General features: G+C 47.0%; 2 protein-coding genes across 2 annotated transcripts in view; one reads left to right on the top strand and one right to left on the bottom strand.

Annotated features, from left to right (window-relative positions):
* Positions 1 to 6,777: 6,777 nt before the first annotated feature.
* SNTB2 (syntrophin beta 2) lies at positions 6,778 to 29,059 on the bottom strand. The gene is made up of 7 exons (XM_069966091.1): positions 28,453 to 29,059; positions 17,637 to 17,838; positions 17,327 to 17,522; positions 16,561 to 16,703; positions 14,915 to 15,111; positions 14,295 to 14,476; positions 6,778 to 8,152 (listed from the first exon to the last, which is right to left on the bottom strand). The coding sequence occupies exons 1-7, from the start codon at positions 29,000 to 29,002 to the stop codon at positions 8,060 to 8,062; spliced, it is 1,563 nt and encodes a 520-aa protein (XP_069822192.1). The 5' UTR covers positions 29,003 to 29,059; the 3' UTR covers positions 6,778 to 8,059.
* A 17,786-nt stretch (positions 29,060 to 46,845) lies between these two features.
* The window catches only part of CHTF8 (chromosome transmission fidelity factor 8), a 65,220-nt gene continuing 47,840 nt past the window's right edge, over positions 46,846 to 64,225 (top strand). Inside the window, exon 1 of the mRNA XM_069966093.1 lies at positions 46,846 to 47,014. The gene's annotated coding sequence lies outside the window, so the exon portion shown is untranslated. The remainder of the gene's footprint in view (positions 47,015 to 64,225) is intronic.

The raw sequence follows: 64,225 nt of genomic DNA, 5'->3' as shown, positions 1-64,225 counted from the left end.
TATTTCTCTTTCTCAAATATGTACAATCTCAATTTATAATATATTTATATATATATATTTTTTTTTTTTATTATATATATCTGGGTGGGTATTATGAGGGGTGCTGTCATGGGCTCACAGAAAAACAATTACCGGTGAGTAATTTACGTTTTCCCTATTCGCCCTATGACAGCACCCCTGGAGACTAGAATAGGCTTTCTTATTAGGGAGGGACTACAGCTTGAAGTACCTTTCTACCAAAAGAAAGGTCCTCTGACCCTGGAAGCTGAAGTCTATAGTGCTTAAAGAAGGTGTGTGGTGAGCTCCAGGTGGCTGCTCTTTCTGCCCAAGATGTCGAGATTGCTCTGGTTGAATGAGCCCCAAAACCCCCTGGAGGAGATAATCCTGATGAGGAGTAAGCTAAGCTAATGGCATCTTTAATCCATCTAGCAACTGATCTAGAGGAGGCAGCCTGCCCTCTATTCTTTCCCTGAAAGAGAAGGAGTAACCTCTGAGATTTCATCCAATCCTTAGTCTTTTCTAAGTAGAATAAGAGACGTCTTACATCTAGGTTGTGGAATCTACGCTCCCCTTCATTCTTCGGTTCAGGACAGAAGGAAGGTAGAATTACTTGTTGGGATCTGTGGAAATCTGTAAAAACTTTGGGCAAAAAGGCTGGATCAGGAGATAAAATGATTCTATCCTCTAGTACAGTCATATAAGGTTGGTTAATAGACAGGGCTGAAATTTCCCCCACCCTCCTGGCCGTAGTTACAGCTAACAAAAAGGCAAGTTTGAGGGAGAGAATTTTCTCTGAAAGCTCCTCTAAAGGTTCAAAAAGGAGGGAGGGCCAGGGCCGACAACACTATATTTAGATCCCATGAAGGGATGTTTGATCTTACTGTGGGTCTGAGTCTGTCTGATGCTTTTATAAATCTTCTTATCCATTGGTGGTCTGCAATACGAAAGTCAAACAGAGCACTTAAAGCTGAGATCTGGACTTTGAGGGTACTGGTGCTTAGCCCTAACTCTAGACCCTTTTGTAGAAATTCTAATATTTTGGTTATGTCAGGTGAATCAAGGACATTAACAGGAGAGCCCATAAACCTACAAAATACTTTCCACGTCCTTAGGTAAATCTGTGAAGTAACTTTCTTTCTACTAGCTAACAGAGTATCGATAACTGATGGGGACAGACCTCTATCCATCATTAGCTGCCTCTCAACAGCCAGGCCGTCAGATGAAGATGCTGCGATGTGGGATGCAGAACTGGGCCCTGGAATAGGAGATCCGGGGTTTCCGGAAGAACCCATGGCCTGGCTATTGAGAGCTTCCTCAGCCAAGAAAACCATACCCTTCTGGGCCAAAAGGGTGCAATGACTATTATAAGGGCTTTGTCTGTCCTCACCTTCCTTAGCATTCTGGGTAGCATACGTATGGGGGAAAGGCATATAGTAGATCTCTGCTCCAGTCCTGAGCAAATGCGTCCACTCCTGATGGCATCTCTACTGGATTCAGTGAATAGAACCTTTGTACTTGTCGATTGGATCTGTTGGCAAACAAGTCTATCACTGGATTCCCCCATAACTCCGTGATCTGTCTGAATACTGACCGACTGAGGCACCATTCTGATTGACTCAGAGAGACTCTGCTCAGATAGTCTGCAGTCACATTTTCTGAACCCTTCAGGTGGAGGGCTGATAGAGAAAGAATCTTTTGTTCCACTAACCTGAAGATGAAGTGAGACACTTTTATGAGTTGGCTTGATCTCGTCCCCCCGATTGAGGTAAGCCACTACTGTGGAGTTGTCTGTCAGTATTCTCACATGTTTACCCTCTATTCTCTCTAAACTGCCTAACAGGGCGAAAAACACTGCTCTTAGTTCTCTGACATTTTGTGGATCTTCTGCCTCTCTGGGATTCCATTTGCCCTGCAACAGAAGTGCCTCTGTATGGGCTCCCCACCCCCATGGGCTGGCATCGGTCGTGATCTGAAAGATCTCCTCCTTTTCCCAGAGGACTCCCTTGGATAGATTCTGGGGACATAACCACCACTCCAGTGACCTCAGAACCTGTGGAGATAGGGAGAACTGCTTCTCCAGGGAAGATCTCTGCTTGTCCCAAACCTCCAGAATTTGAGCCTGAAGCCTCCTGGAGTGGTATTGGGCCGAAAACCCCCCGGAATGGCTGAGGTCATTAATCCTAGACTTGACATAGCTTGTCTGATGGTGCAGGACCCCATTCTCTTTAATTCTACCACCCTTGATATTATGTTTGTGATCTTTTGAGGGGGAAGAAAAGACGTCTGGACTATTGAGTTGAGGCTGATCCCCAGGAAGGAACATATCTGACTTGGTACTAGACAAGATTTCTCTAGATTCACTTCTAGACCTAGCTTGGCTAAAATCTCTTGCACCACTAGGCCCTGCTGTGTAACTATCTCTGCTGAAGGGCCTATGATCAAAAAATCGTCCAGATACGGGACCATCAGAACATCTCTCTCCCTTATGTGGGCCATCACCTCTGAAATAATCTTTGTAAAGGCTCTGGGAGCCTGACAAAGCCCAAATGGGAGAGCCTGGAACTGATAGTGATGTATCTCTTCCTGGATTCGGACTGCAACTCTTAGGTATCTTTGATGACCCTGAAAAATTGGAACATGATAATATGCATCTCTCAGGTCCAGTGTCATCATGAAACAGTCCTTCGAGAGATTCAGGATAGCTGACTGAACAGTCTCCATCCCGAACCTCTCATAGCATAAATGGTGATTTAGGTCCCTTAAATTTATGATGGTCCGGAAAGTTCCATTGGGCTTTCTTACTAGAAATAGGTTTGAGTAGAAACCCTTCCTTATTTCCGACTGAGGGCCTGGGATTAATACCTTCTTTAGGAGAAGAGACTGGATCTCTGATTCTAGTGCTAACTGCTTTTGAGGATCCCTGTTCAGATCTGTTATGACAAAACGACCACCTGGGAGAGACGACATCTTTAGTTTTAGACCAATTTTTATTGAATCTAACACCCATTTGCTTCTGCTTATCTTTTCCCATTCTGGGTGAAATAGGGTCAAGCGTCCCCCCACAGGTGGCCTGGCGTCATTGCTTGTCATCTTTTTTACTGGTCGCACTCTTGGGAAACAAAAAACTTTTGCTTTTCCCTTGTGCCTTCCAGTTCTTTCCCCTGGATGAGGAAGACTGGGCTCCCCCCTACCCTTGCCACGAAAGGGCCGTTTAGCCTGAGGAGGGCCAACTGAAGGGAACCCCTTCTTCCTGTCAGATGCTTTCTCTAAGACAGTGTCAAGGGCTGGGCCAAAAAGAAATTGACCCTGACATGGCATGGCACAGAGGCGGGATTTGGATGCCATATCTCCCTTCCAGTCTTTTATCCATAAAGCCCTCCGGGCTGAATTAGAGAAAACAGTGGATTTTGCTATAAGTCTGAGTGCGTCATCAGATGCATCAGACATAAAGTCTAAGGCATTAGAAAGAGATGGGAGAGACTTAATTAACTCTTCTCTGGGGGTACCATCTCTAATACTAGACTCAAGGTCAGTTAACCACATTTTTACTGACCTAGCGACAGAAGTAGTAGCTGCAACAGGCTTAAACAAAGCCGCTGTCGCCTCCCAACTCTTTCTAAGAAACCCATCAGCCTTTTTATCCATAGGGTCTCTCAACACTCCAGTATCCTCAAATGGAAGAAAGGCCCCCTTACATATTTTCGCTACTGCCGGATACACCATAGGGGGCCTGTCCCAATATTCTGTTTCTATTTCATCGAACGGATACTTCCGTTTGAGGGTTCTGGGAACAAAGAATTTTCGGTCTGGTTTCTTCCATTCCCTCTGGATTAAGTCCTTAATATTTATATGTAATGGAAATACTCTCTTTTTCTTAGGGGCTAGACCCTCAAACATCTTGTCCTGTACAGACAGTTGCTCCTTGAATTCCTCCACCTTCATAATATTCCTAACAGCCTTGACTAAAGCGTCCACACTGTCAATAGGGAACAACGCTTTTCCTGCAGAATCCTCCTCAGAATCAGAAGACTCTCTGTATTCCCTCTCCTCCTCCTCCTCCTCAATCTGGATGGGCTCTTGAGGAGACACAGGAACAGAGGGAGAGAGTGCAGAAACCTCTGGCTGTGAGGTAGAGGTAGAAGGCTTGTCAGATGATATGGAGGATCTGATCTCATTTCTAATGAGGGTTCTGCAAGGAATTAAGAACTTATCAGGACAAAATATTCGAGGAAAAAAATCCCTCCAAAAGAGAACCCCTACAAAAAACATTCTTACTTAACAGTAGCCATGAAAGATGGGGCTTCTTCCTGCATGACTTTAGTAATGCATGTATTACAGAGGTTCTTGGAATAGGATGATTGCAATTTCTTCCTACACATAGCGGTACTCTTTTTTAGCTTTAGGTCTTTTGGAACCTTCCTAAAATATATATACATGAAACATTATAGAGGAAATAAACCATGTGGGGTACAACCCCTCTCACCCGACCATTAGTCACCTCCGGTCTCCTGGGTTTCAGTGTGCTCTGCTTCTTCCATGTTGCAGAATCAGCAGAAGGGACAGCAATACACGGGGAAAAACTTCCACACTGCCCGGTCCTGGAACTGGCTGGCGTCCCGTCCGAGGAGCACACATCCTCTGTCTAAGGCCCCTGTTCTTTTAAAGAGGGTCTTTTTGCCCCCTCCCTCTCCATTTCCGGTGGCGGCTCGGAGCACGGCCCCTAACCTACCCCTCCCACTACCGGAGCCCGCCTGGAGGTCTCAGGAGTGCACCCGACCAATCCACCATCCCCCTGCCTCCCACCCCGGGTCTTTTTGCCCCCTCCCTCTCCATTTCCGGTGGTGGCTCGGAACACGGCCCCTAACCTACCCCTCCCACTACCGGAGCCCGCCTGGAGGTCTCAGGAGTGCACCCGACCAATCCACTGTCCCCCTGCCTCCCACCCCGGTTACTGACAGGAAAAGGCCGCAGTCCGCGCCAGGCCGCACCGGAACTCGTCAGACGTCCGGCGGAAGTGACGTTACACGCCAGCCGGAACGCCTGAGCAGACCCCGGAAGCGGCCGCCTCCATAGGAGCGTTCGCGCGTGATGCTAGCCCGCCCTGCACCGGGGGGGGGGGAACACAGGAAAAAAGACGCCCGAACAGGCCGGCACCCACCTCGGCTCCTATGTAGCTGACTCCCGGCGAGAGAGAACAGGAGGCCCGACGGACGGGGAAAATCCAGACTGGCCGGCGGCTTCTACCAAAAGAGTTATGCCAGGCACAGGTAACCCGTTGTCCTGAGGACTAGTCACAGGGACCGGGCGCCTCAGTTCTCAATCCTCGGCGGTCCTTCCTGGGAGAGTGAGACTGAGGTCTCACTCTCCCCTCTTCCTAGAAGACAGGAAACAGAACTGGAGTTTGGGGTCGGTCCTGCCCCTTTTAAAGCTTTCATCCTTGGCGGCTGTTTACGGTCTCTTGGGAAGGGGAAGGACGCTCTCCAGGGGTGCTGTCATAGGGCGAATAGGGAAAAATTTATGCAACTGAACTGCAGCAAATTTGCACATGTGAACACATTTATCATCCAGTGAAAGCACAGCTCAAAGTAAACAATAATAAATAGGGTCTAAACAGTTCATACAAATTTCTGGCTCATCTAATCTGGGAATAAGGCAGATTTATTACGTGTCCTACACTAGAATAATTATAATGTGTAAAAAGAAGACAATCTTACAGAAAGAGGGCACAAAGACATAACTGATACATCTTCCTCATTGCGTTTGAGTACCTCACCATTTTTTAGTCTTTGCCGTTAGTGAAAAGAAAGACTCATGATTACAACCACAGGCAGAAGAGCATGCGCATTATCAGGAAACTCATGGATTCTTGTCACAGTACCCTTATCTGCCAGAAAAAAGGCCTTGCTTGAGATTCCACATACTTCGATGTTTAAATCTTTGGTATCGCAACCAATGAGTGCTGGCGTTATCCAATTAATGCAGAGAAGAAGAACTTTATTTTCATGCTTGCTGCAAACTGCTGGCCACTAGGTGGCACCATGACACCACTGAATATCTAAAGATCATCAGCAAAGCAAACACAGCAATCTAGTGGATGGCCCCCAAATGTATGTAAATAAGGGCTCAATACAGTTTCGCCCGCATGTAGCTCGTGTAGTGCTGTAAAGTCTGTATGGCTCCTTAGTACAGAGCCATACTTCTCTTCATATTAAATTTGAAATAACATGTAACAATTTTTTCGCCCGTATGAAATCTGACTGGAAAAACAACAACTCTACAACTGTATAAAACTCCAGGCAGGTAGAGGTACAGTAGAGGGCTACAGTCCCCTATGGTGGACCTATTAGGGCTCCACACGTAGTTATGAGAACAACTGTTAGTAAAGCGAAACTTCTGATCAGATTGGATCTGGATATTACTGTCTCCAACATTTGTCTCCATTCTAACACTGAAGAGTTTTTATTCACCAAATGAACAATTTTCCCAAAGTAATACAGGCTAAGGCCTGCAATAGACAGACTGTTCCCCTACCCCCAGATCTGTCCAGCAGTTCAATAATCCCCCCAATTCAGTATATGTGCTTTCCAATATAGTATATACCGTGTTTCCCCGAAAATAAGAGCCCCCCCCCAAAAAAATAAAACACCCCCACTTCCTCTACCCTCAAACCTAAAGTAAGGCACCCCCCCTTCCGAAAGTAAGGCACCCTCTACTCTACACTAGGACACCACCTGAAAGTAAGGCACCCCCTATTCCCCTCCCGCCCCACCACCCGGGACTCAACTAATCCCCTCATGGACCTCTGAAACCAGCACAGCAGGCAGCCTGGTCCATGTCCCCCACATCCTCCGCATGCCCCGACGCCGAACGTCAGGCCGCCGCACTTGTGACCCAACTCCTACACACGCCTGACCCGAAGCCGTCGCTGGCGGTGAGTATTCTAACCCGGCCAGGGGGAGAGAAATAAGCTATCCCCCAAAAATAAGACATAGTGCCTGTTTGGAGGGAGAAATATAAGGCAGAGTCTTATTTTCGGGAAAACACGGTATATAATGCTTAGTCACTGCATAATGACAAGTTTTGCAATTTTCCAATATACTTTTTTGTGATTTAATGTCTCAATGTTTTCAAGGTCTCTGCTTGCTGTCAATGAGTGGGCCCCTTCTTTTTAGATTAAGATTTTGAAACCCCCCAAAAGAGAAGCCTACAATCTTTTCACAGCTCTAAACTAAATACATCAGCAGTACAAATCTCTCTTCTGTCCTGATATTTGCTTATATGTATTATTGCAGGCAAAATAATGAACATAATGAGGAGCAGATGCAAACACGCGGTTATCTGCACAATAATATGCCCACAGGTTTTACTGAAAGGTAAAAAAAATAAAAGTGAACATAAAACTTTAAATGACATTTTTCATTGAAGCAAGTCATCTTTTGCACAATACACAACAAATATCCCTGTTTGGTATAATCTTTGGTCTATACGGAAAGCCAGAAACAGCTAGAGCCTCAAAATGGAGGCTCATGGCTGCACACAAGGAACCTGCTTCTAGAATTGGTATACATGTTATGTATCGGTGCAGATATGTGTAGATCTATACATATGTATATATATCGCTCTATATCCTCTATAAATATTATCTGTACGTAATAAAAATTTAAGGCAGCAATAACATAAAAGGCACTTTGGTCATAAAAACAATATGGCTTCATATTCCCAGAGGGAAACTTCAGTCATTGTAGTGAATAAGGACACGAGGCACTATGCCGGTATTCTGGGGTAGAGCGGACCTCGCTTACCTAGCAGACAGACAAAACAAACAGCCAATGTATCATTGTAATGGTGAGCGTTGAATGGTTTTAGCTAGTGCGCTCACATCTTTGGAGGAGGGAGTCCTGTCGGTGCAGTCACAAGACGGTATGGCTTTTCAGCTAATACATGTGGTATGAGCAGATGCTATATGTTGTCCCTCCTTACATGTTGTGATTGTCACTGGAAGGCACTGATTATAAGGATAGCCCTGTGTGGAGTGTGAGTTGTAGGGGGCACTCTAGGGTCATGCCAGCAGACCCATTCGGGTGACCTTAGCAGAAAGGAATGTGTGCAACAGGAAAACAACAGGCTTCGGACACGTGTGCAGATCCAGAGCCTGAAAAAGAAAAGACCATTGTGAGAATAACACAGAGTGAATAAACAATACAAAAGCTAAAAAAAAAGGGGTTTTCTACAAAAGACAGACACTCATCCTATACGCAGGGTAGGGAATAAAATGTCTGATCAGAGGGCATCCAACCTTTGAGACCCCTACTTACTAAGAGAACAGGGATCCCATGTCCTCTTGTTTGAATTTGTAGGGCAATCACATATGCAAGATTCCACTCCATTCAACTCTATGGTCCGGATGAAGAGAGCAGAGAACACCACTGCTATTTTTCGTTTGGTTGATAAAAGTTGAATTGAGTGTCAGTGTACATGTCCAACCACTGGTCCATTCCAACAGGAGGGCACAGGATCCCTGTTCCTGTCAACAATGGGTGTGCCAGTAGTCAAACCCACAGCTGGAAACGGAATTCCTATCTGAATTCCTATCTTGGAATAAATCTCTGAATTCCTAATGGAGAGAGCAGTGACTAGCTTTATGCCCAGATGACTAGTTGCCGCCCCACTCCCAGCCTCACGCAGTGTAATTAAACATCTTTTTCCCCTATGTCAGGCATGTCCAAGCTTTTTTCGAAGAGTGCCAAATTTGATGAAGTGAACATGTGCGAGGGCCGACCATTTTACATGCTACATGCTATATGCTTTATAACACAGGCAGATAATAGCAAGCTGGATACCTGGGGGGCCGTAAAAGTTTGGAACGCGGGCCGCAAATGGCCCTCCGGCCGGACTTTAGACGTGCCTGCCCTATTGCTGCAGACGCATCTGGTAGCCTCGGGGAGCTGCAAAGTAGATCTATACTGTGCTGCTGGTAACCATATCAGCACAATCGTGCTGCTTGGTTCCCTTTAAAGTGTCACTGTCGTTAAAAATTTTATTGCAGAAATCAATAGTACAGGCAATTTTAAGAAACTTTAGTTTTATTAGCCGAAAAATGAATTTTTATCATGAAAAAGCAGTTATAAGCTCTCCCCCCTGTTTTTATGGTTTTCCTATGGAGAGAGAAAGTAAAGGCAGCAAAACCGGAACGGCCGGTCTCAGCCCGAATCATCCCGGCCGGTACTTTATCTTTCCGGCCACGGAGCTCTGATGGGGGCGCATCAGCGCGCGCCCGCATCAGAGCTTCCCATAGCCCACAGTGAAGCAAGCAGCCGGAGCCGCTTGCTTCACTGTGTGAACTGACAGGTCTTTCTGCGGCCGGAATTCACTTGATTCCGGCCGCAGAAAACTAACATGTCAGTTTTTTCCAGCGCCGCATGGGAGTGCATACGACGTGTGTACGCTCCGGCCGGGGTCCCATTGAGAATAAGGCTATGTTCCACCCCTCAAAACTACGGCCGTAGTTTTACGTAGTGTGAACATAGCCTTAAGCCTGTAGATATGTAACTAAATGACTGAACACAGACCTAAATCGATCAGGAGAATGAGTCAGGGTAAATGTGTACATTAACACAAAGCATGCAGAGAGAGAGAGAAGTTTCTTCCTGCTCATCCTCCTGATCTTTTGAGGTCTGAAAATTCTGACTGATAAAACCTTTTGATATGTCTGTGTCATATAAAGTTCTTTTCCCCATGACAGGTACACTTTGAGTTACATATATACAAATGTAGCAGACCTAGGCAAACATGCTAGCAGGACAGCAGCTTTGCCGAGAACAGCTAAGCAGACTCAGATGTGGCAGAGATGCCCATCCACATGAAGAGAAAGTCGGCCTAACCTACCAGCTAACTATCTAATGCGTATGGGGGGGTCCCAAATCTCAACCAAAGGATTTCAACTTGCCCGATCTTTTGTTTCCACATAAGATAAACTGGATTCAGCACAACATGGCAGCAGCTTATAACCCTTTCCCCACTGAAAACACATGCCCACTCAGATCAGTGTATGGGGTGTATGAAGGAATAGCTGTATGGCCAACTTAAAGGGAAACTCCAGATAAGGAAAACTTGTTTTCTATTAAAAGTACATTAAAAGTCATATAGATGTGTCTATATAATGTATTACCATATCTGTGCGGTTCTGCCACACTGATAGCTGATAGAAATCCTGGAAGTGAAGAAAAATGGCTTCTGTGCCAATTCACATTGTCTCCTGCTCCCTCTGCTCTCCCACTTAGGAAAAAAATCTTCCATGCCTCTGTCTCACATTGTGTGTGCTTGCTGAGCATAGGCTGATGATGCAGACAGGGGGTAGGGCATGATGTCCCAGGAGGCTTGGCTGGATCCCCCAATCCCCTGAGTGATTCACCATCTCTGACGGCCAGAAGCAGGTGTTGCACCGATTTCTCTAATTGTGCAGAAGTGTGCAGTGAAATTAGGGCTGTGTTCACACATGATGGAGTGTCATTGCAGTACTGCAGTGTATTCACAAAAATGATGCAGTAACACAAGTAAATGATGCTAAACGGCAGAGAGGATCAGAGCCTTATTGTGGGGCTCAACTTCAAAGATAACAGATGCTTGATCATAATATGTGCGAGGAAATGTAAAGAACTTTTTGAATTTTTTTTTTCTTTTCTTTATTCCAATATCAGCGGTACAGGTAGAGAATACAGCGTGCTGTGTGGTGTTACAGGTAGAGAATACAGCGCTCTGTGTGGTGTTACAGGTAGAGAATACAGCGTGCTGTGTGGTGTTACAGGTAGAGAATACAGCGTCCTGTGTGGTATTACAGGTAGAGAATACAGCGTGCTGTGTGGTGTTACAGGTAGAGAATACAGCGTGCTGTGTGGTGTTACTGGTAGAGAATACAGCGTGCTGTGTGGTGTTACAGGTAGAGAATACAGCGTGCTGTGTGATGTTACAGGTAGAGAATACAGTGTGCTGTGTGGTGTTACAGGTAGAGAATACAGCGTGCTGTGTGATGTTACAGGTAGAGAATACAGTGCGCTGTGTGGTGTTACAGGTAGAGAATACAGCGTGCTGTGTGGTGTTACAGGTAGAGAATACAGTGTGCTGTGTGGTGTTACAGGTAGAGAATACAGCGTGCTGTGTGATGTTACAGGTAGAGAATACAGTGCGCTGTGTGGTGTTACAGGTAGAGAATACAGGGCGCTGTGTGGTGTTACTGGTAGAGAATACAGCGTGCTGTGTGGTGTTACAGGTAGAGAATACAGTGTGCTGTGTGGTGTTACAGGTAGAGAATACAGGGTGCTGTGTGGTGTATGGTATTACAGGTAGAGAATACAGTGTGGTGTGTGGTGTTACAGGTAGAGAATACAGCGTGCTGTTACAGGTAGAGAATACAGTGTGCTGTGTGGTGTTACAGGTAGAGAATACAGGGTGCTGTGTGGTGTATGGTATTACAGGTAGAGAATACAGTGTGCTGTGAGGTGTTACAGGTAGAGAATACAGCGTGTTGTGTGGTATTACAAGTAGAGAACACAGCATGCTGTGTGGGTGGGACAACAATAAAATGATAAAGTACTGCAAATAATTCAGTAACACAATGACACTGCAATGTGTGAACACAGCCTAGATGTTCTGCAACAGGTTTGGGCGGGGAATGGGCAGCGTGGAGGACTGTGATGAACAGCTGAGAGAAAGCATTGCATTCTGGAACCTGTAGTACTGTGTACAACTGCTCAACCAGGAATTGCAGAGACACAAAACAACCCCCCCCCCCCCCCAAAAAAAAAAACAAATGGATTTTTGGTGTTTCAAAACTGGAATAAATCGTTAAGTAATGCTTTATGCTTCTGCAGAAGTTTAATTTTTTTAACCTCTTCCTGGATTTCCGCTTTAAAAAGTAACTGTCATGTTTTTTTTTTATTGCAGAAATCAATAGTATAAGCGATTTTAAGAAACTCTGTAATAGGTTTCGGTTCAGGGAAGAAACAGAGTGCTGCACATCACACCTATGGCTGATACTAGTGCCGCTAGGCTAAATAAAAAACACATCAGAATTTTGTGTATGAATTGATCAAGCCATACTGCCCCATGTACCTCGTGCCGGTATCTGATACACATGGGTCCCTACACTAAGTCCACACCGTGCCAGTCAGTGGCCACCAACCCCGCAGGCGTGCACAGCCAGGGAACGGGGCCATGGGACGGCCCTGCGACCCCCATGTCACAGGACCAGACCCAAAAACACCACACCAGAACCCGGCCAGCACCGCCGGCGGAGAAGGTCGCCCCCAAGCAGCACAAGTCTGGATAAGGAATTACACTCACCATAGCTGCAGCAAACAAAATGGGAAAAAACAGGAGGGATTAAAACCATGTGCACTCAGGTGTCTCCTGCTAATTGCGGTCATGTGGGTCTCACCAGGAGGAGTGCAAAACACGGAGAAAAGAGAGAAACAAAATTCGGTTCAGGGAAGAAACAGAGTGCTGCACATCACACCTATGGCTGATACTAGTGCCGCTAGGCTAAATAAAAAACATGGTTAGCGTAGGGACCCGTGTGGACCAGAGGACCTGCGCGGTGGTACACGGGGCAATATGGCTTGATCAATTCATATACAGACACTCTGGTGTTGATTTTTAATATAGGCCTAGCGGCATTAGTATCAGCCATAGATGGGATGTGCAGCCGTTCCACTCTCTCCAGTTCGTGTTTCACAGTTCTCCCTCTCTGAACAGCTAGCACTCCTTTTTAAGACCCACATGACCAAAATTAGCAGGATATGTCTGTGCTCACATGTCTGGACCCTATGTCTTTCCCATTCTGTGAGAGCAGCAATGGTAAGTGTAATACCATATCCATACTTGTGTCGTTTGGGGGCAGCCTTCCCCGCCGGTGGTGCTGGCCGGGTTTTGGTGGGGCTTTTTGGGTCTGGTCCTGTGACATTGGGGTTGCAGGGCCGTTCCATGGCCTCCCTTCCCTGCATGTGCACGCTTTGCGGGGTTGGCGGTCGCTGACCGACACGGTGTGGAGTTAGCGTAGGGACCCGTGTGGACCAGAGGACCTGCGCGGTGGTACACGGGGCAATATGGCTTGATCAATTCATATACAGACACTCTGGTGTTGATTTTTAATATAGGCCTAACGGCATTAGTATCAGCCATAGATGGGATGTGCAGCCGTTCCACTCTCTCCAGTTCGTGTAATAGGTTTCATCAGCCAAAAAAGCCTCCTTCTGTACTCAAGAAGCAATCTCCCAGCCTCCCCCCCCAGACTTCTTATCTGTGCATTATCAGGCAAACAAGTCTTCATTACAGAGAAGCCAGTGAAGACGGGCTCTGCTCTCTTCATTGTAAGCCTATGAAGGGGGGAGGGGCTGAGGGAGATGAGGGAGCAGGAAGAGGTGACATGAAGGTCAGCTGTTTGTAGACTCTCTGGGCACCTAAAACGCTGGATTCAGGTTTCAGAAAGGTCAGTGCTTATCTATGAACTTACTGAGAGAAGATTGCAGGGTGTTGTGCTGTGCAGGACTGCTCCGTGCTCAGTCACTCCTAACAGCCCCTCCCCTCTCCATAGCCACATAATGGAGACAGAAATCCTGCTTCATTTGATGTGAGGGGGGAGGCTGGGAAATTGCTTTTTCAGTACAGAAGGCAACTCTTTTAGTACATAAAACCTATTACAGAGTTTCTTAAAATCGCTTGTACTATTGATATTTAATGTTTTAAAAAAAAAATGGCCCTGAAATGACAGTTACGCTTTAAGGCTCGATTCACACTACGTATATTTCAGGCAGTATTTGGTCCTCAAGTCAGGTCCTCATAGCAACCAAAACCAGGAGTGGATTGAAAACACAGAAAGGATCTGTTCACACAATGTTGAAATTGAGTGGATGGCCGCCATATAACAGTAAATAACGGCCATTATTTCAATATAACAGCCGTTGTTTTAAAATAACAGCAAATATTTGCCATTAAATGACGGCCATCCACTCAATTTCAACATTGTGTGAACAGAGCCTTTCTGTGTTTTCAATCCACTCCTTGTTTTGGTTGCTATACAGCCTCAAATATACAGCCTCAAATATACGTAGTGTGAACATAGCCTAAGTGTGTAATGCAACACTGCGAAGATGGTGTCAAGTCATGGTAAGCAAAAACAATAAAAATGAGACATTCAGCTCTGCCTCATCTGTATCATATAATAATTAGAGATACTATATCACTTTTATCACTTGTAAGTTATGTACTGTGTATTGTTAAGCTAAACACACATCTCTTACCAGTTCTCCTTCTGGTCCACCGAAGTCCAGATAAAGAAGTTTTGTCCCGTCGTCTGCTGACATACGAAGTTTCTCGAATGGGTATCTGTACATGATTGGACCTGATGGTCCGCCCCGGCATACTGTGAATCCTGTGTCATAATGGATAGAGAGAGAGACGGCTTCACCACGTAGAGTACAGCCTGTTAATGGATGGAACAGCAGTGTTATATAGCATATGCAGTATTATTGTACCCATTTACAGTACAAATCATACAATAGTTTAGGGGTTAAGAAATGCTTGTGTAATATGTAACTTGTGTAATATGTCCTAAAATGGAAATAGTTGTGTAACAAATTGTTCAGAAATCCTCCCAATGTAATATATAAGGTGATGACAGGAGCCTGGGAACCATTTCAGTATTCCCAGCATCCTTTGCAGTACTAGGAACAACTGGCAGGAGCTTGCTGTGAGATCAGAGGTATGTGCAGGGCATATTCATCATGCTGACCCATTTGGAATAATCCGCTAAAACTAAAAGGGGACATCCACTGAGCACAACTCCGGTTTTAGTTAATCTGGGCTACTCTGTTTTTTTTCCTATTCAAAAAATAAAAGCAAAAAAAAAAAAACAACGTACTAATTGTGACCTCTCTGGTAAGTTCAGCTGAGGCATGACACCCCTGCACCAGTGCTCTTGTCCAGGCAGAGAGGTCCCGCTGATTCTCTACTCGGAAGACGCGCATTTCGATCCCCTGAGGACACCCCGTACGTGTGGCAAATGTTAGATGTGGCCCCAGAGAGGGCGAGTTGTGCCCAGGTCCTGAGTGTACTAATCTGAAAGGACAAAAGAGAAGCAATCATGCTACATGATAACACCACTATACAATATACTGACAGCTTTCTGCCAATACCCACATTCATCAAGCGAGCATATATTCTGAATGACGCAAATGGACTAAACCACTAAAAAAAAGTTCTGGCATGTTTGCATTCCAACATCAGCTGTCAGAGAAGAGTTGGAAAGCCAAATAAACATTAGATGAGATGGTACCCCATTAATCTAATGTGAATGGCACTAGATCTTTTTATGACAATCCAGAACATAATAAGGGTTCATAGTGAAAAAGAATAAAACACTCTTCACCTAAAAAGAAGAGGGGGAAAGAATGTCCCTGAATCTGGAGAAGTTGGATGCCACCCTAGGCAGTCCTCCAAAACCTGGAAACAGCCATAGGCTGTTATCCATGTTTTCCAGGCTGTCCTCTGGCTGTCATCACCTTCTACAGATGTGGGGAATTAAATGGCGAGCGCAAGCAAAGTTGCCAAACCCGGACAGTATTTTAAAGTGCGCTCATCACTAACAGGGAGAATTACCTACAGAAGGTGTGGCCTGCAAGGGGACTTACTACAGGAGGATTACCTACAGGAGGGGTGGCCTACAAGTTGACTTACTACAGGGGGATAACCATCTGCCCATTTTGGACTTCAGTACTCTAGTGAGTGGTCTTACTCAGTGATTGACATCCCGACACAGCTCATTCTCTCATCCACAGCCAATAAGTAACATGCTTGCTTCACTATTGTACAGCCAGCACTTGCTTCACTATTGTACAGCCAGCCCAGCGGACTTGTGGTGGTCAGCCTTGGATTAGAGTTTAAACACTGTTTTCTGCATCAGTGAGTGCCGCTTCACTACTATTTGGACCTTATTGATGTTTAAACTTCTTTATTTTAGTATACATACAAAGGTGACTGTTAGTCACTGTTTAGGACCACCCAATGGACTCCTAAGCCCAGAATGAGCAGAGGTTTTAATGAACAACAAAGTTATACAGAATCTTTTCCCACAAATATGTATATCAATCTGCTCAGCTCCTCCTATAACATGCTGCCTGCAGATTGGACTTCATTTTCAACATGACAGGTTGCCTATTGGAAAAAAAAACCCACCAAAAAACAGAATCTTTTATAACATAAGAGATATGTCAACACTGCAGTTCCTGTTCTGCGGTACAGGAAGTCTCTTCTATAAAGAATCAGAAGGACAGCTAATACACTTAAATACACCTCTGGGACCCACCAACAGGAACCTGAGTCATTAGTCAGAATGGAGTGGTAGGGCACACGTGACTACTGCTTCACTCTGATGAGAGACTTGGGTCCTTGAGCTCACGCAGGGTCCCAGGGGGTATACCTGAACGTAGCTGTGGAGTATAATTGCAATGTATTACTAGATCTACTAAACTATTTCTGTATATTAATAATTATAAAACAATCCTTCACCTTGTGGAGATAAGAGGCAGCTTATGCTTCGGGTGAGCCCACTCCTCCCGTGTCCTGGGCATTGCCTCAAAGAGAAGAAAATCCTTCTGTGATACAACAGCAAGTGTAGCATGCCATAAAGCTCTTCCATCATCCTGAGAAATCTGGAATAGACAATACCGAGGGTCAGAAAATAATGTAAGAGCTTATAGTACACAGTACAGTCACAGTACTTATAAATAAGATATAACAATGTCTAGACAATGCGCCTGCATTGATACATTGAAGCCATCAGGACAATGTCTAGACAATGCGCCTGCATTGATACAATAAAGCAATCGGGACAATGTCTAGACAATGCTCCTGCATTGATACATTGAAGCAATCAGGACACACATTTCTGCTGCTGATGTATGCTACATATGATCTGTATAGACACAACTGTAGTACATTAGCTACTGTGATTTATGCTGACTTTTCAGACTGAGCACCACCGAGATTCTGATATGGGCTGTGCGGAGGTGTCTTATGATTTAAAGGGGATTGAGCAGTCCAGTCTGCTTTTCTTTTGTGAATGTTATTATTACAACTGTAGTACATCCTCAGATATGGGTTCCCATACAGTGACAGCAAGCAGAGATCCGGAATGGTAAGAAACTGAACCAACATGTAGTAGAAATACGTAGAGTCTTGCAATAAATGATTATTTGCAGTATATCATATTTTTTATTATGTACATAAAGTTGGTCTACAACCAGCTATGTTACATAAAACATTGCACACGCACCTGTTCAGCGACCCAGCCTAAATATCGCAGGTCATCAGTTGCAGCTCCCAGCATGCACTGGGTCTCTGCTAGGACTTGCGGCAGTAGAGCGGTAATATTATTGTGCAGGGCCTGTGACCAGGACAAAGCAGAGGCTGAATCCCTACAGCGGAGCACCAGGGAGTGGCATCCATCCGGCGAGCGCAATTCTACCAGCCTGTAAGGGATGGAGAGATAAGACACATGGTGCAGAAATGTGAGGTACACTACTAAATGTACCTCTTATAGTGACAAACAGAAACATTGGAGTCACGCACACATTGTCACTGACCGTCCCTCGGGGTCGTACATGCTCAGATTTCTTGCAGCGTAACACATTTTTAACGGAATGACCTTGCTGTCCCTGGAGCCATGTTTGGGAGAACCAGATGTATCACTGTGGGCTGGACTGTGGAGGTCACAACTGTCCCAGGGAAGTTCACCCACCAGAGATGCCTTCCGAATATAGGGGGACACGTCCTGCAGGAACCGCACTGTGGGAGAAGGGAAGGAAGGTCATATAGATCACATATATTGTGCTTTACCATCAGGGTGAAGAAATTTGCCAATTTATTTATATAAGCCATATAAGCCCTTGAATACTACTTACTACTGAAGGTACATCACCTGTGTGACAACTAATATGGGTGACATTATAGCCCCCATAGCAGTTACTACTTGCCTGTAGTCTTGCAACTGCTTGAGGATCGCATGTTTGACACCAGTGATCTATATAGTGAATAGAGGTCATAAAGCAGACTTTACATTCAGGAATGTAGGAAAGCTGGGTGACAACCCTTCTGACAGCTATAGTGGACACTGCTTTAGTATTACTGGACAGACTCTAATAACTCACAGAACATTTACTGTGGATTTATGGATTTCGTGGGACAACATTTTTGCTGTCGTATAATGTAAGTATTATAATATATAACAAGAGGTTGAAAAATTCTTACTAATGTTCCCTGAAATGGGGGCCCTCAAATAAATGAAGCATGAGGTCATACAGCGAGCCCAATGGTAACAAGGGGTTAATCTGGTCTGAGGCGGCTATCTAACTGCAGATTATATTGCTTGCTGCAGAATAAGGGAGGATTAGGGAGGGTCTCCATATAAGGGAGAGAGGGATCGCATGGTGTAATACATGGAGAGGTGCAGAAAAGGGGAGAGGACTGAGAGGGGAGCACACAGGGGTCTCTCTACAGGATTCACTGCCCTGGGGACAGATTAGTTAGAATGGGGCACTATATTTCTTATCCTGTCCCTTTTCCTGGCAAAAAAACACTATGCAAACAGTTCAAGTGTTTCACTTGGTAACACTGATCACACTGCAGAGTCCAGACTGACGAGATCTGTAAATGTGGAAGCACAGCCTTATCCTGGGAGCTAGAGACCACTGGTTTATACGTAACATGCCTATACACATACATATGTATACATAAACTCCATCAGCAGCTAAGTCAAAGAGATGATCATCAGGAGGACCAAGACCTTCCCATAACTCCCCCTTTGGGATTTTTCTACCAAATTTGGTGACAAGAAAAGAGTTTCCACAGAGAAAAGATAATACACATCTTGTCAGTATCCAGCTGATCCTTGGAAGTCTCAGCCAACAAACCTATGGACTGCCCTTATCAAGCATATGGATGTAATGGAGGGGGATGGGGGTGCCCCCCAATTCAGGACCCCGGTTGATAACTGTTGCCAAGAGTGGTTGTTACTCGGCAGACCCATTTATATTAATGGAGGCTTTATAATATATACATTTCCCTACCCTTGTCAGGTATTAGTGGGGTTATCTCACCACCCAAATGTCCCTATCAGAAGGACTGCACCCCCAGATTCGTGGTGCTGCTCAGCTGGCACTATGTGCACCCTAGTATTCATCAATAAACCCTCCAAAACATCTACTAACCCTGCTGACTAGCAAAAATGAAAATGCTCCACATACAATAATAGATGTGACATATTACACCATTCCCATCACACACCCAGATCACACAGAGGTGCTTGTCATCCCTTTGTGTAAGGCCATGGGGTTCAGCTGACTCTGCTGATGTCCCTTTAGGATTTTGACTCACTGGCTACACCCTTAAAAAGGTTGACTGATACCTGTGCAGCTCTGATCACAGTATATCAATTATGCTGACAGCACAAGACATGGGCATCAGAATTGGTGCAGTCTGTATCCCCTCCTGTGCCCTACACCTGTATCACTGTCTCCTCAGCATACAGCTGACAATTTAGAATTATCTAGACAACAACTTCTGAGATTATGAGATGAAATTATGAGATGCGTCTACGTTTCCTTATGTGGGCAAGATATCATAGCACATATACACTCAATGACATAAAAAATAAAGCACTCAGAAATGTTGGGTTGCTGCAAAACCCAGAATGCAGTTATGCCTCAGGCAGATATGTAAATGGTTACAGGTGTGGTCTGATTAGACACTGGGTCTTGCCCTGGGCTGTCAAAGTCAAGCATGTTCAGTCTGTCAATCTCAACAGAGTGGGTGTTTACTAGCAGCCATAGATGTGTTAGGGTACATTCAGACTACAGAATTCTTACGGATAACATCCAGCAGATTCCTCCTCCCCCCACCCCCTTGAGCCATAGACTCAATTCTTTGGGTGATGGTGGAATCTACCAGAGCATAGAATGGAGTCTATGGTATGGTTGGAGAGTCAAGCAGGAGAGCGGCAGAATCTGCGGTATGTTATCAGCAAGAATTCCGTAGTGTGTATGCACCCTTGGGGTATATTCACACTGAGGAATAGGCAGGCATTCAGTGAGGAATTGAAGAGGAAAGTTTTTTGCTTGAAATTCCTCGCCTATTCATCTCTGGCAGAATAGGAGATAGGAAATAGCCGATCTGCAACAGAATTTTTTCTGACGGAAATTCTGCCATGTGAACAAACAAGCAGAAAGACCATTCAACACAAAGGAAAAATGAAATGTTCATTTTTTACGGGCGGAATTTCAAGCAGATTCCACGTGCACTTGGATGCGGAATCCACACGAAATTCTGTGCATATTCCTCAGTGTGAACATACCCTTAAGGCTGGCTTAACACTGCCTTAAAATTAAGGAAAAATGCACATGATGTTTTTTTCTGACGTGTTTGTACGCAAAGCCTAGATGCCAACAAATCTCACCAACTATCACAAAAAAAAAATATTTTGTCGATTTCATTGCTAAGGTTATGTTCCCACAATGCATTACCACTTTTTTGTGTCCTGTAAGGGTAAGTGCACACTACGGAATCAGGACAGAAAATCCGCTGCGAATTCCGCAGCTAGCACCTACTAGCAGACTCTGGTTAATTTTTGACGGATGGTGGAATTAGCCCCACCATAGAATGGAGTCTATGGCAGCGGTGGAGAGAAACTATTGCACCTTGAAGAAGAGGTGCCACTTGCTTTGTCTACATTTTGTGAAGCATTGCTATCTGTTACATACAAGTGAGCACCTTGTTGGTGCTAGTTCATACGTCCTGAATTGGGGATTCCACAACCAGTTAATGTAATATTCTGAGTGTGGGTGGTGCCAGACTCACTCACTCTCATAGACTTGAGTATTAAGGCTATGTTCACATTACATAAAAGTATGGCCGTTGTTGCCATCGGCAAAAACGGCCGTACTTTGTACGGGGGAACAATGCCTATTGTTCTATGGGATATTGGCCGGATCGTATACGCTCTGGCCGGGATCCCGCACGGGGCCGCAAATAACTGACATGTCAATTCAATGAATTGCGGCCGTAGGAAACCCTGTCAGTTCACACAGTGAACAGTGCTTCACTGTGTGCTATGGGAGGTTCTGATGAGGGCGCGCGCTGATGAGCCCGCATCAGAACCCTGCGGCCAAAAGGTCATCCAGCCAGTACTGCAGTACCGACCAGGATGATCCGTGCAGTGACCGGCCGTTACATGACCCGGCCGGGTCACGGTACGGCTGGTCTCTATATGTAGTGTGAACATAGCCTAAAAATTTAGATTTTCCATATCTACCATTGTGCGTATACAGCATAGTATTGCATAATGTGCAATGCACACTACATATAAATGACGACTTCTCTGTTTCCTGCTGTTTTTTATTAACACTCTGGTATGTTAACCATCTATCAATGTGTCACAAAGCTGAGTAAACACAAGCATCTTGTAACATTTCTGTGTCAGTCACATGCAGAGCATATGCTGGCTACACACACCCAGTGCCAGGAGACCGGACCACTCCCAGCCCACCAGATGCTGAGCTCTTACATGTTTCCAGCTGTGAGAACATGGTCACGTCTAATTCCCCTCATTACACTGGTGGTCTCCATCTCCAACCTGTGCCTCTCTACTGGCAGATTTACAACATGCCCTGATAGCATTGGTCTATGGCCAGGGAGGAGGGCCTGGAGACTTTCTACAAATGTTTCAGTTCCTCACCAATTTCAAATGTGCTTGCTGTCAACGAATGAAAAGTTCCTTACCTAGAGGCTGAAAACCTGGACAGCCCTAACAGTTCTCACTGCTATAATTGTATCTAGTCCACACAATCCTCTTCAGGCTGATACATTGCAGCACAATCTCAGGGCAGGACAGAGTACTATTGACGTATCAGCTCACAGAGGATTGTATAGACTGTATACATTGCAGGACACACTCCGTGCAGGACAGAGATGTATTCAGCTCACAGAGCATTGTATAGACTGCATACATTGCAGGACACTCTCAGGGCAGGACAGAGATGTATTCAGCTCACAGAGGATTGTATAGACTGCATACATTGCAGCACACTCTCAGGGTAGGACAGAGTACTAGAGATGAGCGAACCAGGTTCGGGTTTGAGTCGATCCGAACCCCAACGATCGGCATTTGATTAGCTGGGGCTGCTGAACTTGGATAAAGCTCTAAGGTTGTCTGGAAAACACGGATACAGCCAATGACTATATCCATGTTTTCCCACATAGCCTTAGGGCTTTATCCAATTTCAGCAGCCACCGCTAATCAAATGCCGAACGTTCAGGTTCGGATGGACTCGAGCATGCTCCAGGTTCGCTCATCTCTACAGAGTACTGCTGATGTATTCAGCTCACAGAGGATTGTATAGACAGTATACATTGCAGCACACTCTCAGGGCAGCACAGTGTGCTGCTGATGTATTCAGCTCACAGAGGATTGTATAGACTGCGTACATTGCAGCACAGTCTCGTGCAGGACAGAGCACTGCTGATGTATCAGCTCACAGAGGATTGTATAGACTGCATACATTGCAGGACACTCTCAGGGCAGGACAGAGCACTGCTGATGTATCAGCTCACAGAGGATTGTATAGACTGTGTACATTGCAGCACACTCAGGGCAGGACAGTGTGCTGCTGATGTATTCAGCTCACAGAGGATTGCATAGACTGCATACATTACAGGACACTCTCAGGATGTATAAATTTCTTTACCAACCAACTGTAGCCGCAAGTAGTCTATTCTAAAGTGTATGGACGCACCATGGATACATCACAGTGTATATCTCAATGCATTTATGAATGTATCCTCCCATATAGCAATGACTGGGTAAGTAGAGCGAACCAGTCCACCACGCAGCCTTTCCTTGAAATTTCTGTGCATGTTCCGTAGTGTGAACATACCTCAATGGTTATTGATTTCTGGGCCCCACATCATCCTGTCCTACCTAATGCTTATGTTACAGCCCCTACAAAATGCACCAATCAGGGAGCGGAGATCATGGGAATGTAATAATCCCCCTTATTAGGATGCTATAACTCGTGTCTGCATTACAATGGAGCGACTATCAACAGAAACTTCCTACTTTTCATGAATACCATAGAATGAAACAGATTATGCTCTATATAAGGTGACAGCAGTTATCAGCAGGGGTTGGAGGGGGTGTTAATATTAATGCCGAGTTAAAACCGATTAGTATTGTCAGGAGCAGACTCAGCAAATCCCTCCATTCTTTGAGCTATGTGCAAAGCAGCACGGGACAATGCTGCATGTAAAGGGTTAAAGTGGCTGCAGAAAGTTCTGTTTTTGGCAACTCTACAAAGCTAGGGGAAAGAGGACAGCGTGCAAAAAAGTAGATCCTTTCCATGAACACACCCCGATTTTTGGAACAAACCTGCATTTAGACTGCCCACCGATGTCAGAAGAAAGAGTGCCGGATCAGGGACCATCAGTCATTGAGCACAATACCCTCAAAACATAGCAGGCAAAAATCAACATCTGAGGTCATCCTAACAGGCATAGCCGCACATCCACATGCTACACACCAACTCACTGCTTCTCAGCAAAACTAACACTAACATCAGAAGTTTTCATATATATTCATTAAATTGTATGAGCCCACACACCAGCTCATGGTTCCTGATTTGTCTGGGTCCCTAACCTAATGTGTGAGATTTGCACATTTAAGGGCCCATACATTTAGTTTCCTCCACATATCAGTAATAAAGCCACAGCCCGCACAGCTCTGGGAGTCGGGTCGTGACATCACCATGTTATCCAGGAAGTGAAGCCTTGATGCAGTAGTAAGTGCAGGGAAAAAAGCACTTTATAAACATTTCCCATAATAAGTGTATATTGGGGATTTGGATAACTTTTGGGGGCAATGCAATACTTTAATAAAAACTTTCGCCGGACTTCTCCTTTAATGTTAGCAAAATGCCATGTGTGCTATATGCTGGGAGGAACTGGCCCAGGGGTTGCCCGATAATGGATTCATAATGTACAGAAGCTTAAGGACGTCCAACCGCATTGCATCTGTTTTCTTAGCTCCCACCCCCTGATTTCAATGTGTGAATATGTGCTGCAAATACAGGACGTATAATGTTCGGTCCTATTTTTTAGGAGCATAGATTATGGCTCAACACAGATCCGTGTCACTGGACCAATAGAAAACAAGGGGTCACAAGAATGAGTGAAAGGGGCCTTAGTCCTGTGAGACATGTTACACCGATACAGGGTCTTCAGCTTTTAGGAATTAACAAGAATGTATCTGTCAAACAGAGATCTGTTGCACTATTTATCTAACTTTACATCACACTAGAGAATAAGCTTATATGGCGGCCATCCACTCAATTTCACCATTATGTGAACAGATCCTTTCTGTGTTTTCAATCCACTCCTGGTTTTGGTTGCTATGAGGACCTGAGATGAGGACCAAATACTGCCTGAAATATACATAGTGTGAACCCAGCCTTAGTCTGTACTATACTCCAGGGCAGGGGTTTGCATGCAGCTCTGAAGTCATACATAACAGGTCAAAATAAGTGCTGAAAAACACTATGTATTGCATGCATTGTTTGTTCTCTATCTGCCACAATAGATGACATCACTTATTTTAGGCATATTGCTTAGAAGACGCCTGTCCCTGATTGGCCACATGGGGCTAATAGGCATTCATGACAGCTAGTAATCCAAGATTGCCTTGAAATTTGTCATGTATTGCATATACACTGCCTGTAAGCCGGGACAAGTACAAAATAAGTAATGCACTACATCTACTAAGTAAATGGGGTTCTATGTATTATATAAACTGCAATGTGTCACATGTCACTATCAAGCAGGTCCAGAGATATATTATTTTGCTGAGACCTGAACACATTTCTCAGTTATTAGAACCGACATGACAAGTTTCCCAATAAGAGATCAGAAGGGAACATGGGGAAGGTGCAGGAGCTGTAGAAAAAGCAGGGAAATGTAAGCAATGGGAGCCCCGTAACTCATGGGTGTGGACTCCAGTTATGGAGGGCATGGCTACACAAATAGACATCCATTGCCAGATCACCTAGCGGGGTGTCTATGAGACGCCATACAAGCCCTACGCTGGTGGGTGCTACTTGATGGTTATTTTTCTCATACTAGAAGAGATATGTTGCAGAAATTCCCAGGGTACCCCACATTACTCCACATATTTCCTCTTCTATCCTGGTTTTAATCCCAGTTACGGACAATGATCAGCCCAGTTTAAAGGGGTTATCCAGCGCTACAAAAACATGGCCACTTTTCCCCCTACTGTTGTCTCCAGTTCAGGTGCAGTTTACAATTAAGCTCCATTTTCTTCAATGGAACAGAGTTTCAAAACCCCACCCAAACTGGAGACAACAGTAGGGGGAAAGTGGCCATGTTTTTGTAGCGCTGGATAACCCCTTTTAATGGGGCACTCCGCGTCCTGCATGTTCGCCATGCATTGCTGAGGAATACGCTTGGAATAAGTCATGCTCATCCAAACTTTCAGTTCTCCATAAACTTTTCAGTAAGTCTGGATCACCTGATCAGCACAGAGCTTCAAGGGATTGTCTAGCAATAGGAAGAAGGGTCAGCTGTTCTAGAAACAATGCCAAGCATCCATAGCATGCATATGTTAGTGCCACTTACACGTATTCAAATGAATAGACAACAGTGGTGATGTTTCTGGAAACATAGCTGACCATTTTCTTGAAACCCTTGAAGAAGGGGTGTGCTGATCAGGTGATGCTTCTCAGCCAATGAGGGAGAGTTACACCTACTACCTACGGAGAACTGCAAGGTTACAAAACAACTGTGCAGCATGAGGGCTCAGTGTATTGAGGGGTGGGGTGTGGGCACGCGGGGTCAGTGTAATGACGGGTGTCACGCGGGGTCAGTGTAATGACGGGTGTCACGCGGGGTCAGTGTAATGACGGGTGTCACGCGGGGTCAGTGTAATGACGGGTGGCACGCGGGGTCAGTGTAATGACGGGTGGCACGCGGGGTCAGTGTAATGACGGGTGGCACGCGGGCTCGATGTAGTAACAGGCAGCATGTGGGGTCAGTGTAATGACTGGGGGCCTGTGGGCTTGCTATTATCATGGGTGGCCTGTGGGCTCAGTATTATCATGGGTGGCCTGTGGGCTCAGTATTATCATGGGTGGCCTGTGGGCTCAGTATTATCATGGGTGGCCTGTGGGCTCAGTATTATCATGGGTGGCCTGTGGGCTCAGTATTATCATGGGTGGCCTGTGGGCTCAGTATTATCATGGGTGGCCTGTGGGCTCAGTATTATCATGGGTGGCCTGTGGGCTCAGTATTATCATGGGTGGCCTGTGGGCTCAGTATTATCATGGGTGGCCTGTGGGCTCAGTATTATCATGGGTGGCCTGTGGGCTCAGTATTATCATGGGTGGCCTGTGGGCTCAGTATTATCATGGGTGGCCTGTGGGCTCAGTATTATCATGGGTGGCCTGTGGGCTCAGTATTATCATGGGTGGCCTGTGGGCTCAGTATTATCATGGGTGGCCTGTGGGCTCAGTATTATCATGGGTGGCCTGTGGGCTCAGTATTATCATGGGTGGCCTGTGGGCTCAGTATTATCATGGGTGGCCTGTGGGCTCAGTATTATCATGGGTGGCCTGTGGGCTCAGTATTATCATGGGTGGCCTGTGGGCTCAGTATTATCATGGGTGGCCTGTGGGCTCAGTATTATCATGGGTGGCCTGTGGGCTCAGTATTATCATGGGTGGCCTGTGGGCTCAGTATTATCATGGGTGGCCTGTGGGCTCAGTATTATCATGGGTGGCCTGTGGGCTCAGTATTATCATGGGTGGCCTGTGGGCTCAGTATTATCATGGGTGGCCTGTGGGCTCAGTATTATCATGGGTGGCCTGTGGGCTCAGTATTATCATGGGTGGCCTGTGGGCTCAGTATTATCATGGGTGGCCTGTGGGCTCAGTATTATCATGGGTGGCCTGTGGGCTCAGTATTATCATGGGTGGCCTGTGGGCTCAGTATTATCATGGGTGGCCTGTGGGCTCAGTATTATCATGGGTGGCCTGTGGGCTCAGTATTATCATGGGTGGCCTGTGGGCTCAGTATTATCATGGGTGGCCTGTGGGCTCAGTATTATCATGGGTGGCCTGTGGGCTCAGTATTATCATGGGTGGCCTGTGGGCTCAGTATTATCATGGGTGGCCTGTGGGCTCAGTATTATCATGGGTGGCCTGTGGGCTCAGTATTATCATGGGTGGCCTGTGGGCTCAGTATTATCATGGGTGGCCTGTGGGCTCAGTATTATCATGGGTGGCCTGTGGGCTCAGTATTATCATGGGTGGCCTGTGGGCTCAGTATTATCATGGGTGGCCTGTGGGCTCAGTATTATCATGGGTGGCCTGTGGGCTCAGTATTATCATGGGTGGCCTGTGGGCTCAGTATTATCATGGGTGGCCTGTGGGCTCAGTATTATCATGGGTGGCCTGTGGGCTCAGTATTATCATGGGTGGCCTGTGGGCTCAGTATTATCATGGGTGGCCTGTGGGCTCAGTATTATCATGGGTGGCCTGTGGGCTCAGTATTATCATGGGTGGCCTGTGGGCTCAGTATTATCATGGGTGGCCTGTGGGCTCAGTATTATCATGGGTGGCCTGTGGGCTCAGTATTATCATGGGTGGCCTGTGGGCTCAGTATTATCATGGGTGGCCTGTGGGCTCAGTATTATCATGGGTGGCCTGTGGGCTCAGTATTATCATGGGTGGCCTGTGGGCTCAGTATTATCATGGGTGGCCTGTGGGCTCAGTATTATCATGGGTGGCCTGTGGGCTCAGTATTATCATGGGTGGCCTGTGGGCTCAGTATTATCATGGGTGGCCTGTGGGCTCAGTATTATCATGGGTGGCCTGTGGGCTCAGTATTATCATGGGTGGCCTGTGGGCTCAGTATTATCATGGGTGGCCTGTGGGCTCAGTATTATCATGGGTGGCCTGTGGGCTCAGTATTATCATGGGTGGCCTGTGGGCTCAGTATTATGACGGGTGGCATGTGGGCTCAGTATTATGACGGGTGGCCTGTGGGCTCAGTATTATGACGGGTGGCCTGTGGGCTCAGTATTATGACGGGTGGCCTGTGGGCTCAGTATTATCATGGGTGGCATGTGGGCTCAGTATAATGACGGGGGGCACGTGGGCTCAGGGTAATGACGGGGGGCACGTGGGCTCAGTATTATGATGGGCGGCATTTGGGCTAAGTGTAATGACATGTGGCATGATCAAGATATGCCAGCTGCCACAATGACAGGAGGAAAGTTAGAGAGTGAAGCATGGGGAGGGGGCAGGGCTGCCAGCACTGCTCTGCCACCCTGAAGCATCTCACCTTCTAATGTCACCTCCTTGCCCGCTTTCTTGAGCACTTGCACCGCCTGGTCATGAGTGGCAGTCCTTAGGTCTGTCCCGTTGACGGACAGGATGGCATCCCCTACCCGCAGCGCCTGGCTCTTATCCGCCGCCAGCCCCGGGAAGATCTTGGAGATGAGGATGGGCATGCGGTTCTCCTGGCCGCCCTTGATGCTGATGCCAAGTCCGCCAAACTCTTGCTTCACCACCCTCACCTTCCTCACTGGCTCTGTGCCCAGCTCCGGGCTGTCCAGGGGGAACCGGGCACCGGGGCTTCCCAGCCCTGACTCTGAGCCGCAGTCTGAGCCTGCCCGGGGGGAACTAGCACCGGAGCGCCCGGGGCCCCTGCGGGGACTGCCCGGGGCCAGCTCCGTGCCATTGCTCATCCCATTGAGGGTGGCGGCAGGCGGCTCCTGCTCCGAGGTCAGGCTCAAGGTCTCCCCGGAGAGCTCGGCATGGACCCGCACCCAGTGGTCCTGCAGCAGCAGTTCCAGGAGCCCGGACTTGGAGGCTCGGGTCCACACAGCCATGGTGAGCGCCAGGCGAGCTGCCTCCCGTGCACACTTCCTGCCAGTGTCAGCAGCAGCGGCTCCCCGCCTCCATGCAGCGACACCTAGAGGCGGTTATGACACATGGCAGCTGGGGGCCAGGCACAGGTCACTCATCTGATAAGAAGCTAAGCTGTGTGACTGGGGAAGACCGGCACTAGTGTCACCCTCCTCCACTCACACCTGATAAGAAGATTATATGGTTTTTATGAAACATAGAAAAAAAGTATTTTTAGCTATATCTGATTGTGGCACAGCTGGGGGGCAACCAATATGGATCCTTTATATAAAGAGCAAACATGCTCTTTAATTTCCCAGCCCATTCTCAGACTTCTCCCTACCCTCTGGGTCCGAAATAATACCTTTTTTGTCAAAGAAGCACCCCAGATGTGTTTTTTGCCCATATAATGCATACTCATTGTCATTATTCTTGCAGTGTCATCTGTTTCCTCCAAGCTCAGCTGTATTCATTTCATCAGAGTATCTAGGTCCTCTGACAGCTGATTAGCAACCATATTGATTTTCCCATTTCAATCTGCATCATCTCCCTTTCAGATCTGATATCCATCCTATGATCCATCAGCACACTATTACAAGGGCAGCTAGAACCAGAAGCACCTCTGTCTGCTGAAAGGACAATGTAAGAATTCTCATTTCTATAGATGTTTAAATAAGCTAAGCGACCATGGGGGAACAGTGCAAAGGAACAGTGGAGTAGTTGCACACAGTAACCAATCAGATTCCAGATTAAATTTTTAGAGGCCTTTTTTAAGGGGAACTATTAGCAGGTTAGACAAATCGAACCTGCTGATAGCCCCCTATAGCGCTGGGAGGCTGAGGAGGAAGGTATCTGTCTTACCTCCTTCCTTGCCGCCGGTCCCATGCTGTTAGTCGGGGTAAACTCTGCTTCAGAGCACCGTTAAGGAGCACTGCCACGTCATGCGGCCTGCCCCCTCCATTAATTATCATTAGAAGGGGCGGGACAGATGACACAGCAGTGCTTCTAACGGTGCTCCACAGCAGAATTTACCCCGACTAACAGTGCGGGACCGCCTCAGAGGAAAAAGGTAACACACATACCTTCCTCCTCAGGGTCCCCAGCGCTATAGGGGGCTATCAGCAGGTTAGATTCATCTAATCTGCCGATAGGTCCCCTTTAAAATGAAACAAGCTAATTAACTACTATGGGCGACTACAGACTATCGCTCCTTGTAATAAAGACAGCGATCAGGCAAGGAGCCGATCATCAGCTGATCATCATTAGCAATGTGTTGCTGCCGGCCGCGCATTGCTGATGACAGTATAAGAATAATAAAGTTCATACTTACCTATTTTCCCCCAGGTCCTGCAGTCTTGCCCTGCTGATGCTTCTGGTCTGATCTCTTCAGTGACAGGCCACTTAGCCAATCACTGTCCCTGGCAGTGTCCTGAGCAGCCTGTCACTAAAGAGACCAGACCAGAAGCATCAGCAGTGAGCAGGGAAAGGCTGCAGGACACCAGGGGAGAATAGGTAAGTATAAACTTTATTATTGTTCATGTTAAAAGCTGCATGATTATCGATCCATGCATGGGCTCGGTAAGAGAGCGCCGATCGGCATTCACTTACTTGTAAATGTCAGGCTATCTAATACAGTTGATGGCGCAAAAAATGACACCTCACACAGCCCCATAGACTAAAGGATAAATGTGTTATTACCATGGTAATAGAACGATTTTAAGGAACATATATTTTTAAAAAAACAAAAGCGCCAAAATGGAAATTGGTCCAGTCTTTAAGGGGTTAAATCCTCACTGTCAAATCTGCTGCGGATCCGCAGCAGATGTGATGGTGCAGATTTGATGCTGTGTTCATTCATTTAGTCAAGTCTGCTGCAGATCTGCCGCGATACAGTACGTGTGAAGCTACCCTTAATCTTCTGACACCTACAAATCGGTCATGAAAGTGGCATCTAGAGCATTGGGGCTTGCTCTATAACAGTTACTAACTGTGAATTTCTGAACCAGCTGTCGGGTATGGAGAGGGCTCGGCTCCTGAGCCTACTCCGCGCGTTCTTAACAGAATTACATTTCAACATATATTAGATCATGAGTCATTAAAAGGGAATCTGTCACTAGGTTTATGCTGAACAGATCTGGTGTATTACTTACATAATTTGTTTAGCCGTTCTCCAGATATGCAGGAGAATTAGATTCTTGCCACACCCCTCCAGCTGCTGATTGACAGTTGACTGCCTATACACAGCATGGAATACCCACACTTCTGTCTTCATGCAATATTTATGAGTATTTGATATGGGGCAAGTGCCTTCCTAAATATTCTGCAGTTAGTCTATACTGCTACTACAGCTCACCACTACAATGCCTCTAAAGAAAAAAATAGCTGAAATTATGTAGCCCAAAAATAAATCTTTATTGAAAACAAATGTTAAAAACAATTCATAAAAAAGAGACAAAAAACCAACATTAAAGAACAGTGGCTATCCCGGAGGAAATGATAGGTTGTAATCTAATATTATTGCACATGCCCAGTCCCCGACCAATTACACTTACACAATGTATGTAAACAAGTAATAGTGCAAAAAAGCATTTAAAGGTAATAGTAAATACTCAATACATACAGTTCATTATCATATTGCACTTTGCCCATAAATGTTATTGACCCCAAAGGTCCTAGGGACCTGGCATAGATACCTATATATCAGACGTAATATATATCCTCCGGGACGCCACCACCCCAGCATGGATAGATAACTGCCAATCAGCAGATGGTGGGCGGAGTTTTCTGTGTCTCATGAATATTGAGGACTACTGGGCTCACATATATAATGGAGAGGACTACTTATTGTCTATGTTGTTCAGGAGGAAATCTCTAAATCAGCTGCACAGAACAATACAAATGATACATCATTATGTTTAGTTTCTCTGTCACAAGTTTATAGTACCCTTGCCCTTACCCTTGCCCTGCAGTTCAAATTAACTAGAAATGGCCCTGGATCAGCGTTTAGATAAAGACATAAATCATTTGAAAAAAACCTTATTGCGATCGTTTTAAGATTGCATAAGCTCATCACACACATGGGGTGAATCGGTAAAAGACTGTTTACACAAAGCGATCTGCGAATTTTCAGTGAACGACCAACGATGATTTGAGAACATGTTGAAAGACCAAGATGAACAATTTCTCGCTCATCGCTTGACCATTCGCTGTGTTTACACGAGCCTATTATCGCTCAAATGCGATATCGTAGATTTCTGGTGTCCTCCCCCTGGTGTAACCAGTGAAACAACACAACATCTGCTACCTACAATAGGACCTTCAAGTATTTATATGTCCATAAGCATACCAAACCAGAATATAGCCAATAAAGAACAAATGCTGGACAATAATTTAGAAAAATGAAGCTACTGCCCAGCTATACCACCCAACACTGTGTTTTGCCCACAAGCTTTATCATAAAGGGGTAGTTCACCATTTTTTTTTCTTTTAAATCAACTGGTACCAGAAAGTAATCAAAGATTTCTAATTTACTTCTTTTAAAAAATATCAAGTCTTCCAGTATTAATCAGCTGCTGTATGTCCTGCAGGAGAGGTTTTCTATTGGGATTTGCTACTGCTCTGGACAGTTCTTGCCAGGGGCAGAGGTGACAGCAGACAGCACTGTGTCAGAGTAGAAAGAAAACACCACTTTCTACATGACATACAGCAGCTAATAAGAGATGAGTTTTTTTAATAGAAGTAATTTACAAATCTCTGGCACTTTCTGGCACCAGTTGATTTGAAAGAAAGAAAAAAAATTTGGTGAACTATGCCTTTAAAGGGAATCTGACAGCTCACATTACAGAGCCCTGGAGATTCAAACCGTTTCCCCGTTCCCAGCATATTGATACATCGTGCTGTGTGGGGAAACATTCCAGGACAGGCATTCACCGTCCGCACTGATCGTGTTTCATGGACAGAACACAGAAGGTATAAATGCAGCCTTAGATAGGACAAGGAGACACATGGTACCTTTCATATATCCAGCGGTGCTTCCAGAACATAAAAAAAGCTTTTATTTTATAGTATGAAGAGTCAAAGAGACTTTCCTGGGCTCCTGAAGTGCAGTAAGGTGTAACACCACCTTACTCCCCCCTCCCATACCTGACCCTGCTTGGGACTCAGCTTCCAGGTGTCAGTCAAGCAGGGAGGGGGGAGAGGATACATTCCAGTCTGTAGCATATAAGGAGCTTGGAAAAGCCTAATTGAATCAGAGAATAAAAGCATTTTTATACATGCTGGAAGCACAGAAGATATAGGAAAGGTACCATATCCTCCTTGACTTTACAGCTAACAGTATCTGCAGTTTGGAAAGTGAATTACAGCTGACAGATTCCCTTTAAATGGTCCCTAAGTCTGGTTCAGAAGGCTACACAATCATGGAGAAGACAGCTGACCTGTCGCATTCCATGTGTCAAGCCACTCATGACCCGGAACAATGTCAGAAGTCTCATCTCTCACAGAGATCACTGCAGTGTACTTATAATACACTGATCCATTAGATCAGTGATAGATTGCTTAGGGCTGCTGGAGCCAAAAGCAATCTATTACCAAGCCAGGATCATCGTCACTCAGATGATGAGGCCCCTCCGTGCTTGCATCGCGGGGGAGGCGATCTCCCCCACTAGACACCAGGGATGGGGCTGTAACGCTTGTTAGATGCAGCTGTCAGCTTTGACAGCTGCATCCAACCAGCTAGGTAGCCGGCACGGCGATAGGCCATGGCAGTTAATGCGTGCAGTCCCTGGCTTTACATAACTCGTCATGCATCGTTAAAAGGTTAAAGGGGTTGTCCGGCGATAACACCTATAGATTTGTAATTTACTTCTATTTAAAAATCTCAAGTTTTCCCATACTTATCAGCTGCTGTATGTCCTGCAGGAAATGTTGTTTTCTTTCCAGTCTGACACGGTGCTCTCTGCTGACATCTCTGTCCGAGACAGGAACTGTCCAGAGCAGGAGAGGTTTTCTATGGGGATTTGCTACTGCTCTGGACAGTTCCTGTCCCCGACAGAGATGTCAGCAGAGAGCACTGTGTCAGACTGGAAAGAATCCACCCCTTCCTGCAGGGCATACATCAGCTAATAAGTACTGGAAGACTAGAGATTTTTTTTTAAAATATAAGTATTTTCCAAAAATACAACTGAAACCAGTTAATTTGAAAAAATAAAATAAAATGGATAACCCATTTAAGATCAGTCCCCGTCCCTATTTTAACAGGAAATGAGTTCCTATGCCTCTGATGATAGTTAGAAAAGTCTATACTTGGAATATCCCTTTAAAGAACTGAAAATATGTGAGATCCACATAAGTCTCCCCAGTGCCAAAAAAAAGACTGGGAAAATAACACAGACAATAAAACTGACATTCTGGAGATTTCACATGTTTCTTGTCAGCCAGCAAATTCCAGATGTCTACGCTTTACTATGGAGCAGACAGCATACAAGGTTCTTAAATTTAAAAGAGGGGGCATGGCACTTTAAGGGTGCCTTCACACGTACCGGATAAAAATTCCGCTGCAGATATATAACCCATAGACCTTCACACTGCATGGATCCACAGCGTATTTTGCTGCAAACCCGCAGCGGATCCTGGTACTGTGAAGGTCTGTGGGTTACATATCCGCAGCGGAAATTTTATTCAACTGCAGATATGTAACCCGGCCCCTTTAACCCCCCCACAGCCCCAGAGCATAATCACCTGCTCCAGGCTCCTGCTTGCTTCGGGGCCTCCCAGCATCTCCCGGCGGTCAGCCAATCAGTGCACTGCCCCGCCGCAGCGCACTGATTGGCTGATCACCGGAAGGCTCCGAAGCAAGCAGGAGCCTGGAGCAGGTGATGTATGCTTCAGGGCTGCCCCAGCCTGGAGCATACATTATCTGCTCTGCGCCGCGGCTGCGTGAAGCTCCCGGCTTCCCTCAATCCTCAACAGCCAATCAGTGCACGGGCCGGGGCTGCGGGCGGCCGGGGGGTTAAAGGGGCCAGGTCTAATATCTGCAGCGGAATGAATATTCCACTGCGGGTATGTGACCCCATAGGCCTTCATTATACCAGGATCCGCAGGGAAATCCGGTACATGTGAAGGCACCCTTAACGTGGAATACACGCCAAAGATGTACAGTGTTACCACACTATGTCCCCATGGTATTAATCCGAAGCTATGATTCTACCTGGACCCTCCCAATTGTTCTAAGTAAGTGGACACCACTATAATATGACCTGATGTGGTTAAAGTACAAGAAGGGTAACACTGAAACAGTGCACACTCATAAATAAAAATGCATGATTCCACAGTAAAACGCAACGTCTTGTGGTAATGGTCATGTGGGATTTCATGTGAAGTGTTAACCCAGCTTAACACTTTCCCTAGAAATTTATGAGAAATTCTCCTACTGGAAACTGAAGGTCACACACAAGAAGCCAGGCAAATGTTTATTATTTGCATTGTCCTATCTGTGTAGCACGACCAGTCAGGAGAACCACAGCAGGTGTATGAGCTCCGATAGACTTTATGTGAATGCTCCCTGCAAAATATTTGCAGTTTTGCAAAAGAAATCAGACGGTGTAAAGCAGAGGCAACCTACCAGTGACCAGAAGACCTTAATAGACCAATACGCTATATAACCTGGAATGACAAATGAATGGAGGTTCCCATCCTCTGCTTGCCATAGATATACTACTCAGAGTATAGCACTCTGCAATGTTCCCTAGTGTTGGCCAAGCATGGGCATGCTGCCCCATTAACTCCGGGGGTAAGGGTTGTGTCTGACTAAAAAGGTTTTTAGTGTAATCCTTGTTGCTTCAAAGTACAGTACCAGTCAATGTCTTCCATGAGCTACTTTGCATACTAGAAAAGGTAGTATGCTATAGACAGCATGAAGATTGTAATGTTAGTTCACGCCTATGAAGCACTTCTGCCCCTGACAGTATCACACCCAGACCCATTATCTGTAGAGCTGTACCCTAAATATCATAGCAACGCTTCCTGTGAGGTTTGAGATTTGCAGATCTTGCAACTATTATAAAGAGTCTCAGTTCTCCTATTTAAATATTTACAGCAGTATAGTTTTACCGCCAGATTTTTAGTCATCTCTTGTGCGTCCCCCCCCCCCCCCCCAAAACTTGGCTGCAGGACGTGAATAGGTAAATTCTGAAATGAATCTAGGATAGGAAATTTTACACAATATTGTCATAGGGAGGCAGTATTAGCCCTATTTAGCTTCATTGTGGTCAGCATTTATACCAAAGATAGCCCTAAACATAGCCAGACACTAAAGGCCCTATTCCACAGGCCAACTGACAGGAGCAAACAAGCGCTATTAGCGCTCGTTTGCTCCTCGTTCCCCGCTCACTGCTGACGCTATTCCACTCATCCGGGCAGCCCATAACACATAACAGCGGTCTGCTGCCGACGCTCCTATTCCACGGAGCGACTGCAGCAGATCGTTGCTGTATGAGTCGTTTGAAAGACAAATGATGCAACGATCAGCCGACGTGAACGATGTCGGCTGATCGTTGCCTTCTATTCCACGGGACGATTATCGGCCAATAATCGTTCTGTGGAATAGGGCCTTAAGGGGAAGATTTATCAAACATGGTGTAAAGTGAAACTGGCTCAGTTGCCCCTAACAACCAATCAGATTCCACCTTTCATTCCTCACAGACTCTTTGGAAAATGTAAAGTGGAATCTGATTGGTTGCTATGGGCAACTGAGCCAGTTTCACTTTACACCATGTTTGAGAACTCTCCCCCTAAAGCCTAGATTTATAAAATGGTGCATACTTCCCCCAGCAACCATCACAGCTTGTCTTTCATTTTACCAGAGCTGAAAACTGAGCTGTGCTTGGTTTCTATGTGCAGTTTACCCCAGTGTATATTTTACACCCTTTGATAAATCTCCCCGAAAATTTCATCCCTTTTTTTTTCTTTACAGCAAATGCCAACCAGTCATTTTTTTGACAAAAATGTCCCACCATTACTTAATTTTAGTCTAATAATTACAGGTGTAATTTTAGTCTGTAATACTTACAGGTGTAAAGGTAAACAACAGCTGATCTGACAGACGTTTTCCCATTAAATGCAATAGGAAAAGGTCAGGTTATTTTTTAATGTACAATGTTATTTTTGGATGTTTAACTCCTTGGTGTAAATTTACGTTATTGCAAACCCAAGTACATGTATGTCAACGGGTAAAACTGACACTGCGCTGTGGCAGTTTACCTTAGAGTGATATAAGGAACAGGTCCCAGCAACCAGCAAGATACCTATCACCACTTGCCTTGGCTGGGAATCACAATTACACATGGTCCAATCGCAGTGTACAGGGACAGGAGAGGCTGGCTTTTGCCTGCTTACTCTTGATCAAGAGTGCTGACCAGCCTTATGGCACAAATTAAGAATACACACAGAAGAAAAAAGAAAATGAACCCCTAGCAGCAGCCTGGTAGTACCAGGGTCTTCCCCAGCCCACTAATACCAGTGTGCCACTGTCCAGGAGCGCCATTTTTGACACTCCAGGACTACTGGTACTCAGTTCTTCCCAGTAACCCTGTGGTGGTGGGTGCTAGGGTAATAATGGGGGGAGGGGGGACACGAAGGTGTGTGTTAGTGATTATATTGGCTTACATTTAACCCCTACTTGGTAATGAATGCCATCTATCAGATGGCTTCCATTGCTAAGCATGTAAAGAAAAAAAAGACAATCAATTTTTTTTTTTACGTAAAACAACACCTCCACACCCCTCGTTGACCATTTTATTGAGTAACAAAATTTGCTGGTCATCGTCATAGTCCACCACATCCAGTGTAATCCTCAGGATGCCGATATCTGAAAAACGAAAAGGAGAGACACAAAAAAAGCAGGAACAGAACACCCATCATTTTGACAGGTGTTCTGCTCCTTACAGTATATCTGCACAGATAGCTGCTTATATCTGGCACCCAAGGGGTTAAGTGAGGATGCATTACATCACTTAACTTTTTGGGTGCCATACTGAACAATCTTGGTCCCAGACGGTCAGGTAAGGATGCGTTAACAGGCTAGGTGAAGATGTTAGGTGAGGATGCATTTACTAGACCCGGCAAACAGAGCATGATGTGCAGGGCCGCCGATAGGGCAGTACAACCGGTACTGCCGTATGGGGCCCGGACCCTAAGAGACATGGGGGGGGGCCCGGCGGTCCGGTGAGCTTCCGGCACACGCTCTCAGCTGCAGCCCTGCGGTCCTTCTCTCCTGCTCGGCAGCGGCGCACGTGACGCCATCGCGCCGAGCAGGAGAGAAGTTCCTGGACCGCGGGGCTGCAGCTGTGAGCTTCCGGCCAGTGATAGAGGCAGCGTGTGCCGGAAGCTCACCGGACCAAAGCTGCATGGGAAGGGGGGACCTGCCAAGCCTGCCTCACCTGCCTCTGCTCCCCCGGCCGCTCCCTCTTCCCCCAGCCTCTCCTCCTGTACCCCCCCTCCAGCCTCTCCTCCTGCACCCCCCTTCCAGCCTCTCCTCCTGTACCCCCTTCCAGCCTCTCCTCCTGTACCCCCCTCCTGTACCCCCTCCAGCCTCTCCTCCTGTACCCCCCTCCAGCCTCTCCTCCTGTACCCCCCCTCCAGCCTCTCCTCCTGTACCCCCCCTCCAGCCTCTCCTCCTGTACCCCCCCTCCAGCCTCTCCTCCTGTACCCCCCTCCAGCCTCTCCTCTTGTACCCCCCCTCCAGCCTCTCCTCCTGTACCCCCCCTCCAGCCTCTCCTCCTGTACCCCCTCCAGCCTCTCCTCTTGTACCCCCCTGCCTCTCCTCCTGCACCCCCAGCCTCTCCTCCTGTACCTCCTCTAGCCTCTCCTCCTGCACCCCACAGCCTCTCCTCCTGCACACCACAGCCTCTCCTCCTGTACCCCTCAGCCTCACCCCCTGCACCCCACAGCCTCTCCCCCAGCCTCTCCTCCTCTACCCCCCCTCCAGCCTCTCCTCCTGCACCCCCCTTCCAGCCTCTCCTCCTGTACCCCCTTCCAGCCTCTCCTCCTGTACCCCCCCTCCTGTACCCCCTCCAGCCTCTCCTCCTGTACCCCTTCCAGCCTCTCCTCTTGTACCCCCCCGCCTCTCCTCCTGCACCACACAGCCTCTCCTCCTGCATCCCACAGCCTCTCCTCCTGCACCCCCCAGCCTCTCCTCCTGCAACCCCCAGCCTCTCCTCCTGCACCCCCCAGCTTCTCCCCCAGCCTCTCCTCCTGCACCCCCCAGCCTCTCCTCCTGCACCCCCAGCCTCTCCTCCTGCACCCCCCAGCCTCTCCTCCTGCACCCCCAGCCTCTCCTCCTGCACCCCACAGCCTCTCCCCCAGCCTCTTCTCCTGCAACCCCCAGCCTCTCCTCCTGCACCCCACAGCCTCACCCAGCCTCTTCTCCTGCACCCCTCAGCCTCTCCTCCTGCACCCCACAGCCTCTCCCACAGCCTCTTCTCCTGCACCCCCCAGCCTCTCCCCCAGCCTCTTCTCCTGCACCCCCAGCCTCTCCTCCTGCACCCCACAGCCTCTCCTCCTGCACCCCACAGCCTCTCCTCCTGCACCCCAAAGCCTCTCCTCCTGCACCCCACAACCTCTCCCCCTAGCCTACCCTCCTGCACCCCCAGCCTCTCCCCCAGCCTTTCCGTCAGCACCCCCCCAGCCTCTCTGTCAGCACCCCCCAGCCTCTCTGTCAGCACCCCCCAGCCTCTCCTCCTGCACCCCCTAGCCTCTCCACCAGCACCCCCAGCTGCTCTCCCTGCCCCCCAGCTGCTCCTCCTGCCCCCCATCTTCTCCCCCTGCCCCATCTGCTCCTCCGCCTGTCCCCCATCTTCTCCCCCTGTCACCCCAACTGACCAATCTTCTCCCTGCCACCCTAACTGCCCCCTATCTGCTCCCCCTGCCTGCCACCCCAGCTGCTCCTCCTGCCTCCCATTTACTCCCCCTGCCACCCCAGCTGCTGCCCCCGAGCTGATCCCTCTGCCCCACATTGCTCCCTCTGCCCCCCCAGCTGCTCCCCCTGCCCCATCTACTACCCCTGCCCCTTTCACCCCAGCTGCTCCCCCTGCCCCCCATCTACTCCCCCTGCCCCCAGCTGCTCCCTCTACCTCCCCAGATTCTCCCCCTGCCACCCCTAGCTGCTCCCCCTCCCCGTCACCCCAGCTGCTCTCCTTCCCCATGTCACCCCAGCGGCTTCCCCTGCCACCCCCAGCTGCCTCCCTTCCCCAGTCACCCCCAGCTGCCTGCTTGCAGACTAGTTGTGGTCGGAGAAGTCTTCTTGATTGCTGCGCCAGATGGAGAAGAAAGCAAGAAGCGACGGCAATCGGAGAAGACGTCACCTGTGAGTCATTAGTAACTGCACTGTAATCACTTCTATAGTGTGCAGAGCCTGTGTACCATTGGGGTCTAAATGGGTCAGTGTATTGTTTGCGGTAGTGTACTGACACAGCCCCGCGGTCACTACAGTACACTAGCGCAAACTTTTAAACTAGGACCCAACTACAACAGCCGCAGGCACTACAACTCCCAGCATATGCTGAGGGCTGCAGACTGTCAGTAAATGCTGGGAGTTGTAGTGCCTGCAGCTGTTGTAGTTGGGTCCTAGGTGCATTATACACTGGATGCTTTGTAGCATATAAGTATACATAGATCTGTGGGGGCTCAGTGCAGGGACGTGACCCCAGAACATCGCTAATAGGGGATAGTGGTAGATGTTTTGTTCTATCCCCTATTAGTGATGTTCTGGGGTCACTTCCCTGCACTGAGCCCCCACAGATCTTTGTATTCTTATATGCCACAAAGCATCCAGTGTATAGGACCCAACTACAACAGCTGCAGGCACTACAACTCCCAGCATGTACTGACAGTCTGCAGCCCTCAGAGTATGCTGGGAGTTGTAGTACAGTGTAGACAGATGTATTGCTGGACCTTCAGGGCTGATGGTTGTCACCGACAGATTGCAGCCACCAGGAGCCTCTGCACACAGTGATTTATTACAGGGTTGTCCTCTCAGAGACTACAACTCCCAGCATACCCTGAGAGCTGTATAAATGTAGGGATTTGTCACAAATACAGATGAATTCAGGAAAGGAGCGGGTCAGCATGTCGTGTCTCACTGGTTCTATATTGGTGGGCCCCAGGTCCCCCAGTCCGACACTGGACAGAAGCGGCCCCCAAACTAAGACGTCCCCGGCCTCCTTCCTTCCTCCATCACATTTGTTTGATGAGAACAGCGGGCATCAAGCAGAGCGACACCCAAGTGCCAGGGTATATACCATGCATGTACAGTAATGGGGGGGGGGAGCCTCAGCGTGCAAAGTGCCTAAGGCAGCATAAACTCTAAATACAGGCCTGGCTGCCGGCACTTCATACCAGCAGCCTATGGGAGGCCGGGCCGTGACCTCTCCGGCAGGCGTGATCATGTGACGTCATCACGCCTGCCGGAAGTCCCATCCCTGCGGCTCGCAAGATGGAGCCCAAAGAGGAGGAAGAGCTGCTGCCTGCACAGCGCGGATTAGGTGAGTAGGATGTTTGTTTTTTTAGGGGCACCTCTGGGGGCATTATTAGTTAATGGGGGGCACCTCTGGGGGCATTATTAGTGTATGGGGGCACCTCTGGGGGCATTATTAGTATATGGGGGCACCTCTGGGGGCATTATTAGCATATGGGGGCACCTCTGGGGGCATTATTAGTTCATGGGGGGCACCTCTGGGGGCATTATTAGTATATGGGGGCACCTCTGGGTAGTATATGGGGGCACCTCTGGGGGCATTATTAGTTCATGGGGGGCACCTCTGGGGGCATTATTAGTATATGGGGGCACCTCTGGGGGCATTATTAGTATATGGGGGCACCTCTGGGGGCATTATTAGTATATGGGGGCACCTCTGGGGGCATTATTATCTCATGGGGGCACCTCTGGGGGCATTATTAGTGTATGGGGGCACCTCTGGGGGCATTATTAGTATATGGGGGCACCTCTGGGGGCATTATTAGTGTATGGGGGCACCTCTGGGGGCATTATTAGTATATGGGGCACCTCTGGGGGCATTATTAGTGTATGGGGGCACCTCTGGGGGCATTATTAGTGTATGGGGGCACCTCTGGGGGCATTATTAGTTCATGGGGGCACCTCCGGGGGCATTATTAGTATATGGGGGCACCTCCGGGGGCATTATTAGTATATGGGGGCACCTCTGGGGGCACTATTAGTTCTTGGGGGGCACCTCTGGGGGCATTATTAGTATATGGGGGCACCTCTGGGGGCATTATTAGTATATGGGGGCACCTCTGGGGGCATTATTAGTTCATGGGGGGCACCTCTGGGGGCATTATTAGTATATGGGGGCACCTCTGGGGGCATTATTAGTATATGGGGGCACCTCTGGGGGCATTAGTAGTATATGGGGGCACCTCTGGGGGCATTATTAGTATATGGGGGCACCTCTGGGGGCATTATTAGCTCATGGGGGCACCTCTGGGGGCATTATTATCTCATTGGGGGCACCTCTGGGGGCAATATTAGTGTATGGGGGCACCTCTGGGGGCATTATTAGTGTATGGGGGCACCTCTGGGGGCATTATTAGTATATGGGGGCACCTGTGGGGGCAATATTAGTGTATGGGGGCACCTCTGGGGGCATTATTAGTATATGGGGGCACCTCTGGGGGCATTATTAGTATATGGGGGCACCTCTGGGGGCATTATTAGTATATGGGGGCACCTCTGGGGGCATTATTAGCTCATGGGGGCACCTCTGGGGGCATTATTAGTATATGGGGGCACCTCTGGGGGCATTATTAGTTCATGGGGGCACCTCTGGGGGCATTATTAACTCATGGGGGCATCTCTGGGGGCATTATTAGTTCATGGGGGCCACCTCTGGGGGCATTATTAGTTCATGGGGGCACCTCTGGGGGCATTATTAGCTCATGGGGGTACCTCTGGGGGCATTATTAGTTCATGGGGGCCACCTCTAGTGGCATTATTAGCTCATTGGGGCACAGCAGGGAATCCTACATACAGGGGGCACAGCAGGGGATCCTACATACAGGGGGCACAGCAGGGATCCTACATACAGGGGGCACAGCAGGGAATCCTACATACAGGGGGCATCCCACATTCCTACTCGCTTTACTGCACATAACACCAAACAGCGCAGTTACTATGGGAGCCTACAAGAGGGAGGAAGGGAAGGAAGTTGCTAGAAATGTGCGGAGCCTAAATTGTTTGTCTCGCAGGTTCTGAAAAGATGAAACATATCCGGAAGGAATCATCCTGGAGGTCTGGGCCGGATGGAGAGGAAAAGGGAAAGTGACGCCTCAGATCAAAGAAAACATCACCGGTGAGTCACTGTATGACACTTTTCTTATTTTGTAGAACATCATTTAGTATGGGCGCCCCGAGGTGACAGCTACTACATTATCTGTACTCAGAGATATCACTGTGTTATCTGTGCTGTTACATAGGACTGCAGGTGACAGCTACTACATTATCTGTACTCAGAGATACCACTGTGTTGTTATGTGGTGTTACATAGGACTGCAGGTGATATCAGGTGATTTCTCCAGGTTGCAGAAGTTCAAACTTTATTGTGCCCTGGTGTGCTGGTGTCTGTATACATGTGTGCTGGTGTCTGTATGTGTGTATACATGTGTGTTGGTGTCTGTATACATGTGTGCTGGTGTCTGTATGTGTGTATATATGTGTGCTGGTGTCTGTATACATGTGTGCTGGTGTCTGTGTGTGAGATCAATTCTAGAGAACTGGCTCATATATGCCATTTTCCCCAGTGGCTTAAAATGTAACCTCTGTTATACAGTTATAAAATTGTAGAACCTAAATGTGAACAAGGTGCTATTCAAATAGACAATTGCTTGTATAGCTGTTTCTTGTGCTCTGTATGCAGTGCATTATATTCACCCTTGCAACGTACAATTTATAGCGTGTCTACAAGCCCAGCGGGGCTCATTATGATGGAGACTAAAACATATACAAGAGTGGGGTAGGGGTTCCCCTGTATTCAGAATGCTGTTGAGTGCTAGGCAATGCCCCGTCTGGGATTATTGAATTTCGAGGGTCTATGCAGAGCAGGATAAAGACACCTCTGCTGCACAAACAGGATCTCCTAGAAAGCGTTCTCACCGCCATGTATTCGCTATCACTGTCTTGGGTGAGCTAAACTAGTCTGCCTGGGGGGTGTGTGATTTGTATATGCTCACTAACATGGAACAGCCTCATTATATTAGCCTTATCAACATATTCTATGTTAGTGAGCATACCGGGGGGGGGGGGGGATATTGGTGAACATATACAAATCAAACAGCCCCCCAGACCCTCGAAATTCAATAACCACAAACGTGGCATTGCCTAGTACTCAACAGCATTCTGAATACAGGGGAACCCCTACCCCACTCTTGTATAAGTTTTAGTCTCCATCATAATGAGCCCCGCTGGGCTTGTAGACACGCTATAAATTGTACGTTGCAAGGGTGAATATAATGCACTGCATACAGAGCACAAGAGGCAGCTATACAAGTAAGTGTCTGTATGGTGACATTTACATTGCACCTTGTTCACATTTAGTTTCTACAATTTTATAACTGTATAACAGAGGTTACATTTTAAGCCACTGGGAAAAATGGGATATATGAGCCAGTTCTCTAGAATTGATCGGAACCAAATTATACCTCCCAGCAAGGCGTGGGGCGAACACACTATTTTTTTTTATTAATGTGGGGGGCCCAGACACTTTGGTTGTATGGGGCCCCGAAATTCCTGATGGCGGCCCTGATGATGTGTGTCGGTCTCTGGCTTTTCAAATGTCCACTCAGCCAATTAACTTAACCCCCTGGGAGTCAGACACTTTTTGGACCCAAAAAACACCACTTAAAAAAATACATACACATAAGCTATGCCATTTTTTTGGTGAGCAGAAGAACTTCTATTAAACTCTATGGCAATAAAACGCCAAAGTTCGCAAAACAAACAAAACAAAACAAAAACAAAAACACATGAGAGGAGGGAAAGACACCACACCAAAAAACACCAAAGTATGTAAAGCATTTCATAAATTCCATTGATTTCTTTTCTGCCATTTTTGCTAGGTTTCAAGGAAATGTGAAACCAGCCTTAAAGGGGTATTCCCCCCAAAATCATTTTTGCATTAATACATTGCCCACCCGTAGCTTTTCATCTTTCCAATATAAAGTTATTATGGATTCTGCACAGTTTTGCTGTTATCCAGCTGCATTCACCCCCACGGAATGCATAGAATCATCAGACCTCAGTCCAACCCGACACGCTCCCTGCTCCTGGCCCCCACCCCCGGAGTCGGCACCACGTGTCCTCAGTCCCAGCACAGTGAAGTGACACTGAGAACACTGATGGGGAGGCTGCCGTTAGAGAGGGAAACAGTGATCAGCGCAGCTGTCACTGTCTCCCTCTCTAACAGCAGTCACCCGTTCACCCCCAGCCCAGAGCTCACCCCCTGTGTCCAGAGCCTCCCGGCGCACCGTCCAGCACTCACCTGCAGCACACAGCCCCGCGCCCCAAAACCAACCGCCCCCCCCGCCATCACCAACCAACCCCTCCACCGCTCGATCACCAAGTGGCACCCCCCCTTCGTGATCAGCCATGGGGCACCACCTTCACCCGCAGCACTCACCATCTCAGCTCTGCTACTCGGTCAGTGCCATCTCATCTCTGCTACACCTTCCCCCAACTCAGCTCTGCTACACCTTCCCCCCAACTCAGCTCTGCTACTCGGTCAGTGCCATCTTAGCTCTGCTACACCTTCCCCCCAACTCAGCTCTTCTACTCGGTCAGTGCCATCTCAGCTCTGCTACACCTTCTCCCCAACTCAGCTCTGCTACTTGGTCAGTGCCATCTCAGCTCTGCTACACCTTCAGTGCCATCTCAGCTCTGCTACACCTTCCCCCCAACTCAGCTCTGCTACTCGGTCAGTGCCATCTCAGCTCTGCTACACCTTCTCCCCAACTCAGCTCTGCTACTCGGTCAGTGCCATCTCAGCTCTGCTACTCGGTCAGTGCCATTTCAGCTCTGCTACACCTTCCCCCCAACTCAGCTCTGCTACTCTGTCAGTGCCATATCAGCTCTGCTACACCGTTACCACCAACTCAGCTCTGCTACACCGTTACCGCCAACTCAGCTCTTCTACACCGTCACCGCCAACTCAGCTCTGCTACACTGTCATCCCCAACTCAGCTCTGCTACAGCGTCACCTCCAACTCAGCTCTGTTACAAGGTCATCCCCAACTCAGCTCTGCTACACCGTCACCGCCAACTCAGCTCTGCTACACCGTCACTTCCAACTCAGCTCTGCTACACCAACACCGCCATATCAGCTCTGCTACACTGTCATCATCTCCTTCATTGTCTCAGCTCTGCTACTTCACCATCATCAGGCATAAGCATTGCATGATGGGAAATGTACTTGTAACTCAGGAACAGCAGCAGCTAGAAAGATGGGAGACGTCTCAAAATACTCAGAGGGACTTGGTGAGTAAGGCCAGCTAGGTTTGGGAGCATTACATTTTTTTAGGTCTTGGGGGGAATACCCCTTTAAGCTTTCTAATGGTAAGAGTCTCTTTGTTGCCCATAGCAACCAATCACAGCTCAGCTTTCATGTTCCCAGAGCAATGTGAGAAATGAAAGCTGAGCTGTGATTGGTTGCTATGGGTCTCTTACTACAGCAGCACAATACATTTCCCTTAGTAGCCCATAGCAACCAATCAGAGCTCCCCTTTCACTTTACCAAGGCAAATAATACGTGAAAGCTGAGCTGTGATTGGTTACTAAATGGAAACAAGGATAAATCTACTGAGACCCCACCGGGTATTTTTGTTTGGGCAGCGTATACTCCTACAGCCAGTGGCAGAGGGAAGAGCTGGAGAAGGAGAGTGACCAGCAGGGGGCGCTCCTGTGTGCCGTCTCCTCACCTCACACAATAACGGTGAGTACGGCAGAGCGGCCATCTTTGGAGGAGCAGAGCTGACAGGTACAGTGTAAGAGAGGTGGTGTATGGTGTTTTTAGTGTCCCACATTATCATTATTATTATTATTACACACTTACACCCTTGCACACCTTACTACAATGTATAGTGACATAAAAAAAAGTACACATTTTTGGCAACAAGAAAAACTTTTATTTAAAGAGGACCAATCACCTAAATGTAACTGTCCCTATTATGAAAGTATATCTCTCCCTAACTCTATTCATGAAGATACAGACTGCATTTGCAGTCTGTATCTTTATACTTTACCTGATCCTCTGTTCCCTGGCTGTTCCGGTGGGCGCCGCCATCTTGATGACGTCACTTGCGTTCCAGCGGTGCGTTCCAGCGTGACGTCATCAAGATGGCGCCGCCGCCGGAACAGCCAGGGAACAGAGAATCGGGTAAAGTATAAAGATACAGACTGCAAAGGCAGTCTGTATCTTCATAGATAGACTTCATGAAGATACAGACTGTATTTGCAGTCTGTATCTTTATACTTTACCTATCCTCTGCTTCAGTGCCGCACGGCCGGGCGCCGCCATCTTGATTACGGGCCTTGCGTTCCACCGCTGGAACGCAAGTGACGTAATCAAGATGGCGGCGCCGGCCTTGCTGCACCGAAGAAGAGGATAGGTAAAGTATAAAGATACAGACTGCAGAGGCAGTCTGTATCTTCATAAATAGATTAGAGGAAAGGGACTAGAAAATACACAGCGCTCTTGCGCTGTATAGCGCGAGATCACTGTGTATTAACGGAGCGGCGGGCAAAGGATCATGGGAACCTTTCCTGCCGCTCTGCATGACGGGAGTTTCCTGTCTCGCGCCGGCTCTTTTGAAAAGAGCCGGCTCGAGACAGGAAAATAAAAAGTGAATAATTAAAAAACGTGATAATAAAAATAATTAATTATATTTACAAATGTTAATAAAATGATGATTTACATCTAATTAGGGAAAAAAAAAATTTTAACTTTCGTCCATGATTGGTTCTCTTTAAGTTATTAAATTATTCGCTGTCGGCTGTAGGGATGTCCCTCGGAGCGTGCTGTGGTGGTGGCGGCGGGGAAGCCGCTGAGCACTTTCTTGGAGATGCTGGCCAGGCATTTCCTCAGCTCCTCGGTACTGGTGAAGCATCGCAGGATCAGTCTGATGCTCTGTAGGAAGCCGATCAGCATCCTGCTGGTGGTGATAGTCCATGACAATGTTGCACTCGCTGTGATTGCTTGCAGATCGCTGGTGCTGATGGTGGAAATCCATGTGCTCACTGGCAGTAGTGGTGGTGATCCAGGTGGCTCTGGTCATCCAGATCTCCAGGAAGCTGGTGAGGGTGGTGGTCCAGATGATCAGATCTCTTGTGCTGCAGATCCAGGTGATGAAATCACAGGCAGTGGTGATCACACTCACTCGCTCTACAGCAGCTGTGATCCAGGTCAGCAGGTCACTATTAGTGAAAGTTCAGCTCAGCAGGCGGCTTGTGGTGGATATCCAGCTAAGCAGGTCAGTGAAGGTGGTTGCTGCACTTTGGAGATGGCTGCTGATGGAAATGAGGTCACAGGTGGTCATATTCCAGTTGAGCAGGTCTCCAATGGTGTTGTTTGGGCTCTGCATTTTGATGGTGCTGGAGTTGCTACGCTGCAGGTTGGTGGTGGTGGAATTGGGCCTCTGCAGGTTGGTGGTAATCTTCCAGCTGGGCTGCTCTATGATGGAACTGTAGGCCCCTGGTGATGTTGTCCCATTATTTCAAATCATTCGCTGTCGGCGGTAGGGATGTCCCTCGGAGCGTGCTGTGGTGGTGGTGGCGGGGAAGCCGCTGAGCACTTCTTCAGATATGATGGCCAGGCATTTCCTCAGCTCCTCGGTACTGGAGAGACATTGCACGATAAGTCTGATGCCCTGTAGGGCGCCGATCAGCATCCTGCTGGTGGTGTTCATCCAGGACAACGCCTCACCCGCAGTTATGAGCCAAGTGCACCTGTTGCAGCGACTGGTCAGCCAAGTGAGAAGCTGGAGGGTTGTGGCAATCCACAACAGCTTCTCACTTATGCTGCTCAGTGCGGCCTGCAGATCGCTGGTGGTGACGGTGGAAATAAACGTTGTCAGCTCACCGGTGGTAGTGTTGGTGATCCAGGCGGCTGTGGTCATCCAGATCTCCAGGAAGCTGCTGCGGGTGAGGGTGGTTGTCCAGGCGATCAGGTCTCTGGTGCTGCAGATCCAGTTGATGTAATCACAGGTGGTGGTGATCACACTCACTCTCTCTACAGCAGCTGTGATCCAGGTCAGCAGGGCGCTATTACTGAAAGTCCAGCTCAGCAGGCGACTGGTAGTGGATGTCCAGCTGAGCACATCACTAACAGCAGTTAGCCAGCTAAGCAGGTCAGTAAAGGCGGTTGCTGCGCTCTGGACATGACTGCTGATGGACATCAGGTCACAGTCGGGCAGGTCTCCAATGGTGGTGTTTGGACGCTGCAGGTTTCTGGTGGTGTAATTGGGCCTCTGCAGGATGGGGGTAATCTTACAGCTGGTCTGGTCTCTGATGGTGCTGTTTGGCCACTGCAGGCCCGAGGTGATATTGTCCCAGCTGAGCGGGTTGCTGATGGAATTGCCCCAGCTCAGCGGGTTGATGAAGGGTTCAATCATGCTGAGTGGTTGTCTGGTGGAAAGACAGCCCACTAGGATTGGAACCAAATAGCAAAGGAGGTTGCCAAAAATGGCAAGCTCCCTGTCAATCCTCTCCTCTCTCTCCATGAAATGACGAAAATCGAAAACACTAGAAATGACTATCAGTATACACAGGCAGAAAGCAAGGTAGTACCAACAGTGTGATCGCTAGTGAGTCCCTAAGAACAGAGATTCTGGGGCTCTGCACCTTCTTTTATAGGGCCCTTGGATGACATCACCAATTATGTCACTTACGTGATGTCACTGCTTGTCGTAGTGATGTCATGAGCATGCCCGGGCAGGTTGTCAGGTTGTTGTTTCAAATTGTTGTTGTTTACAAGTCAATGGAAAAACCGGATCCAACCGGATCCAACCAGATGGCACACAATTGCATCGGTAGTTGCATCCGTTTTTTTCCATAAAATGTATACGTTAAACGTATAGGATAAAATGCATTGTGAACCTAGCCTTAGCCATGTCACCCACTATACAATGTCAGATGTGAAATAGGCTTTTATGGCCTCTCAGAATGATGTAGGGTGAGTTCAGACATGGAGGATATGTTGCAGATTTTTACAGCCCAATACATGATGGCATGGAGCTCCCAAACAGTAACAGGACCCTCTTTGTGCCCCCCATCTGTGGGTGAGCTGCACCTTGTGCTTCAGTCTTTAGTTAGCCCCTCTCTTGGTGCAAAAAAACCTTTGCACTTATGAACTGTGACAATGCCCCCCCGTCACTGCACCCCTAGATAAATTGGGCCACTGTCCTCCTAAATCATTGTTTCCCAACCACTGGCTCTTCAGCTGTTGCCAAAATACAACTCCCATCATGTCCTGCCAGTAGTGCATAATGGAAGTTGTAGTTTTGCAGCAACTGGAGAGTGAGTCACTTGTTGGAGAACACTGGATTAAATAAACAGTTTTCCTAAGGGTACAAACCCACTTGACGTATTTGCTGCGTGAATCAGTCTTAAAAATAAGCAGGCAAAACGCAGGTTGGCTTTATACGATTGTTCTGCGTTAAAATACGCAATTGCGTATTTTTGAAGCGTGAAGCTTGTTGTTAGCAAAGCATCAGTTGTTAACAACCTGTGCGAAAAACGCATGTAACTTCACGCTTCAAAAATACGCAATTGCGTATTTTAACACAGAACAATTGTATAAAGCCAACCTGCGTTTTGCCTGCTTATTTTTAAGACTGATTCACGCAGCAAATACGTCAAGTGGGTTTGTACCCTTAATCTTTCTTTCCCAGTCAGTGACTTTTCAGCTGTTGCCAAACTATAACTGCCATTATACCTTGCCAGCAGTCCATATTGGGGGCTGTAGTTTTGCAGCAACTGTTAAAAGTCACATGTTAGAGAGCGCTGCACTAAAGAAACTGTCCCACAAGTGACTGTTTCCTAATAAGCGACTGTTAAGCTGTTGCCAAAATACACCTGCCATCACGTTCTGCTAGCTGATAACAGGGCCCCGTCACTTGCCCAGGTAAGCCGGGTCCTGACGCCGGCCCTGTGACTAGCGGTTGTACAACCCATCCACATGCTTGTGTATGCAACTCTCTACCTGCTACGGACCAGACAGATTTCCTTGATCTTGGCATCCTGTATATCCACCCTCGTTGAGTATACATTACAAGGCGTATGCAGCCCTGAAAACCCTGAGGACCACAGGGCAATAGGAAAAATGGCATTTATAATATGTTTAGTCCTTGCTTCACATCTTTAAAAAATAGATTTTAAATCACCTGGTGTCAATTAAGTTAAACTTTTTTGTAACCTATTTCTGTATAAAAAAAAGTCAAGTACTTATCAGCTGCTGTATGTCCTGCAAGAAGCAGCAGCAGATTAAATGTAAATTGGGCCCAACCTGGGCCCCCAGTGTGGCTGAACCACCCCGCTAGCAGTGGCGCAAGCTCAATATTCTTACGGTAAAGGGGGACACAATCCAGCCCTGGACCGTTCCTGAAATGCAGAGAGGTGGGGAGCAAGCACAGAGAGGCATTACAGGCCTAGGCCCTGCTAGTGATGTCACGATACCAGCTTTTTTATTTCAATACTCAATACCAGTTTGATACCTCAAAAAAAATACAAATATACCTCCTTGTGCACAACAACTATCATATGATATGATAGTTTTTGTGCACAAGGAGGTATGCTGGGAGTTGTAGTGCACAATGAGGTATGCTGGGAGTTGCAGTGTGCAGCAGCAGCCTTCCAATATAACAACAACTCTCAGCAGCAGGGTTCTTGAGTCCTGACAGCACCACACTGTGCATGTTGACATGGCTGCAGCTGCAGGCAATGACAGCACTCTCCTCTCTTGACATCCTCTGTGCTGCTGGGACCTCCCCTATAAGATCAGCACACTCCTCTCCTGACATCCTCTGTGCTGCTGTGATGCCTGTATAAGATCAGCACCCTCCTCTCCTGACATCCTCTGTGCTGCTGTGATCTCCCCTATAAGATCAGCACCCTCCTCTCCTGACATCCTCTGTGCTGCTGTGACCTCTCCTATAAGATAAGCACCCTTCCTTTCCTGACATGCTCTGTGCTGCTGTGACCTCCCCTATAACATTAGCACACTCCTCTCCTGACATCCTCTGTGCTGCTGAGACCTCCCCTATACAATCAGCACCCTCCTCTCCTGACATCCTCTGTGCTGCTGGGACCTTCCCTATAAGATCAGCACCCTCCTCTCCTGGTATTCTCTGTGCTGCTGTGACCTCCCCTATAAGATCAGCACACTCCTCTCCTGACATCCTCTGTGCTGCTGTGACCCTGTGACCTCCCTATAACATCAGCACCCTCCTTTCCCGGCAGGCCACGCAGCCACTGTCTAAAGGCCCTATTCCACCAACAGATCTGACAACAGATTATCTGCCAAAGGGCCCTATTCCATGGGACGAGCAGGGCCCGATCAATGATGTAAACGAGTGCCAATCTGCTAGATCGCTGCTCGTTTACTGGGCCTATTCCACAGCCCGATGATGGTTGAGTGAGGGCTGCAGGGACATCGTTACCGATGTCCTTGCAGCATACATTACCTGTCAGCTGACAGGCCACTCGGCCAATCACAGGCCGCGGCGGTTCCGGCCTGTGATTGGCTGAGTGCTCCGTCAGCTGGCAGGCCATGCTGAAGCTAGAGCGCGCGGGACCCGGGGAGGAAGTCAGAGCGGAGGAGAAGCCCTGCAGGTAATGTATTGTGCTTCTCAAATCGTCGGTCGCCCACAGCGCACCGCTATTCCACCGTAGCGATGCACAGTGGGGGAACGATGATTTTAGGTCTGGCCCTAAATGAACGATCAGCTGATGACACGATCATCGGCTATCGTTCTCTCTATTCCACCGAGCGATAATCGGCCGAATGGGGCTGATTCAGCCGATTATCGTTCCTGTGGAATAGGGCCCAAAGATTTGAAGCCAAACCCAGGAGTGGATTTGAAAAGAGGAGAGAAATCCAGTCTTTCCTTTATGACCTGATCTCTGTTTATAGTCTGTTTCTGGGTTTGGCTTCAAATCTTTGGCAGATATTCTGTCGTCAGATCTGTTGGTGGAATAGGGCCTTAAAGGGACAGTGTCACATTTTTGATAATTTTCTATTGAAAAGTAATAAGTACAAATAAGTCTGTTGGATGTTTTTTTTTTTTTATGTAGTGTTTCATTATTTTTTTTCTAAAATGTATTGCTGCACAGGGGGCTGCCATGTTTATAGTGTCTGTGTGTGACGTCATTTCATGACACACACACAGACACTATACGGCACCTCCACATCATTGAAGTGAACCGACGGAGTCCTTCTGGTTCACTTACACTGGAGGCTCCGTCAGTGTGTACTGCGCATGTGCATAGACATGCGCAGTACAGAGCTGAAGTACATGGGGCGGGTGGCGGCGCCATTTTCTTAAAGTCCCGCACGAGAACCGGGGAGGAGAGAGAGACCGCACAGAGAGTGGACAGGAGATATGTGTGCAGCTATCTCTCTCCCCAGGGCCACCAGGTGGAATCAGTGGCGGCCGGTGGACGCCTGGGCTGCCCCATCTCCCAGTCCGCATTCCACTTCTGTCACAGCCCAGAGCGGGGGAGCCCCGTGCACCACGACTCCTCGCGGCCCGGTTCACTGACAGCTGCCCTGATCCCTCTTAGGTCTGCATAGGATTATTCTGCCCCATTAGACCCCCGATGCTAAATCTGGCCCTATCATCTCCTCCGTGACCCCCATCATCCCCTCACCTCCTCCGTCACCCCCATCATCCCCTCACCTCCTCTATCACCCCCATCACCCCCTCCTCTATCACCCCCATCATCCCCTCACCTCCTCTATCACCCCCATCATCCCCTCCTCTGTCACCATCATCCCCTCACCTCCTCCATCACCCCCATCATCCCCTCCTCTATCACCCCCATCATCCCCTCACCTCCTCTATCACCCCCATCATCCCCTCACCTGCTCTGTCACCCCCATCATCCCCTCACCTCCTCTGTCACCCCCATTATCCCCTCCTCCGTCACCCCCATCATCCCCTCACCTTCTCTATCACCCCCATCATCACCTCCTCTATCACCCCCATCCTCCCCTTACTTCCTCTGTCACCCCCATCATCCCCCTCCTCTGTCACCCCCATCATCCCCTCACCTCCTCTGTCACCCCCATCATCCCCTCACCTTCTCTATCACCCCTGTAACCGGTTGCTTTTGATAATAGTCGGAGAAGGCTATAACCACACAGATTAATAGAAAAATAAGGTATTTAATACAAAGAACAATACTTAGCTGTAGTTACAGATGGTACAGATGAATAGTTGTTTTATCCACAATGAAATGGGGAGCCCCTTTGTATATTATGGTCTAATATACGCCCATTTCCCTCGATGACCACCAGGGTGCTGGGCACCTTCCATCCATGGTCCCAGCTGAGGCTGACTAGAAGCTACATACCCCTGACCTTTATAGTAAGTTTGGGTGGGGGGGATGTGCTTCTATGTCTATGTAGACCACTGATGACCATGAATGGAAGTTATCTGATGTTTCTCCGGCCTTGTACATATTTACCAAGCACAATGGGGACCCAGTTTTACAATTACAGCTATAAGGTTCTTTCAGCCATACAACAATAGCAACAAACAACTGTATCCTCCAATGTTTACACTATTGTGAAGGTATATGGCTGGACAGTTGACATAGGTGTGACAGTATACATACACACACACAACTACAATGACTTCTACACACATAGCCATACGAATATATATATATATATATATATATATATATATATATACATACAAGACATTAAAATAATACATTCCTTCTCATTACATCAATAAGACACTTTAATTTTCTGAAATGAACCCATCCGGTTACACTCCACCCCTTGTCTTATTGATGTGATGTAAGGAAGTTACAAAACATTATTAGTGACGCCATTTACACATTCTTCTGATATCATCCTCATTTAACCATGTGATTGCTCACTTCCTATTTTCTCTTACATTGGTCGGTTGCTACAAACAGAAACTGGTGCGGTCACAGCTGGGCTTAAAACCAAAAAAGAAAAATCAAATGTCCAGTAATACAAAATACAATATCCATTCTGGTGGGAATTTTCTTTCTTCTGATCTTCTTAGACCCCAATCTCATGTGCAGGGAAGCAAGGGGATTATTGTGCCCTCGCCACAGGGGCCTATTGCTCAGGTAACGTCACTACTTCCATGGTTGGCCAAAGGACAGATCCTCAGTAGGCATCTGCCCCCACTCTACATGTTCAGAAGTCTGTCTCATTCCTCCCCTCCCCTATGTATCTCTGGTGATGGATCAGGGGGTTGCAGGTATGGCTGGAGGTGCAGACTGTAGAGCCCCTTTAGCAGTGTTGTTCCAGGTACATGGTCTTCCTTCACTCGTGCATCATCTTGGCACCTTGGAGACACTGTAGATCTCTGGATGTCAGCTCTTCAGGCTTTCTGCACTTGCTGAGTTTTAAGAGGGGTCAATATCCAAATAGGAATGAATCAACAAATCCACAGCAGATAGGAAACATGGTGGCTTTAGACTCAGTCACATGAGAACAGAAGGTCATTTGCGAAGTCTCTGTAAACTCTGTATAAAGCCCTGTGCATTTTCATGGTGGTCACTCATTCCTTCATCAAATGGAGAACTTAAAAATAAAAATCCAAATGTCTTTCTTAGGGAAAAAAAACAACAAATCAAATCTCTGCCCAGGAAAGTGTTTCTGTTGATAGCAAGGACATGTAACAATGGCTATCTACCTAATCCCATTACCAACATGTTTATCGTCAAACAACATTCTTAAATTTCAAGCATACAAACTAAACATATAGTATATGACTTCAGTCTATTGGATGAATAAACAAATCAAGAGTATACACACATATCCTTTAACCCCTTAACGACATCGGGCGTAAACTTACGCCCTCGCGCCCTGGTACTTGGCGCATCAGGGCGTAAATTTACGCCCGATGTTTCCCCGATCGCTGCGTGTTCACACACAGCGGTCGGGGAAGATGGCCTGCTATAAATCATAGCAGGCCATCTTAGCTTCACGGCACGGGGGGTGGTTAACACCCCCCGTGCTTACGATCGCCGCTATAGGCTGATCAATTCAGATCAGCCAATAGCGGCGATCGGAACCTTTCCGGGTCATCGGCGACCCGATGACCCGGAAAAAAATGGCGGTCGGTGCTGTCCGAGGACGGCACCGACCGCCATTACTGTAAAAAGTAATGGTGATCGCCGTGCCACCGGCCCGATCGCCGTGAACGGCCGGCCGGTACCGGCCGGCCATTCACGGCGATCGGGCCGGTGGCACGGCGATCAGAGTCCCACAATATAGTAAATACCTGCCCTGGACCCCTCAGCTAGGTAGCCGAGGGGTCCAGAGCAGGTATTTGTACATTACTCACCTGTCCCGGGCTCCTGATCGGCGTCTTCCGGGTTCGCGGCATCCTCGTCTTCGTTCGGGTCTTCGGCTTCTTCCGTGACGTCACGTTCGGCTTCTCTCGGCTATTTTCGGCTCCAGCGTCGGCTCTTTCCGTATTTTGCGCTCTGCTGCCCTCTAGCGGCTGATATGTGTAATACACTTATCAGCAGCTACAGGGATGTTCAAATGTAGAAATTTTTTTTTTTTTTTTCAAATTTTTTTTTTTTCTATTTTCCGCACCCTATCGCCGCTGAGTGTTGATCAGCATCGCACGAAAGTGCGCTGCTAATCAGCAACTCCTCCTTTTTGGCGTAGGGTGTTTTTTTTCTATATTCTACTGCCACGGTCTGCTTATAAGTGCCGCACATAAGTGCGGCATTTATCAGCAACTCCTTTGTTGGCGTAGGTTTTTTTTTTATACTTACTGTAAAAAAACACGTAAAAAACACTACATTACACCACACTACATTGAATAAAGTTTGACACTACACCACTACATACCCCATATACCAATCCCCGTATAAAGATGGCCCCCAGGGTGTTTTCGGCGTCAGAGGGATACGTTATTATTACCTCCGACACCGAAACAGCCAGTGAGGATGAATGGGGGGGTCCTTCGTTCCTCCATTCATCCTCATCATCCTCATCCTCCAATGACGTATCTGGGGGTAGCGTAGCGTACGCTGCCCCCCAGACACATCTTTTCCGCCAGTACCGTCCCAATAAGAGATGACGGTATGGTGTGAAATTCTACAAACTCTGTGAGCGTGCCTCAGGGTACACTTACAGATTTCGGGTACGTGCACACTGCGGAATGGCGAAGGATAATCCTTTGTGCATTCCACAGCTGGCACCCGCCGGCGGACTGATGCGGGCGCATGTCTCCACCCGTGTCATAGACTCCATTCTATGCACGGGCGGATTCCATCGTCCATCCAAAGAATGAACACGTTGGACGGAGAGCGGAATCCGCCCGTGCATAGAATGGAGTCTATGACACGTGTGGAGACGCGCGCCTGCATCAGTCCGCCGGTGGGTGCCAGCTGTGGAATGCACGAAGGGTTATCTGTCGCGATTCCGCAGTGTGCATGTACCCTTAGAGTGTATGTAGGAAGGGACACCCGAATCCAGCCCCCAGATGCCCCCCTCCCCCCCATCCTCGGAGTTAGTGGGAAGATCGTCCGGGAACTGATCTTCCCACTGCTGGATAAAGGTCACCACCTGTACGGGGATAACTTTTATACCAGCGCACCCTCCTCTGGTCTCTCGCTGCCCTGTAGCTTGCGGCACGATCCGAACATATCAGAAGCAGTAATAGCGCCCTAATATTTAGCAGCCATGGAGCGGACCCAGCGCTTCTGGATATGAAGGACCCCGTATCGCACCAGGGCAACATTCTCCAGGTGACGTCCCCCACACTGGAGAACGGGAGACCCCAGAAGAAGTGCAGAGTGTGGCGTAACAGGGGATCAGGAAGGACAACATTTTCCAGTGTGACGCCTGTCCTGATCCCCCCGGCCTCTGTATACTGGATCGCTTCAAGGCGCACCACACGTCATTGGAGTTCTACATTATCTAAATTCTGTCCCTTATTCCTATTTCAGGGGTCACGTTGATCCGGGGATTATTCTGATCGCCATTATGGAGTCGGGAAGGAATTTTTCCCCTGTGATGAGGCTACTGTCGTCTGCCTTAAAAGGGTTTTTTGCCTTCCTCTGGATCAACACAGGTTGAATTTGATGGACACCTTTCATTTCCAACCTTATAAACTAATAATTGGCCTAATACCCCCAAATAAATTAGAATTGTCCCTTTTCCCCAGCTAAGTAGGTATGGCCGCCATTTCCATTAGAGGATGCCATGTCGCAATTACAAAGCCCCTGTGCGGCCAGGACAGTAGAAACCCCCCACAAGTGACCCCATTCTGGAAACTACACCCCATAAGGAATCTAAGAAGGGGGGCAGCGGGGATATGGCCCCCTGGTGACGGCCACATTTGGGACGTGAAAATGAAAAAAATTGTATTTTTTATTTTCTCGGCACATGTTCTACGTAAGTGCCCGTCACCAGTGGGGTCCATATGCTCACTGCACCCCTTGTTAGATTCCTTATGGGGTGTAGTTTCCAGAATGGGGTCACTTGTCGGGGGTTTCTACTGTCCTGGCAGCACAGGAGCTTTGTAATTGCGACATGGCCTCCATCCTCCATTCCAGCCTCTAAATGGCGCTCTGTCCCTTTGGTGACTTGCCCTGTGCCCATATGGCACATTATGTCCACATGTGGGGTATTTTCGTACTCAGGGGACACTACCCTACACGTTTTGTGTTCATTTTCTTTTTTAACCCCTTGTGGAAATGGAAAAAAAATCAAGGCTAGACCAACATTTAGTGTAATTTTTGTAAAATTTTTACTCTAAATCATTAATCTTGTCATGTTTTTTCATTTTCACAAGGGGTTAAAAGATAAAAAAAAACATTTAATGTGTAGAGCAATTTCCCCTGAGTACGGAAATACCCCACATGTGGACATAAAGCGCCATGCGGGTGCAGGGTAAGCCTCCGAAGGGAAGAAGCGCCATTTGGTTTTTGAAGGCTGGATTTGGATGGAATGGATTTCGAGGGGCCATGTTGCATTCAAAAGGCCCCTGTGTTGCCAAGACAGTTGAAACCCCCCACAAGTGACCCCATTATGGAAACTGCACCCCTCAAGGAATGTAACAAGGGGTGTAGTGAGCATATGGACCCCACTGGTGACGGACACAAATGTGGAACAATGTGGCGTGAAAATGAAATATTACATTTTTTACACTATAATGTTGGTTTAGCCTTGAATATATCATTTTCACAAGGGGTTAAAAGAGGAGAAAAAAAACAAAATGTGTAGCGCAATTTCCCCCGAGTCCGTAAATACCCCATATGTGGACATAAAGCGCCATGCGGGTGCAGGGTAAGCCTCCGAAGGGAAGGAGCACCATTTCGTTTTTGAAGGCTGGATTTGGATGGAATGGATTTCGAGGGGCCATGTTGCATTCAAAAGGCCTCTGTGTTGCCAAGACAGTTGAAACCCCCCACAAGTGACCCCATTATGGAAACTACACCCCTCAGGGAATGTAACAAGGGGTGTAGTGAGCATATGGACCCCACTGGTGACGGGCACAAATGTGGAACAATGTGGCGTGAAAATGAAATATTAAATTTTTTACACTATAATGTTGGTTTAGCCTTGAATTTATCATTTTCACAAGGGGTTAAAAGAGAAAAAAACACACAATATGTGTAGAGCAATTTCCCCCGAGTCCGTAAATACCCCACATGTGGACATAAAGCGCCATGTGGGCGCAGGGCAAGCCTCCGAAGGGAAGGAGCGCCATTTGGATTTTGGAGGTTGGATTTGGCTAGAATGGATGATGAACGCCATGTCGCATTTACAGAGCCCTCCTGCTGCCAAAACACTGGAAACCCCCCACAAGTGACCCCATTCTGGAAACTGCACCCCTCAAGGAATCTAACAAGGGGTGCAGTGAGGATATGGACCCCTTGATGACGGGCACATTTGTGCCATGAAAGTGAAAAAATGAAATTTTTCCCTTTCACGTCACATTGTTCCACATTTGTGCCCGTCACCAGTGGGGTCCATATGCTCACTGCACCCCTTGTTAGATTCCTTGAGGGGTGTAGTTTCCAGAATGGAATCACTTGTGGGGGGTTTCCAGTGTTTTGGCAGCACGAGGGCTCTGTAAATGCGACATGGCCCTTGAAATCCTTTTCAGTGAAATTCAGCTTCCAAAAGCCAATTGGCGCTCCTTCCCTTTGGAGGCTCGTCCTGCGCCCCCTTGGCACTCTATCGCCACATGTGGGGTATTTCTGTACTCGGGAGAAACTGCGCTACACATTTTTTGTCTTTTTTTGCCTCTTATCCCTTTAAGAAAATGAAAAATTGAAGGCTAGAACAACGTTTTAGTGTAAAAAATAAATTTTTCTTTTTTCACGCCATATTGTTGGGAAAATCTGTGAAGCACCTGTGGGGTCCAGATGCTCACCGCACCCCTTGTTACATTCCTTGAGGGGTGTAGTTTTCTAAATGGTGTCCCTTTAGGGGTGTTTTTTAGGTTTTGACACCCCAGAGCCTCTGCCAACCTGAAGTGGTACAGTCAAAAATGACCAAATATAACGGAGGCGTTGAAATTCACTAGGCGCTCCCTTATATCTGAGGCTTGTGGTTGCGTCAAATAGCGCAATAGGGCCACATATGGGGTATTTCTATAAACTGCAGAAACGGGGCAATAATTATTGGGGTGCATTTCTCTGGTAATAGGTTTATAATTATGAAAAATATTGGATTACAATAAAATCTCTGCACAGAAAATTAAAATTTTCAAATTCCTTACACACTTGGCTTTTATTTCTGTGACTCCCCTAAAGGGTTAAAACACTTTCTGGATGTGCTTTTGCAGAGTTTGGGGGGTGCAGTTTCTGAAATGGGGTGCTTTGTGGGGCTTTCTAACATACAGGCCCCTCAAATACACTTTAAACCTGAACAGGTCCCTAAAAATATCTGATTTTGAAATTTTACTGAAAATTTGGAAATTTGCTGCTAATGTTTTAAGCTTCCTATCGTCTAAAAAAAATGAAAGATAGTTTAATAAATACCGCCAACATAAAGTAGACATGTTGCTAATGCTATTTAATATATAATTTATGTGGTATAACCACTTTCTGTATACGCAAAGAAGTTTCAAAGTTGGAAAAATGCATTTTTTCACATTTTTTCACATTATTTGGGTTTTTTTCATAAAGATTTGTTATGAGTATCGACTCCAATTTACCAGAAATGTAAAGTACAATATGTCACGAGAAAACAATCTCAGAATCAGCCGGATAGGTAAAAGCATCCCGAAGTTATTAATGACTAAAGTGACACTGGTCATATTCATAAAATTTGTCTCTGTCATTAAGGCCATTTCAGGCTCTGTCCTTAAGGGGTTAATATGCATCCCATGTAAAGCAAACCCATCATCCTGTATTGGAGATATATATATATACACATACATATATAGCTATATCCAATGCAGGCATTTTCTCACTAATGGTTACCCATACATATTTGCATTTTCCCAACACAATTCACCCACCCTTATTGTTTTGTTTGTAAACCATCTTGAACGTTCTGAACTCATTCAGTTTATTACTTCAATATTGATTCATTTTTATCCCAAAACCAATTTCAGTGAAATATATTCAATTCAGCATTCAGATACACCACTTATATAGCACCAAGTAGGCATCTGAAGACAATTCAGACTTCTCAATCTTATTTCCCTCTCAGGGTTTCAAGTGACAATGAGGTCTTTAGGAGGGACAAAGGGCTGGTATTTCCAAACATAAGGAGCTGTCACTCTCCCTTTCTTATCCCACCTTTCTCCTCCCACCTTTCTATGTCATTTGTCACCACCCCCTTAGTCCAGGGCTTTGTACTGTCATACTTCAGGTCAGTCGTCTGCAACCTTGGGACCATAAAAGCCTACTAACCTTCTTGTGGTATCACAAGACAGACAAAACATATAACAATACAGACATGTACAAACATAAAACACACATGGGCCCATTCATTCATAACATATAATTCACACAAAAGAAATGTTAAAAATAAAACAAAACAGGGAGCTCCTTAAAAAAAAAAAAAAAAAAAAAGCTTCATGAAATGCCTACAAAATTGTGGTTAACCATATCAAAAAATGTCTCTTTCATGTGCAAATCCTAAAATATAAATGGACAATTAATGGCATTTTCACGCAGTTGAAGTTCTCGGTGTCCATCCTTCCTGCCAAACTGTGAAAAAACAAAACTTTTCATTAGGGCAAAACTTTCCTACAGCTGTGGAAATAAACAAAACTCATGGTTATTTTTCAAATCTTATAAGGTGTAATCAATATCACCACGTGGATTTTTCTCTTTCTATACCCCAATTTACATTTACCAATTTAAATGGATCCATTATATTACAAGTTATACACATACTATATACTGTATAGCAATACTCCTTCAAGAACCTGCAAATAAAACACAGACATATTAGTTATATCATAGATTACATAATCCCATGAAGTCATCAGATGCCATCAGATTATCGTCTATCTGACTGGTCCACAAACAGAAAATACAAACACTAAAACAATGGACAGAGTACAACACTTTGCACAGAGATTACGTTTATAGCTCTCAGACACAAAATCTTCAAATGACAAACAGAGAGTCCTCAACTAATCTTTCCAGAGAAGTCACAAAAAGAAAACCTTCCTGCCGCAGCAGAGCTACATATTGTCATTTATCAATTACTATGAGATTAAACCTCCTGTGAGCTCCAGACCTTCTATTGTTTTCTTACTGACAAGCTGCTTCTCACTCTGCTCTCCCAGGTACAGAGAGAGACTTTTCTGCAGTGTAAAAACACATACAACGTCATTATAAAAACATATACAAGCCTTCATTTATGGCTGGAAGTTACACTTTTTACTGTCACACTGTTACCTTCTACACATTAATCGTTCCAATACCGGTAAAACAATAACATCCATTCTTACCTGCCAATAACACACAACTTCTACTCATACTCTTTGCAAACACATTACTACAGGTTTCACATCTCTCAAACACTTAACTCATGAGTTACTTCAAACCTATAAAACAACAAACTGCGACCACTCATTGGCCAAAACCTGGTGAGGAGCCTGCTCCCACCCTACAATCTCCACATCCATGAAGCCCACTTGCTTCACTTCTTTTTCTTGTATGTCTCTTTCAATTCGCACCAGCAGACAGATCCATCCCACATCTGCTGCGGTCTTCTGCCATTCAAGAGACATAACAAGGCACCACCAGCCGACTGGGGTCTGTCAGCTGAAATGGTGTCACCATCTTCGAGTGCTGGGTGCACAGGGTCGCGATCTACACACCCACCAGGGGACTGGACTCGCTTTGTCATCTACCCCACAACTACACATCTCAGCTAACACATACATTATATCCTATTAAACAGTTATAGCAATTCTATGACTATTATCCCACTTCTGACACCATTATGTAACCGGTTGCTTTTGATAATAGTCGGAGAAGGCAGATTAATAGAAAAATAAGGTATTTAATACAAAGAACAATACTTAGCTGTAGTTACAGATGGTACAGATGAATAGTTGTTTTATCCACAATGAAATGGGGAGCCCCTTTGTATATTATGGTCTAATATACGCCCATTTCCCTCGATGACCACCAGGGTGCTGGGCACCTTCCATCCATGGTCCCAGCTGAGGCTGACTAGAAGCTACATACCCCTGACCTTTATAGTAAGTTTGGGTGGGGGGGATGTGCTTCTATGTCTATGTAGACCACTGATGACCATGAATGGAAGTTATCTGATGTTTCTCCGGCCTTGTACATATTTACCAAGCACAATGGGGACCCAGTTTTACAATTACAGCTATAAGGTTCTTTCAGCCATACAACAATAGCAACAAACAACTGTATCCTCCAATGTTTACACTATTGTGAAGGTATATGGCTGGACAGTTGACATAGGTGT

Source organism: Dendropsophus ebraccatus, chromosome 4, assembly GCF_027789765.1.
Source record: "Dendropsophus ebraccatus isolate aDenEbr1 chromosome 4, aDenEbr1.pat, whole genome shotgun sequence".
NCBI lineage: Eukaryota > Metazoa > Chordata > Amphibia > Anura > Hylidae > Dendropsophus > Dendropsophus ebraccatus.
This window is presented reverse-complemented; position numbering and strand designations above follow the sequence as displayed.

Excerpts from the sequence above, each read along its gene's own strand:
- SNTB2 (XM_069966091.1), bottom strand. The coding sequence starts at position 29,002 with ATGGCTGTGTGGACCCGAGCCTCCAAGTCCGGGCTCCTGGAACTGCTG. Across the intron at positions 17,523-17,636 it reads ATGTACGACCCCGAGGGACG|GCTGGTAGAATTGCGCTCGC; the intron begins GTCAGTGACAAT and ends CATCCCTTACAG. Across the intron at positions 14,477-14,914 it reads TACCAGAGAGGTCACAATTA|GCTGTACTCTACGTGGTGAA; the intron begins GTACGTTGTTTT and ends ATCCATTAACAG.